General features: G+C 46.6%; 1 protein-coding gene across 2 annotated transcripts; it reads left to right on the forward strand.

Annotated features, from left to right (window-relative positions):
* Positions 1–13119: 13119 nt before the first annotated feature.
* SLC2A5 (solute carrier family 2 (facilitated glucose/fructose transporter), member 5) lies at positions 13120–42502 on the forward strand. 2 transcript variants are annotated; one of them, XM_025001418.2, is made up of 13 exons: positions 13120–13615; positions 15077–15167; positions 23585–23683; positions 24322–24482; positions 31471–31595; positions 36020–36172; positions 39305–39430; positions 39543–39730; positions 39847–39957; positions 40589–40690; positions 40977–41052; positions 41518–41645; positions 41737–42502. In XM_025001418.2, the coding sequence occupies exons 2-13, from the start codon at positions 15135–15137 to the stop codon at positions 41938–41940; spliced, it is 1506 nt and encodes a 501-aa protein (XP_024857186.1). In that variant the 5' UTR covers positions 13120–13615; positions 15077–15134; the 3' UTR covers positions 41941–42502.
* Positions 42503–58060: the final 15558 nt, after the last annotated feature.

Raw genomic sequence — 58060 nt, forward strand, 5'->3', positions numbered from 1 at the left:
GTGTGGGGGAAATAAAAAGGTGATTTTCATTCTCAGTTGGCAGAGAGGGGAACACAGTGGGCTCATGCCTCAAGAACTGTGCCCCCCACCATGGGGCACCTAGGGGCTTATATCAGATAAGGGCTCACAGTCAGGGGTCGGTGATGAGGAACAAAGGTTTTAAGATCTTGTCTCCTTCCTCTTCCATTGTTTAAAAAGCAGTCTCAGGCTGTCAGTAACCCAGTAATTAAGTTTGGCAGTTTGGTGGCTCTGGAGCCTTCTTTATGGTGTGTAGAAAAGAAGAACTACAAAGGGAGGAGATAATAGCTGTGAAATGTAGCTCCTACAGAGGGGGCAGAAAAAGCAAACTCAGTTACAGACATGCAGAGCTTGGAGCAGTTAAAGTAAAAAAACTAGAAATGTTCAGGCCTGCTCACTGTTCTCTTTATCTTCTTTGTTCTCAGGGAAGAGAAAGAAAAAACTCATCCCTCTTTTTCATTTTCACTGCAACGTTACGGAAAACAGTATAGAGGTTCCTTGAAAAATTAAAAACAGCACTACCGTATGATCCAGCAATTCTACTCCTGGGTATTTATCCAACAAAAATGAAAACACTAATTTGAAAAGATGTATGAATCTTTTCATATGTGTATATGTGTATATATGTGTTTATTATGGGATTTCCTGGTGGCTTGGTGGTAAGGAATCTACCTGCCAATACAGGAGACGGGAGTTCAATCTCTGGTCCAGGAAGATCCCCTGGAGATGGAAATGGCCACCCACTCCAGTATTCCTGCCTTGGAAAATCGCATGGACAGAGAGGAGCCTGGCAGGCTATAGTACACAGGGTCACAAAAGAGTCAGACACAACTTAGCAACTAAATAGCAACAACATGTTCACTGCAGCATTATTTACAACAGCCAATATACGGAAGCAACCGAAGTGTCCACTGATAGATGAATAGATGAAGAAGCGGTAGGAATTCGCTGGTGTTGCAGTGGTTAAGACTCCGCACTTTTACTGCCAAGGGCTTGGGTTCAATTCTTGACCAGGAAACTAAGATCCTGCAAGCCTTACAGCATGGCCAAAAAGAAGAAGTGGTACACACACACACACACACACACACAATGGAATACTTCTTAGCCATAAAAAAGAATGGAATCTTGGAACTAGACAATAATACTGTAAAATTAAATTTCACTTAATGCTAAGTGAAACAAGTCAGACAGAGAAAGACAAATCCTCTTATGATTTCACTTACATGTGGAATCTAAAAGGTGAAACAAATGAAGAAACATAAGAAAAGAGAATCAGAGTCATAGATACAGAGAACAAACAGGCAGTTGCCAGAGGAGGTAAAAGGTGGGAGGAAGAGAGGAACAGGTGAGGGAGAGTAAGAGTTAAAAAATGAATGACTCACTGGCATGGAAGGTACAATGTGGAGAGCAGAGTCTACAACTACGTAATGTCTTTGTAGGGTGACATACTGTAAGTAGATCATTTTGAAAAGTATAGAAATAGTCACTGGGTTGTACACCAGGAACAAACACAATGCCGTAGTTCAATTATGCTTCAAAAACAAACAAACTCATGGGGAAAGAGATAAGATGAGTGGCTGCCAGAGGCTGGAGAAAGAGGAATTGGATGAAAGTGACCAAAAGGTACAAACTTCCAGTTTCAAGAGAAATAAGTGCTAGGGGTGTAAAGTACAGCAAGGTAAATAAAATTAACAACACTGTATGTTACACATGAAGGTTGTTAATTGAGTAAATCCTAAGCGTTCTTATCATAAGGAAAATATTTTTTTCTTTTTCTTTCATTTTGCATCTGTATGAGATGATGGATGCTCACTAAACTTATTGTGATAATTGTTTCATGATGTATGTAAGCCAACTCGTTATGCTGTACACTTTAAGCAGTGCTGTCTGTATGTCAACTCCATCTCAATAAAACTGGAAGGAAAAAAGTCATAATTTTCACTTTTTTTGAAAAGTTTCTTTTTTTTTTTTTGGCTGCACAGCATGCAGGATCTTTGTTCCCCACCGAGGGATCAAACCTTGCCCCCTGCAGTGAAAGCGCAGAATCTTAACCACTGTACTGCCAGGGAAATCCCTTGAAATTATCCTTTAACACTATTAATATGAGGTCAAAACCATAGAGTCAGAGATGGGCAGTGGCATACCAAGGAATTTCAGCATTTATTCCTTGCTTTTCATTTTATTTTAAAAAATTTTGTATATTTACTCACTTTTGTCTGTGCTGGGTCTTTGTCGCTCCGAGGGCTTTTCTCTAGTTGTGGTGAGCAGGGGTTACTCTCCAGTTGTGATGTGCAGGATTCTCATTGCAGTGGTTTCTCTTGCTGCAGAGCATGGGCTGTAGGGCGTCCGGGCTTCAGTAGCTGTGGCTCCTGGGCTCTAGAGCACAGGCTCAATAGTTGTGGCACGTGGGCTCAGTTGCCCCGAAGCATGTGGGATCTTCTCGGATCAGGGAAAGAACCCTTGTCTCCTGCACTGGCAAGTGGATTCTTTACCACTGAACCACCAGGGAAGTCCTATTCCCTTTTTTTTTAAAGGAGAAATTCACATAAATTAACCTTTTTAAAGTGTACAATTTAGTTGCGTTTAGTACCTTCACAATGTTGTATAATCACCACTCTATCTGGTTCCAAAGCATTTTCATCACCCTCAAAGGAAATTCACACCCATTAAGCATCATTCCCCCTTCTTTCCTCCCCTCAGCCCCTGGCAACCACCCATCTGCTCTCTGTCTCTACGGATTTACCTTTTCTGAATTTCCAGTATAAGTAGAATCCTACAACATGTGACATTTTTGTGCCTGGCTTCTTTCACGTAGCATAATGTTTTCAAGGCTAATGTGGCTTGTGTCGGTACTTCATTTCTTTTTATAGCTACATAATCCATTGTGTGTATATATCACAATCTGTTTATTCATTCATCCATTGGTGGAAGTGTGGGCTGTTTCCACCTTCTGGTTATAGTAAATAGGGTTATTATGAATATGCATATTCATATCTCTGCTTGAATGCCAACTTTTTTTTATTCTTTTGGAATTAAAATATATTTAGGAGTAGAATTGCTGAGTCCTAAGGTAATTCATTTTTAACTTCTTAGGAAACCACCAAACTGTTTTCCAACAGCAGTTGCCCCATTTTACATTCCCGCGGGCAGCCTACAATGGTTCCAATTTCTCTGCATCCTTGCCCACACACAAATGAACCCTGAAGACAGTGTGCTAAGTGAAATAAGACAGTCCAAAAGACAAATCCTCCAAGATTCCACTTACATGAAACAACTAAAGCAGTCAGGTTCACAGAAACAAAAAGTAGAATGGAGGTTGCCAGAGCTGGGGAATGTTAGTGTTTGTTGGATACAGAGCTTTAGTTTGCAAGATGAGAAAGTGCTGGAAGTTGGTTGTACAACAGTGAATATACTTAGCACGACTGAACTGTACACCTAAAAATGGTCAATTTTATTATATGTTTGCTGTTTTGTTTTTATTTTTAACATGATGTGGGAAAAAAAGAGTTGTTTACCCAGGGTAATGTGTAACCAACAGAAGCCACTCATGTCCCTGAGAAGCCTCGTGATCCCCTGGCTTTCACCCATCTCCGTGATTCCCAAGGGTCACTCCCTTTAGAGCATGGGCACCCTAATAGGTGAGGTCAAATTCTGTTCTTGGAAAGAAAACTTAGGAACCTTGTAAGGTCTCTGAAGCTTACTCACCAGGTGAGTCAGCATGATTGGCAGCCTTTTGCCTTGCAGGCATCTGATAAAATCTTGGGCCTGATTCAATGACGGCAGAATCTGGCCTGAGGAGAGAGAAAGCTTGGATCGGGCATGTTCTCTCCTTCCTCCTTCCACCCACGTTGCAGAGTTGGGTTCCAATGGCCAGAACCCAGCAGGCCTGGGCAAGGTGTAGTTGACCCCACTGCGCACCAGGCTTGGGAAGTCTTGTGTCAACCTCTCAGACCCCTGCACCAGGAGTGCTGCCTGTGTGGAGGGCTGGGTGCAAGCCGGGACCTGTTAATTACTCCTTCCTTACCTAATCCTGGAATGGGGATGACCCAGAGCTGTCTCCTGCCTTTCTGCCCCTCCTTCCAATCAAACAGTGCACACACCCCTTGGTAGCAGCCTCGCTTTGTGTCCTCCGAGACATGTGCAGGTACTCTAATGTGATACACATGTTTCTAAGGAAACCCACCTTCTATAACATAGCATATAAATAAAGTACGGCGCTTAAGAGGAAAACAGGGTTGAGGCGGACCACCAGGCAATTTTAACATCTGAACACAAACAAAAGCAAATGCAGTCTAAAAGACAACGGCCTGAGTAAATCTCCACTGTTGTTTGTACCCAGCAGGCCACAGGGTTCTTGCTCGCTCCTTTAAAATGAGGGTCCTTAGGTGGTTTGCTTCTAGTAGAGAGCTGTTTCATCACAATTTAAAATCTGATTGAGAATCCACGGTGGTCCACTGGTTAGGACTCAGTGCTTTCACTACCTGGGGCCTGTGTTCAACCCCCTAGTTGGAGAACTAAAATCCCACAAGCTGCACAGCTCAGTCAAAAAATCTAACAAACCTGATTTTGACTGTAATCAATTAAAGCAAACAAATACATCAGTTCAGTTCAGTCACTCAGTCGTATCCGACTCTGCAACCCCATGGACTCCAGCAAGCCGGGCTTCCCTGTCCATCACCAACTCCCGGAGCTTGCTCAAACTCATGTCCATCAAATTGGTGATGCCATCCAACCATCTCATCCTCTGTCATCCCCTTCTCCTCCTGCCTTCTATCTTTCCCAGCATTAGGGTCTTTTCCAGTGAGTCAGTCCTTCATATGAGGTGCCAAAGTATTGGAGTTTCAGCTTCAGCATCAGTTCTTCCAATGAATGTTTAGGACTGATTTCCTTTAGGATTGACTGGTTTGATCTCCTTGCAGTCCCAGGGGACTCTCAAGAGTCTTCTCCAACACCACAGTTCAAAAGCATCAATTCTTTGGCACTCAGCTTTCTTTATAGTCCAACTCACATCCATACATGACTACTGGAAAAACGATAGCTTTGACTATATGGACCTTTGTTGGCAGAGTAATGTCTCTGCTTTTTAATATGCTGTCTAGGTTGGTCATAGCTTTTCTTCCAAGGAGTAAGCGTCTTTTAGTTTCATGGCTGCAGTCACCATCTGCAGGGATTTTGGAGCCCCCCAAAATAAAGTCTCTCACTGTTTTCCATTGTTTCCTCATCTATTTGCCATGAAGTGATGGGACCGGATGCCATGATTTTCATTTTTGAATGTTGAGTTTTAAACCAGCTTTTTCACTCTCCTCTTTCACTTTCATTAGGAGTCTTTTAGTTCCTCTTCACTTTCTACCATAAGGGTGCTGTCATCTGCATATCTGAAGTTATTGATATTTCTCCCAGCCATCTTGATTCCAGCCTGTGTTTCATCCAGCCTTCATCCAGCCAGTACATCCATTTTGCATGATGTACTCTGCATATAAGGTAAATAAGCAGGGTGACAATATACAGCCTTGATGTACTTTTTTCCCAATTTGGAACCAGTCTGCTGTTTGGAACCATGTTTGGAACTATGTCCAATTCTAATTGTTGCTTTTTGACCTGCATACAGATTTCTCAGGAGGCAGGTCAGGTGGTCTGGTATTCCCATCTCTTGAAGAATTTTCCAGTTGGTTGTGATCCACACAGTCAAAGGCTTTGGTGTAGTCATTGAAGAAGAAGTAGATGCTTTTCTAGAAATCGTTTATGTTTTCTTTTTCTATGATCCAATGGATGTTGGCAGTTTGATCTCTGGTTTCTCTGCCTGTTCTAAATCCAGCATGAACATCTGGAAGTTCATGGTTCATTTACTGTTGAAGCCTGGCTTGGAGAATTTTGAGCATTACTTTGCTAGTGTGTGAGATGAGTGCAAATGTGCAGTAGTTTGAACGTTCTTTGGTATTGCCTTTCTTTGGGATTGGAATGAACACTGACCTTTTCCAGTCCTATTGCCACTGCTGAGTTTTCCAAATTTGCTGGCATATTGAGTGCAACACTTTAACAGCATCATCTTTTAGGGTTTGCAATAGCTCAACTGGAATTCCATCACCTCCACTAGCTTTGTATGTAGTGATGCTTCCTAAGACCCACTTGACTTCAGGATATCTGGCTCTAGGTCATTGATCACACACCATAGTGGTTATCTGGGTCATGAAGATATTTTTTCTATAGTTCTTCGGTGTATTCTTGCCACCTCTTCTTAATATCTTCTGCTGCTGTTAGGTCCATACCATTTCTGTCCTTTGTTGTGCCCATCTTTGCATGAAATGTTCCCTTGGTATCTATAATTTTCTTGAAGAGATCTCTAGTCTTTCCCATTCTACTGTTTTCCTGTATTTCTTTGCATTGATCACTAAGGAAGGCTTTCTTATCTCTCCTTGCTATTCTTTGGAACTCTGCATTCAAATGGGTATATCTCCTTTTCTCCCTTGCCTTTAGCTTCTCTTCTTTCTCAGCTATTTTTAAGGCCTCTGCAGACAACCATTTTACCTTTTTGCATTTCTTTTTCTTGGGGATGGTCTTGATCACTGCCTCCTGTACAATGTCACAAACCTCTGTCCATAGTTCTTCAGACACTCTATCAGATCTAATCCTTTGAATATATTTGTCACTTCCACTGTATAATCGTGAGGGATTTGATTTAGGTCATACCTGAATGGTCTAGTAGTTTTCCCTAGTTTCTTCAATTTAAGTCTGAATTTTGCAATAAGGGGTTCATGATCTGAGCCACAGTCTGCTCCCAGTCTTATTTTTGCTGACTGTATAGAGCTTCTCCATTTTCATCTGCAAAGAACATATTCAATCTGATTTTGGTGTTGACCAACTGGTGATGTCCATGTGTAGATTAGTCTCTTGTGTTGCTGGAAGAGAATGTTTGCTATGACCAATGCGTTCTCTTTGCAAAACTCTGTTAGCCTTTGCCCTGCTTCATTTTGTACTCCAAGGCCAAACTTGCCTGTTACTCCAGGTGTCTCTTGACTTCCTACTTTTGCATTCCAGTCCCCTTATAATGAAAAGGACATCTTTTTGGGTGTTAGTTCTAGAGGTCTTGTAGGTCTGCATAGAACTGTTCAACTTCAGCTTCTTCAGCATTACTAGTTGGGGCATAGACTTGGATTACTGTGATATTGGGTGGTTTGCCTTGGAAAAAGCAGAGATCATTCTGTCATTTTTGAGATTGCACCCAAGTACTGCACTTCAGACTCTGTTGTTGACTATGAGGGCTACTCCATTTCTTCTAAGGGATTCTTGCCCACAGTATATTCAGATATAATGAATAATTATAATTCAGATATAATGGTTATCTGAATCAAATTCACCCTTTCCAGTCCATTTTAGTTCACTGATTCCTAAAATGTTGATGTTTACTCTTGCCATCTCCTGTTTGACCACTTCCAATTTGCCTTGATTCATGAACATAACATTCCAGGTTCCTATGCAATATTGTTCTTTATAGCATCGGACTTTATTTCCATCACCAGTCACATACACAACCGAGAGTTATTTATGCTTTGGCTCTGTTTCTTTATTCTTTCTGGAGTTATTTCTTCACTCTTCTCCAGTAACATATTGGGCACCTATCGACCTGAGAAGTTTATCTTTCAGTGCATATCTTTTGCCTTTTCATACTGTTCATGGGGGTTCTCAAGGCAAGAAACTAAAGTGGTTTTCCATTCCCTTCTCCAGTCAACCAAGTTTTGTCAGAACTCTCCACCTTGACCCATCAGTCTTGGGTGGGCCTACGAGGCACGGCTCATAGTTTCAATGAGTTAGACAAGGTTGTGGTCCATGTGATCGGTTTGATTAGTTTTCTGTTGTTGTGGTTTACATTCTCTCTGCCCTCTGACAGATAAGGATAAGAGGCTTATGGAAACTTCCTGATAGGAGAGACTTGACTGTGGGGGAAACTGGGTCTTGTTCTGATGGGCGAGGCTGTGCTCAGTAAATCTTTAATTCAACTTTCTGTTGGTGAGTGGGGCTGTGTTCCCTCCCTGTTGTTTGATCTGAGACCAAACTATGGTGGAGATGATGAAGATAACGGTGACCTCAGTCAAAAGGTCCCATGCACGCACTGCTACACTCAGAGCCCCTGATCCTGCAGCAGGCCCCTGCCAACACATGGCTTCGTCGAAGACTCCTGGACACTCACAGGCAAGTCTGGGTCGGTCTTTTGTGGGGTCACTGCTCCTTTCTCCTGGGTCCTGGTGCACACAAGACACAAGAGTCTGTTTTCCTGCTGCTGCTAAGTCACGTCAGTCGTGTCCAACTCTGTGCGACTCCACAGACGGCAGCCCACCAGGCTCCTCCGTCCGTCCCTGGGATTCTCCAGGCAAGAACACTGGAGTGGGTTGCCATTTCCTTCTCCAGGACTTACACAGGACTCCCTGTGAAAGTTCGTCTGCTCAGCGGCTCTATGGTGGGGTTAATGGCAACCTCCTCCAAGAGGACTTATGCCACACTGAGCTCTGCTGCACCCAGAGCCCCTGCCCCTGTGGCAGGCCACTGCAGACCCATACTTCCACAGGAGACCCTCAAACACTCAAAGGCAGGTCTGGCTCAGTCTCGGTGGGGTCTCTGGGTTCTGGTGCGCACAAAGTTTTGTTTGAGCCCTCCTAGCATCTGAGCTTCCCTCATAGTTCAGTTGGTAAAGAATCCACCTGCAATGCAGGAGACATCGTTTCGATTTCTGGGTTGGGAAGATCCACTGGAGAAGGGATAGGCTACCCACTCCAGTATTCTTGAGCTTCCCTGGTGGCTCAGCTGGTAATGAATCTGCCTGCAACGTGGGAGACCTGGGTTCGATTCCAGAGTTGGAATCCCCTGGAGAAGGGAAAGGCTACCCACTCCAGTATTCTGACCTGGAGCATTCCATGGACCATATAGACCATGGGGTTGCAAAGAGTCAGACACGACTGAGCAACTTTCACTTTCAGAGTATCTCTGGAGGGTATGGAATTTGATTCTAAATGTGATTTCACCCCTCCTACTGTCTTGCTGGGGCTTCTCCTTTGCCCTTGGACATGGGGTATCTTTTTTTGGTGGGATCCAACATTCTCCTGTTGATGATTGTTCAGTAGCAAGTTGTAATTTTGGAGTTCTCACAGGAGAAGATGAGCGCATGTCCTTCTACTTTGCCATCTTGAAAGCAAAACCCCATTTGTTTATACACACACACACATATATATACATGCTGCTGCTGCTAAGTCGCTTCAGTCGTGTCCGACTCTGTGTGACCCCATAGACAGCAGCCCACAAGGCTCCTCTGTCCCTGGGATTCTCCAGGCAAGAATACTGGAGTAGGTTGCCATTTCCTTCTCCAATGCATGAAAGTGAAGAGTGAAAGTGAAGTTGCTCAGTTGTGCCCGACTCTTAGCGACCCCATGGACTGGAGCCTACCAGGCTCCTCTGTCCATGGGATTTTCTAGGCAAGAGTACTGGAGTGGGGTGCCATTGCCTTCTCTGATATATATACATAGGCTTATATATGTGGCAACCCACTCCAGTACTCTTGCCTGGAGAATCCCTTGGGCAGAGGAGCCTGGTGGGCTACAGTCCATAGGGTTGCAGTCAGTCACGACTGAGCGATTGACACATACCCACACACACATATATAGGCTTCCCAGGTGGCACTAGTAGTAAAGAATCCACTTGCCAATGCAGGAAACCTAAGAGACACAGGCTCGATTTCTGGATCGGGAAGATCCCTTGGAGGAAGGTGTTGCAACCTACTCAAATATTCTTGCCTGAAGAATCCTATGGACAGAGGAGCCTGGCAGGCTACAGTCCATACCTCGCAAAGAGTCAGACACGACTGAGTGTTCTCTTTTCACTAGGGCACCTACAGCAGTCTCTGCAATAAAGGCCCACAACAAAACTTTAAACACTCCAGAACATTCCTAGTAGAGATGACATCAGCACTGTTCTGAAGCCCTGGTATCATTGTCTGATCTCAGAATGATGCCTAAAACTCGGCCTCTGCACTAGTGCTGAATCTCAGAGACAGAGTTTTGAGTCAAGTAGAAAACAATAGCTTTATTGCTTTGCCAGGCAAAGAGGGAGAGAGAGGACTCGTGCCCTTCACAAACTGTGTTCCAACCCAGGAGCATTAGATGATGAGTTTTACAGCAATAGTTCAAGGAGGGGATTGCTGATAAGATTAGAGTGTGTGCCTAAACTCCTTTAAACTAGTCTCTGGTAATCTGATGGGTTTCTGTGGTTCCTTTAATCTAGAGAGCTTCTCTGGAATGAAGAATGCTGACATCTTCCATTTGTTGTGGAGTTTTGGTTCTACAAAGAGTTTAAAGATATTATTATGTGTATCCCTTGAGGCAGAACCAGGACCCTACCCCAAGGCTGCATTGTTATTTGTTGGCTGTTTCTTAAGGACTTTCTTTAAATCCCTTGTGGCTCAGAGGTTAAAGCCTGCAATGTGGGAGACCTGGGTTCGATCCTTGGGTCAGGAAGATCCCCGGAGAAGAAAATGGCAACCCACTCCAGTATTCTTGCCTGGAGAATCCCATGGATGGAGGAGCCTAGTGGACTACAGTCCATGAGGTTGCAAAGAGTCAGACACGACTGAGCGACTTAACTTTCACTAACTAACTTTCTCTTGTCTCTACTTTCCCTCCCTTCCCAGATTAGTAACAGCCCAATTCTACCCTTTGGGACTCAGGGAAAGTCATGGAGGTTGGAGTCTGTTCCCTACAAACAAAAAATGGGGTACACAGAAAGGCTTCTGTGCCTAGGAGCTGCACAGGGTCCTGTTCAGTTTCAAGAACAGCCCAGGGATTTGCCACTCTGCTGCGTGATGCTAATTCAACATCTCACATCTTGGTTACATTTTCCCGTATAAACTTTTTCTTTTCAATTTCTGAAAATCTTCATTTTCAGAAAGACCATTTTTATTTTTTGTTTGTATTACAACAGTAATACAAAGATCCTCTTAATTCCCTTTGGTGTCAATCATCAAGTTTTGTCAATTTCCATCCTAAATATCTCTCAAATGCATGTATTTCTCTAACCTCTGCCACCATACAGTTCAGGCAACTGACATCTTTGCCTGTGTCTGTGCTCAGTCACTTCATTCATGTCTGACTCTTTGCAGATCTATGGACTGTAGCCTGCCAGACTTCTCTGTCCATGGAATTCTCCAGGCAAGAACACCAGAGTGGGTTGTCATTTCCTCCTCCAGGGGATCTTCCTGACCTAGGGATTGAAGCTGAGTCGCTTGTGTCTCCTGCATTGGCAGGTGGATTCTTGATCACTGGTGCCACCCAGGAAGCCCATCTTTTGCCTGTTCAACAGCAAAAAATGAATCTCTCTTCTCTTCCCCAAATCCACTGGTCTCTTGTCTCCGCATCACTTCTCTTCTAGGCGGCCACAATAAACTTTTAAAAACACAGCTCTGATCACCCTCCATCCTCTAATGCCTTGTCTCTTCTCCTAGAACAAAAATCAAGCTCTCTCACCCGGGCTATAAGTCTGGCCCTACCCACTTCCCCAGGCTCCTTCTTCATTTACTCTTCCTGTCTGGTGCTCTTCAGCTATACTGACCTTGCAATTTCTCTTCTGCCACAGGCCTTGGCATTTACTGTTCCTTATCTGGAAGGATGTCTCCACCACCCCATCTCTATCTCATCCCCTTTTGCTTTGCTGTCGTTCAGCTGTTAAGTTGTGTCCGACTCTTTGTGACCTCATGGACTGCAGCACACCAGGCTTTCCTGTCCTCCATTATTTCCCAGAGTCTGCTCAAACTCACATCCATTGAGTTGGTGATGCCATCCAACCATCTCATCCTCTGTCACCCCTTCTTTTCCTGTTCTCAATCTTTCCCAGCGTCAGGGTCTTTTCCAATGTGTCAGCTCTTCACATCAGGTGGCCAAATATTGGTGCTTCAGCTTCAGCACTGGTCTATTCATCTTTCTTTCCCATTTCAGCTCAAGGTCACTTTTTTAGGGAAGACTTCCCTGACCAGCTCCCCAACCCTTCTTTAGAGCTCTTTTATAGTTACAAATTCATCAAGTGTTTTACCAGACGAAATTCTGCCTTCCCCGCTAGATTCTTAGCCACATGATATAGTTACACTTTATATTAATGATGCTTAATAATAATAATATATGGTAATGATTTGGGAATGAGATCTGGGACCCAAATTCTCTTGTCAGAATTCTTGGCAAACAAGTATTCTTAGCAAACACTTTCTCCATTGTGAGAGATTAGAGAGTACCTAATCTAGAGAAAAGGACCCCAAAATTAGTTTTGGGGTCCTTTTCTGGATAAAATCCTAATATAATTTCCCTGTAATGAATCAAACTGTATGGAAGGTGGAGAAGAGAAAATCAGGAAAGTCCTGGCAGAACCTGAGTCTGGCCACTTTTCCCTTTTATTTATTTTTTAAATTAATTTTTATTGGAGTGTGATTGATTTACAATGTTGTCTTAGTTTCTGCTGAAAAGTAAAGTGAATCACTTATACATATATCCATCTTTTTTAGATTGTTTTCCCATATAGGTCATTACAGAGTGCTGCAAGTTTCCTGTGCTATACGATAGGTTCTTTTAGTTATCTCCTCTTTGCTTTAAAAATGATTCTTTGGCTCTCATCAGAGGTAGTTTCAAGCACAGGTCAGTTTCTTGGAAACATTAGTACGTGTTCCCAGGACACGCCTTGGTCTGCTATGTGCTATTGGGCAAAATGTCCTTAGGTTAATCAGTGGTGTTTATTATTGTCATTTTAAACCCCAAGACAAAATCGGATTTCAATCGGTAGTTTCCCTCCCTAGTTCAGAAGGAGAGGAGAGCAGGGCGGGAGAGCAAGGGCCAGAGATGTAAAGAAGACACTCCCCTCCTCCCAGCTCCCCTACACCCACACCCTCCCCCACCCCCCACCCTGCGCCTCCATCTCCTCCTCCCAATCCCCGTTTTCAGCTCTCGAGGGTAATAAATAAACATGGAAAGTTCAGTAAACCACAGACACTTGTAGAGGGCCATCCCAGGCCACACAGCAGGGACAGTCCCCGCTTCGGACCAGGGGGCCAGTCCGCGTTCTGATTCCGCATTATCCGTGGACGCCCAAAGGCCCGCCCTCCTCCCACGGGCCTAAAGGGTCCTGAGGACCCCAGGCTGCTGGGCCCGGGGCGGGGGGTGGGAAGGACCTGACAGGGGACAGACACAGACGACCTGAGCGGGGACAAGTCTGTTCCAGGCCCTCCGGGGTCCTCAGGTGCCCTCGAGGGTCCTGGGCTGAAGAGGCTTCAGACGGGTGGGGGAATCCCTGGGCAAGGGTAAGGAGGCGTTCTGCGCGCAGCATACCCGCGGCCTCCCCTCGGCGGCCTCCCCTCGGCGGCCTCCCCTCGGCGGCCTCCCCTCGGCGGCCTCCCCTCGGCGGCCTCCCCTCGGCGGCCTCCCCTCGGCGGCCTCCCCTCGGCGGCCTCCCCTCGGCGGCCTCCCCTCGGCGGCCTCCCCTCGGCGGCCTCCCAGCGCGTTCTCCCGCTCGCGCTGCGCTCCCGCCGCTGAGGCGTTGGTGACGCCGCGGCGGTGCCTGCCTGAGGCCTACGGAGCAGGTACTACCGCACCCCCAACCCCACCCCATCCTGGGCCTGTACCGCCGTCTCCTCCCCCACCCCCACTCCAGGTGGGAGGTGAAGGCTGCAGGAAGAGGAGAGGTCTGTGTCCCCCTCTCTCAGTTGTCAGCTCCCCGCGGGCCCGCAGAGGGCCAAGTGGAAGCTTTGGGCCAAGAAGTGGTTCTCTTGATTTCCTCTGGGCCTGGCAATGACCCATGATGGCAAACTTCTGACACTGCTTTTGTTTTCCCCAACCTGTCCCCTTTCTTCACTCTCCCCTCCCCGCCCCCCCCCCAACTAAAGTGCATTTTCTTTGGAGAATTTTTCAAAACTCTTGAAATAATTGGAAACCTCTGGTCTTGCCAAACCTTAGTTGGAAATCATTGTATTAGGGCTGTGACCCAGAAGGGAAAAAACAATAAGTGAGGTTAGAGAGAAAAAATGGTCAATGCCCACCTCCCCACTGCCCCCCAGTACACCCCAGACACATGTTAATGGGGAAGCAGGGACCACATACACACACACACACACACACACACACACACACACACGGTCACCTTCGTCTTCAGCCTCCTACACAGAGGCACCAATTCCCCAGCTTGCCACTGATGCCAAGAACGGTGCCTGACACACAGTGGGCCCCCAATTAACTGTTACTTGAAAGTAAACCAGGTCATGTGCCTATATTAACTGTGGGGTTTGTGCCACAGCAAATAAAACAGGGACTATGCCCTGTAAGGGTGAAAACCTTGTGAGGCTTTGCTCTGGATTTTGGCTGCTTGACCTGGTGTGCCCCCATGACGGCTGAACACGTGCTGAGCACAGGGGGCCAACAATGGCCTGGCCGTGAGTGAGGACCCAGACGAGCAGCTGTGACTCACTTTCCCTGCCCTGCAGATAAAGGGATTTGAAATATTTACTGCTTTTGCAATAGTGATGATTACACAGAAAATCGCATCCCTTGGCCACTCTGAGTTCCTTAAAAAGAAAAATAAGAAACTTTCCGAGAAAAGTGTTGCATGGTAATTTGGGCAAAAGCCGAGTCTCCTGCAGAGGGACTTGGCTGCAGGATTTCTGGCAGGGTTCTCTTCTGAGAAGCCACTAATGAGCCCGTCTCTTGCCCCTCTGTTACCTGGAGTATTGCAGGGTCAGTGGCACCTGTTGCTTTCCACGTTTTGTGACAGAAATAACCCTTCCAGTCACCCATCATGAGGCTGACTTTCGCAGTAAGAAAATACCGCAGACTGTCCCAATCAGGAAGGCACGGTGCCTACAGTCCCTGGGGGGTGCCCACTTGCTGAGCTAGACCCCAGACAGCTCCTTTCAAAAGAAGAAGTGAAAACAAGGCAAACGTCTGGGTTCCCGAAAGGGTTATTCTGCCTTAGACTGCCCATAAAAATGCTATTGGCTGTTACCTGGCTCGGCCAAAGTACATCCAGAATGTCTTCTCTCGCCATTCAGTGCATTTGGTATTTTGGCTGAAAGGAAACAAGCAGAACTCTGCACTTCCAGAGCAAAGATGGAGCCGCAGGATCCAGTCAAGAGGGAAGGGGTAAGTGTACTGTCAGGGAGGCAGTGAGGAGCAGCCCCGTCAGGACCTGTTCAGCATTACTGGGGGATGCTATTCAAAGTCGTGTGCACGGGGGGCTGCCCCCTCAGAGTTCACCCGCAGCTGGACTTTACAGGGACTAGAGAGAGGAGAGATTTAGAGACTTTTAGGTTTAAAGGTTCTTTGGGACGCATTCTTCTGGAACAGCTTTTCAAAGTAGTTAGAACAGAATTGATGGGACTCAAAGGGATTGATTTATCACAACTTCCTTAAGAACTTTAGATGAAGGGCTTCTGAAATCAGCAACAATATCCTTACCCATGGCTCCTGAGAGATTTTTTTAATTTTATTTGATTTTGGCTTCTGGACATTTTCATTAACCTTTTCAGCAGGTAAATCCAGCTAAGCCAGTATGCAAAGAAGATAGAAAGGATGTTGCAGGATTTGAATGTAACTCAGCTCGGTAGCAGAGATTTCCTACCTTTTAGATAATGAGACTCCTTTTTTTTTAGAGACAAAAGATTTTTCTGGACTTCTTTCAAAGTGTGCTGCTGTATAATTGCTGTTGTTATTTTTGATTGTCTCTTGCTGTACTTTTGATTATCTTTTGATTGAGGAAAATGCATAGGGACAGAAAGGTAACATAAAAGTACTGACACTTTTAAGAAGTTTGCATTTTATTCACTGCAACAGCATCTGCTTATATTGATGGGAGTAGATACATATCTGTGCAAATTACTATTTATTCATAGATATGAGACCCTTGCCATGGTCAAGTTGGACACATGTTCTGGAGTTAATAGATTAAAGTGGGTTTGGAAGGCAGAAATGCCTGGGATTCATTTCTGCTCCAGCCTATTCTAGCTGTGGGAACTTGGGCAAGTTATTTAACTACTCTGTGCCTCCGTTTTCTCATCTATAAAATGGGAATGATAGCCTTGCCATTCACAGAGGGCTGCTGGAACAACTAAATGAGATAATGCATGTAAATTACCTAGCATAGAGTAGATCCGCCATACATATTATTCTTTAAATTAATTTATTTTTGGCTGTACTGGGTCTTCGTTGCTGCACACAGACCCTCTCTAGTTGCAGTGAGCAGGGGCTACTCTTCGTTGAGGTGCACAGGCTTCTCCTTGAAGCGGCTTCTCTTGTGAAGCACGGGTTCTAGGCACACAGGCTTCAGGAACTGTGGTGCGTGGGCTTAGTAGTTGCATCACATAGGCTTAGCTGCTCCTCAGCATGGGGGATCTTCCCGGATCAGGGATCGAATCTGTGTCCTCTGCATTGACAGGCCGTTTCCCACCCACTGTCCCACCAGGGAGGTCCCCATATTATTATTTTTTGATCATCCTTTAGAGCAGGGCGCTACTGACATTCGGAGCTGTGGGGCCAGGGAGGGGGATGGTGGTGGCTGGCCTGGCTGTTGTAGGTTGTTTGGCATCATCTCTGGTGTCTGCTCACCAGATGCCAGTCTCACCCTCGCCCATGAGATTTCCTGCTTTGGAATCAGTGTGTCACGCCACAGGGCTTGTCTTGTGGACCTCATGGTAATAAGACCGTGCTAGGTCAAACGTTATCTCCTCTATTTTACAGAGAAGAGACTGTGAGATAACAAGAGCTTGGAGATTAGGGGATCAGGGGAAGCCCTGGTCCTTTCTGTGCCGCCTCTTCAGAGAGTAATGCGCCGCCCAACTGTGTCCCCAAGTGCGGCTGCAAAATAACAGAAATGCCCCACGTGGTGGTCCCTGAAAATGAACGATGCATTTTGAAAGGACGTGATTAAATGGTTACATACAAAACATAATCATAGTCACTTGCTTCTGCGATCCCCCCAGGAGGGAGGCCTCCTCCAGGGATCCATCCCAGGGAATGCATGCTGCCCCCCTTCCAGGCTCCTGAGGGCAGACCTAGTCCTTTGGTAAATACGTGCCGGGGGACATCAAAACAGAACTAAGCCAGTGGTGGCTGTGAAAAAGAACCTGCAAGTCACACAGCAAAGCTGAAGGGGGCATTTAGGAGCTGAGGAGAAGTGGGGACAGTGAGTGAGGCCATAGAGTCTGGGCGACCACCGGGGGTGGGGGTGGGGCCGCTGCTCAGGCTGGTGGGAAGGGCCCAGCTCTCTTTCCCTCTGGTGGCTGTGTGTGTGACCGCAACCTCACCGGCCTTTGGGTTCCTCATCTGTAAAGAGAAAAGACACAAATTTGGTGTGCCCGAAGACTTCCCACGGGGAAAAAAAGATTCTTGGGCTGAAAGACAAAATAAAATGGATTATAAAAAGAAAATGCCAGAATGCTTTGGAAGATGAAAGCAGAGGTTTTTTTGTGGCATGCCGCCACCAACTAGTTGAGTGTCATTGAGCAAGTAACTTCCCTCTGATTTGCATCGTTAATAATTAATATTGATAACAAACCTCTGATGTAATGTGTAACGCTTGTAGTGTGTACCACAAGTCAGCTGTGGGTCTGAGCGTTTCACATGTATGAACTCATTTATTCCCCACATCCATCCTGTGAGGAAAGCAGTATCATCATCCCCATTTTACAGATGAAGGACAGAGAAGTTTAGGAGCTGGCCCAAGGCCACACAGCCAGCAGCAAGAAAGGCAGCTGCGGACTCCCACAGAGACAGGGCACTTCCAGTTTGTCTATCTTTCCTCTCCTCAGCACTCAGACCTCAAGGAACGTTTGTGAGACTTTGGATTCATTCCATAGTGTGATAAAGTGACTTACTGTGTTAATAATTCATAGGAACTCTTATTTTCCCAGGATATTTTTGTTCTGACTGGAGATGCATGACAGGCAAAAGTCTTAGGCTGAGAGTGTCTCTCTGACGGTAGAAAAGAAATTGGAGCCAAATTCCTGAGAGATGGTTTGGGTGGGGCCTTCTTCCCAGAGACCTGAAATCACACCCTGTCAGAAATGTTCTCACCGTCTTGAAAAACAGGAAGCCAGCTTACTGTGGGCACGAGGGAAGTGACCCCTAGCTTTTCTCCAAACCACAAATCACAGCTCTCCCTGGCCTCGGACAACAGCCCCGTCTCGCGTCTCGAGGCCGCGGAGCCACTTGTCATTTTTTTTTTGGCTGTGCTGGGTCTTCATGGCTGTGTGGAGCTTTTCTCTAGTTGCAGCGAGTGAGGCTGTTCTTTGCTGCAATGCACAGGCTTCTCTTTGTAGGGGCTTCTCGTTGCCGAGCACAGTCTCTAGGGCACACGGGCTTCAGTAGCAGCTCCCAGGCTCTAGAGCACAGGCTCAGTAGTTGCGGTGCATGGGCGTAGTTGCTCCGTAGCACGTGGGATATTCCTGACCAAGGATCGAACCCGCGTCTCCTGTACTGGCAGGCAGATTCTTTACCTCTGAGCCACCAAGGAAGCCCCTCTTGTCATTTTTAACAAGCTTGTGGGAGACCTGCACATCCTGTCTGGCCCCTTCCTCTCTTTCTCATGCCCTAATCCAACCCTGTACCAAATTCTTCCTTTTGTCCTCCTCACAAGTATTAAAAAAAAGAAGAGAAGAGAGACAAAAAGGAAAGCTTAAATCTGAATTTCTTTTACACCCCTCTTTTATATAGTGTAATAACTTTATTGGGAATATAACTCCCAGACCATTTCACCCCTTTAAACTTATACAATTCAATATACATTCACAGAATTGAATAACTATCACCATAATCAATTAAAACTTTTTTAAATATATTTTTTTAAATTTATTTTTGGCTGCACTGGGTTTCTGTTGCTGTGCATAGGCTTTCTCTAGGTGTAGTGAGCCAGAACTGCTCTAGTTGTGAGACACAGGGCTTCTCACTGTGGTGGTTTTTCTTGTTGCAGAGCATGAGCTCTAGGGCACGCAGGCTTCAGCAGCTGTGGCACATGGGTTCAGTTGCCCTGCAGCATGTGAAATCTTCCCGGACCAGGGATCGAACCTGTGTCCCCTACATTGACAGGCAGACTCTTAACCACTGGACAACCAGGGAAGTCCACCACAATCAATTTTACAAGATTTTCATCACCTTTAAAAGAAACTCTGTACCTATGGACAGTCACTCTGCATTTCCCCCATCTCCTCCTCTTCTCCCCCAACCCTGGGCAGTCACCGATTGATCTCTGTCTCCATGGATCTGTCTATTCCGGACATTTCACACAGATGGAACCAGGTGATCTGTGACTGGCTTCTTTCACGTAGCCCGTTTTCAAGGTCTGTTCACTTTGTGAACACTTTGTAGGCCGTAACAGGGCTCCATTCTTTTTCACGGCCATGTAATATTTCACTGAATGACTATTCCACGTTTTGCTTATCAGTTCATCAGTTCATGAACATTTGGGTTGTTTCCACTTTTGAGTATGGTAAAAATGCTGCTATGAACATTTGTGATCAAGTTTGTGTAAACTCAAGTTTATGTTTTCATTCTCTTGGGTATAAACCTAGGAGTGGATTTGCTGGGTCATATACTTACTCTACATTTAACTTTTTGAAGAACTGTTGGACTGTTTTCCAAAGTGGCTGCACCATTTTGCATTCCCCCAGCAATGTGAGAGGGTTCACAACGTCCTTATCAACACGTATTATGTTTTTTTGGCTTTAATCATCCTAATGAGTGAGCAGTAGCATCAAACTGTGGGTTTGATTTTCATTTTTCTGACAGAATACCAGTTCCTTTAATTTTGCTCCCTAAAATAATCCTCAAAGCTGGCACCTCTTGCCCCTGCCTTAGTCACTCCGCTACCCAAGCCCCCACCCTCTCTCAGTCACTTTCCTGACTTCCCTTTTTAACCACTTTTGTGGATTTTCTTCATAAAACTTGCTACAGTTCTAGTTTAATTATTAAGTACTTTAAAAAAAAGTCTTCCCCATTGGACCACAGTCTTCTTGGGGGCAGGCATTTTGTTCAACAGACTGTAGGGTGGTATCTGGCTCATAGGTGGCTGTCAGTAAATATTTGTTTAATGCATTGTCCATGAAAAATTAACCAACAGTCAATCTAAGAAAGACATGGAAATTTTTATTCATGCCAGCTTGAGGATTATAACCTGGGAAACAGCCTTTCAGAGAGCTCTGGGGACTCTTCTTCCTGTTAGAAGTCAAAGCACAGTTATGTAATTTCTGAGACAGAGGGTTATATACATCAAAGTAACGTATTGATGGTTTACGTAGTCTAGAAAAGCAAGTAAAGAGCTATTGTGACCTCTTATAGGACTGAAGAAGGAATGTTGTCTCCTAAGGTTTTATCTTGCTGGAGCCGGGAGGAAATTGCTTTTTTTTATTATTTATTTATCTATTTAGGAGTAGGCATTCCTGTGTTTTCTAAGGGGACCTAGTTAATGTGTAACACAGATGCACAATGCACCCTAAAGGGGAGGAGATAATGATCCAAGCAGCGAAGAAGATTTTACCTTAAATTTTTCTTTTCCTGCCTTAAGAATAATTCTGTTTCATCCAAAGGAAGGAGTTTGGACCAGCAAGGTTAGTGAAGACGTACCAAAATGTCCTTGCATTTTCCACAAAGGGTGAGCTCTGATTCCCAAGGGTCCCTAGAATGTGCCTGTGGCTTGAATTCAAGGAAGAAGCCAGGGACTAGAAGTTGAATCATGTGCTCTAGGCTTAAAGAATTGACAGCCTGAGATCCTTCTGATGAATTTTGCTAGGATCCTGTAAAAGCAGTCAAGGAGCTGTCTAGTCATGTGCCTGGCAAGATCCTCCCAGTTTAGGGTATGAGCTCAGGGCATCACTCAGCTCCCTGGCTGAGCTTTGCTAAGGACTTTAAATCCTAGGACTCATCAAAGCAGAATGCCGGAGTTGCCCCTGCAGAATGAATGAAACTGGGTGCATTTATAGTTTATCACTTACTGAGAAGAGAATTGGAAGAGGAGACATTTTAATTAACATTTTTTCTTCCTTCATTTCTTCCTTCCTTCCTTCCTCCCTTCCATCAAATCAAGCAATAGGACAGCTATGAAGTGAAGTGAAATTCACTCAGTTGTGTCCAACTCTTTGTGACCCCATGGACTATACAGTCCGTGGAATTCTCCAGGCCAGAATACTGGAGTGGGTAGCCTTTCCCTTCTCCAGGGGATCTTCCCAACCCAGGGATCGAACCCAGGTCTCCCACATTGCAGGTGGATTCTTTACCAGCTGAGCCACCAGGGAAGCCCAAGAATACTGGAGTGGGTAGCCTATCCCTTCTCCAGCTACAGGGGAGGGATCTTTGCTTTGTTCTCTACTATCTCCCTATTACATAGGACCAGAATGCCTGACGCACAGTGGGTGCTCAATCTGTTGAATGAATGAATGAATGAGTGAATGATTACCCGGAGCACTTCAGGAGATGAGCTCCCTATTACATAGGACCAGAATGCCTGACGCACAGTGGGTGCTCAATCTGTTGAATGAATGAATGAGTGAATGATTACCCGGAGCACTTCAGGAGATGAGCTCCCTATTACATAGGACCAGAATGCCTGACGCACAGTGGGTGCTCAGTCTGTTGAATGAATGAATGAGTGAATGATTACCCGGAGCACTTCAGGAGATGAGCTCAGTTGGCCCTATGCTACCTACTGGGTGGGGTTTTGGGGGTGGTGGTGGGTGTGCCTACCTGTGTACCCCCGTCTTTAGAAAACACCATGCAGCAACTGCCCTGGAACCCTTCTTCCCTCCTGGGCCCCATTGCCTGCTCCCCGACTTCCATCACCCACTGCCTCTACTGGCCCCAGGGAGTGGTGGGGCCTGAGCCTACTGCTCCTTTTCGGTGGCTCTTCTCATCCTCACCAGAAACTTCCTGTGAACAAAGTGTTTGTTAATTCATTTGGTGGAGGGAGGGTTCGGCTCTTAACCAGGGCCTTTGCGGGTCCTACACTTGCTCTGTGGGGTAGGGGAGGGGTGTCACTAGCTCGCACGTCCCCTTCCGGGCACAAGGCAAGGCCCGGGTGACCACTGTTTCTCAGCCTGTCCTATTCCTACTTGCCTCTCTCAAAAGGTCCTCCTTAGATCAGCAGGGATGTTGTTCAAGGAGATGTGAGGACCACAGCTCGGCACAGGAGGTACTGGGTCCCATGTGCCAGGGACCTCAGTAGGAACACAGGATGAAGTGCATCAACAGTGGGTTCTGAGAGCCATACCCAGACTCACCCCCAGTCAGTGGATTCACCTTCAGGACTAGACGCTTCCATAAAATTAATCCTCGCAATAACTCCAAGGGTTGTCATTATCCTAATGCTAAAGATGAGGAAATTGAAGATCAAAGAAATTAAGCCAGAAAGTGGCAATGAACAAATTCAAACTGAGATCCATAGGGTCTAACAGCAAAGCTCCTTCCACTTAATGAGTGTTCAAAGTTTCCCAAGGGTCAAAGGGGATATCACGGAATGTGTGTGTTTAAAGAGTCCCCCGAAATCTATATTTAAATTTTTTTCACTGTGCCTTCTGCTTCTTACAGCAAAGTCTAGAGGTTAAAGGAAATGAATCAGTGACCCTAAATAATTAAAAATTTTCACATTTCTTCTCTTTGATTTTTAAGGGAGTTTGTGTCGGAGGCAACCCTTTGGACTACAGCCCACCAGGCACCTCTGTCCTTGGGATTTTTCAGACAAGAATACTGGAGTGGGTTGTCATTTCCTCCTCCAGGGGATCTTCCTGAGCCAAGGATCAAACCCACATCTCTTGCATCTCCTGCATTGCAGCGAATTCTGAACTTGCTGAGCCATCAGGGAAGCCCCAGTGGCATAGTGGTAAAGAAACCACCTGCCAATCCAGGAGACATAAGAGATGTGGGTTCAGTCCCGGAGTCAGGAAGATCTCCTAGAAGAGGAAATGGCAACCCCTTCCAGTATTTTTGCTTGGAGAATCTCATGGACAGAGGAGCCTGACAGGCTACAGTCCTTGGGATGGCAAAGAGTTGGACACGACTGAGCGACTAAACACACAAACACACGACTGAGCGACTAAACACACAAGTGCTGTTGGAGGCAGTGCTTGAGTGCATTTGCTGCAGTAGGCCAAGGCAGCTCCACAGCAGAAATGTCATAGAAGCACTCAGACATTGGATGGAGTGCTGGAACAGGTGACCCTTTAGTTCTGTTCTGACCCAGTGATTCTCAACCAGGGGCAAGTCCCCACCCACTCTGGGGACATCTAGCTATGTCTGGAGACATTTAGGTTGCCACACATGGGGGGAGGGCTGTCCCTACCATGCACATAGGACAGCCCAGGACAACACAGGATTGTCCAAGCCTAAGCGCTACTGTTAAGGAAACCTGTGCCACACAGGTGAGTGGAGGGTAGGTTTCCAGACACGGAGTGGTTGAAAGACCGTGGGTCTTCAGGTCCCATTACATCCATCTTTCTACAAGACTCTGAGTAAATCCTGAGTTCCATGGAAGCCCGGGGATGCTTCCTGACCTGAAGCTGTGATCTCGTCTCCCGCAGAGGCTGACACCCGTGATTGTTCTGGCGACACTGATAGCTGCCTTTGGGTCGTCCTTCCAGTATGGGTACAACGTGGCTGCTATTAACTCCCCTTCAGAGGTAGGTCGCTGTGGTGGGCAAGGCACAGCCCCCCAGGGAACAGGGAGGTGGGTTTGGAGCAGCTGGTGTCTGGGTGGCTGCTAGGGTGGACCACATACGTGTTGGGGGCACACGGTGGGGCCTCGAGTGAAGGGAGGGGTCACACCCAGGAGACAACAGCACAGACTCAAGGAACCTGCAGGCACAGGGCCGTGGGGCTGCACCAGGTCCCCGGGCCTCAGATTCTTGTGGAGAGCCAGGCCTGGCTGGACACAAGGCGGGCTGGCCTCAGGGGTGGTCGCGGGGGAGGTTTGAGAGGGCTCTAATCTTCTACAGACAGGTAATCCATGGCAGGGTCTGGATGGGGAAGGGATCATCTGACATTGATTCTGTGATTGGAAGGGTGGAGTCATTCCTTTCTGGGGTTAGAAACATCCTGAGTGGTTTGCCTATCAGAGGCCTTGCAGCCCCCTACATCCTGCCCCCGGCCTGTGGGTGCCCCCTGCTAATTGCTTTTAATCCTCAGTCCCTCTCCTGCACTTCATCATGTTGATGTCCACATGCCCAGCTCATCCCATCGGGTGGCCCAACAGCTTCCATTCTTCTTTCTGCAAACCAGCTCGAATGACTCTGGTGTTCTGCTTTGCTCTGCTCTCCAGTTCATGAAAGACTTCTACAACTATACCTACTATGACAGAGTCGGTGAATACATGAACGAGTTCTACTTGACCTTGCTGTGGTCGGTTACCGTGTCCATGTTTCCCTTCGGAGGCTTCCTCGGCTCTCTCATGGTTGGCCCCTTGGTAAATAACTTAGGCAGGTAAGAGACAGTGAAACTCATAGACTCCATCAGAGTTTAAAACCCAGACCAAAAAAAAAAAAGTCTCACAGACAAATAAACTTATGGTTTCCAGTAGGGAAGGATCCGGGCAAGGGATAGTTAGGGAGTCTGGGATGGATATGTACACACTGCTGTATTTAAAAGGGATGCACGGTGTAGCACAGCGAGCTTTGCTCTGCCGCATAGCATGGCAGCCTGGATAGGCGGGGACTTTGGTAGAGAATGGATACATGGATATGTATGGCTCAGTCTCTTTGCTGTCCACCTGAAACTGTCATGACATTGTTAATCACCTATACTCCAATATAAAAGAAAAAGTTTCAGAAAAAGAAAAAAAAAGTTTTTAAAGCCAAGCTTAAAGCAGAAATCATTACTGTAAAACTAGGTAATGACCACTGTGATGATTTTTGTTTCTTAATGGAGTTAAGAAGAAGACCAGACCTTGACCAAGTGTCTGGGGACTTAGGCAATGAAGGTCTCAAGGGTGGAGGTGGGTGGGGGTGACGGTTCTCGGGCTCTGGGGTGGGCTTGGACAGAACACAGAGTGCTTCAGAGATCAGGATTCACTCCCACTCTTGCCCTCTCTTGTCTTAAAATCTTACCACAACTTCTTTCTGGCCTTTGGAAGAGTCAAGGGTAGGACAGCGTGGCCAAGACATGGGGCACAGTGTAGACTGTAGCCTAATGCTCCTAAACTCTGCCTCCTAAGTGAAGGTAAGCTAACCTGCTCTGTTCTTTTATACTGGGGCCCAGTAATATGCAAAATGTAGCCCAAGTTAAATTCCTGCAAAACTCTGAAATGGCTAAGATCAGTGTCGAGCCCTTCCGGGTGAAACCATGATCCCAGGGCGACCTTCATTGTGAGGGTCATGAACGCCAAGAGCAGAGCTTAAATCTTGCCTCTAACTCTAGACACATGAGAGGTTCTGTATTTGATTCTCCCACTCCCCGGGTAAAAATCCACAGGCATGAGATAGCAGCCTTGTTATGAGCAACATTTAAGAGTTCCTCCCCTCCAACCTCCTCCCTCTGAGGATGGGCACACAGAGGCAGGTTGAGGTCAGGGCTCCGTTCTCAGCCACAGATCTAGTGAGCTCAAGACTCAAGGCCCGACTTTACAACTTGATTCCTTCCCCAGTCTTTTTCAAAAAGAATCTAAGGACTTCCCTGGTGGCTCAGAGGTAAAGACTCTGCCTGCCAACTCAGGAGACACAGGCTCAACCCCTGATCTGAGAAGATTCCATAGGCTGAGGAACAACTAAGCCCATGTGACACAGCTATTGAGCCTGTGCTCCCCAACAAAAGAAGCCTCTGCAATGAGAAGCCACAAGCGGGGAGTAGTCCCCTCGCTGCAACTAGAGAAAAAGGCTCGCAGCAATGAAGACTCAGCACAGCCAAAAATAAACAAATAAGTCAAATTATTTATATATATATATATATATATATATATATATATATATAAAACACACACACACAAAAATAGAATCTGAGAACAGACACATACAAGCTGTGAATCGGAATCTAAGATCCTGAAGTCTTTCGGACAGGCTGGTGTTGGATGCACAGTTCTCCTTGCGGACCACCAGGGGGCAGGACATCAATCAGGTCACAGGTCTGCAGGGTGCTTCTCGAGTGAAGGACTAGCCGTCTGGTCTGCAGATGGAGCTGACAGTTACAAGTCCAACTGAAGAAGTGATAAATACTGTTCAGTTGTTTGTGGTTTTCTTAAAGATTTGTCAGCATTCCTTAAATGTCAGTAGCAAGCTAACAATTTATTGATTTGTTCGTCTGTGCCAGGCTCTATCCCAAGTGCTTTTAGGGGATATTCAGTTCACTTCAGTTCAGTCGCTCAGTCGTATCCGACTCTGCAATCCCATGGGCTGCTGCATGCCAGGCTTCCCTGTCCATAACCAACCCCGAGACTTTACTCAAACTCATGTCCATAGAGTCGGTGATGCCGTCCAATCATCTCATCTTCTGTCTTCCCCTTCTCCTGCCTTCCCAGCAACAAGGTCTTTTCCAGTGAGTCAGTTCTTCACATCAGTTGGTCAAAGTATTGGAGCTTCAGCTTCAGCATCAGTCCTTCCAATAAATATTCAGGACTGATTTCCTTTAGGATTGACTGGTTTGATCTCCTTGCAGTCCAAGGGACTCTCAAAGAGTCTTCTCCAAACACCACAGTTCAAGACTATCAGTTCTTTGGCTTAGGGGATATTAATTCCACCAATTCTTACAAAAGCCCCTTCCTCTTTTCACACTTGGGAAAAACAGGCAAAGAGGGGTGCTGTAACTTAGCCAGAATTACACAGCTGAGAGGAAATTGCATCTCTAAGCATGTGCAAGTAATGTCCACACTGGACTCTGTTATTTCAGCCACAGATATCTTCTCAATCTGTTGCTTTATTTTTAATTGTACATATAGTATGTTTAAAGCTTACTTTTGTCATGTGTTTAATGAATTAATTTATTCATTTGCCTGTTCTGGGTCTTAGTTGCAGCTTGGGGGATCTTCAGACTCCGTTGTGGCATGCAGGATCTTTTTTTTTTTTAATTTTTTTATTTTTAAACTTTACAATATTGTATCGGTTCCGCCATAATGCAGGATCTTTAGTTGCAGCATATGGGATCTAGTTCCCTGACTAGGGATCGAACCTGGGCCCCTAAATTGGGAGCTTGGAGCCTTAGCCACTGGACCACCAGGGAAGTCCCCATATAGAAAAAATTCAAAATCTTTAAATGTTCAAGTGGTCGCATTTAACTAATTCATGATTTTTGCTTTTTGTGTCTTAAATAGTCTTTCTTACCAGAGGTCTAGGAGGGCATGGCAACTCCCATGGACAGAGGAGCCTGGTGGGCTACCGTCCATCGGGTTGGAAAGGGTTGGACACACTGAAGCAACTTAGCACGCATGCATGCACCAGATGTCATTCGGATGGTCTTCTATAATTTAAAAAATAATTTTACAACTTTGTCTTCCCCATATAGATCTGGAATTTTGATTTGTATTTGATGGGTGAGTGGTGAGGGAAAGCCAGTTTTATTTTTTTCATGTAAAAAAATAAATTGAAATCCCTGAAAAAGGATTCTACTTGGAATTACTTTGGATTTATTTAATTGGAGGAAAACTGACATCCTTACACTACTGAATCTTCTCTTTCACAAGCAGTCTATGGCTCATTTATTTACCCCAGAAGTTACTCCAGTTGCTTGTCTGAGGTTTCATGTCTTCTGTTCTGGAAAGTTTTCAGCCATCATTTCTGTGAATATTTTTTCTCCTCCATTTTCTATATTCTTTCTTCGGGAAACTCCTCAGTGTCTTTGTTGTTGTTGTTGCCTTTTTGACTTCTTTAAAAAATTATTTAAAAAAAGTTATGGTGGGAATTCTCAGTGGTTCAGTGGTTAGGACTGGGTGTTTTCACTGCTGGGGTCTGGGTTTGATCCTTGGTCAGGAAACTAAGATCTTGCAGGAAAAAAAAAAAAGTGGTAAAATGTATGTATAACATTTTAATCAAATTTTAATTGTGTAGGTATCAGCATTAAGTGCATTCACATTGTTATGTAACCATGACCACCGTCCATCGCTATAACTTCTCATCTTGCAAAAATGGACACTGTGTACCCATTAAACAATAACTCCCCTCTCTCCTCTTCCCCTGAGTCACCAATGGACTTTGTATCTCTGTGCATTTGACTACTCTAGGGACCTCATATGAATGGAATCATGTAAGATTTGTCTTTGTGTGACTGGGTCATCTCACTTTAGCCTAATGCCCTCAAAGTACAATATTATTGTAGTACATGTTGGGATTTCTTTCATTTTAAGGCTGAATAATACTCTGATGTATGAACATACCACATTCAGTTTATTCTTTCATTCATTGATGGATGTCTGGGTTGCTTCCACTCTCTTGCTGCTGTGACTAATGATATTAGGAAAGCGAAAGTGTTAGTCGCTCAGTCATGTCCAACCCTTTGTGACCCCATGGACTGTAGCCTGCCAGACTCCTCTGTCTGTGGAATTCTCCAGACAAGAATACTGGAGTGGATAGCCATTCCCTTCTGCAGGTATCTTCCCAACCCATGGATCGAAGCATGGGTCTCCTGCATTGCAGTTGAATTCTTTACTGTTTGAGCCACCAGGGAAGCCCAATGATATTATAATCCGCCCTACCTTAATCTGTCGTACTTCCCTCCTCTTCCTCCTGCTCCTTCTTCTTTCTCTCTTTCTTGCTTTCTACGTAACTTCCCCAGATTTGCCTTTCTATTCATTAATTCTCTCCTCCGCTGAAGTTGTCTTCTGCGTTTTTGTTTCAATGACTATATTTTTCATTTCTATAATTTTTATTCATTTGTTTTTAAAATCTATCTCTTTTTTGCTATTATTTTGGATAGTTTTGTTTTAAATACTTTCTTGTTCTTTGTATACTATGCTTTGACTCCTTATTTTTTTTAATTAATTTATGTTTAATGGAAGGATAATTGCTTTACAGAATCTTGTTTTCTGTCAAACCTCAGCATGAATCAGCCATAGGTGTACATGTATGCCCTATGACACAACTCATTTAATACATATTTTGTAACTTCTATCTAATCCTGTTGTCTGAAGCTGTACTGTCTGTGTGTGATGTGGTGGATCGTTTTGTGTATCCGGTAACTGTACTGCTCCTTCCTGGGGGGTAATGGGAGTGGTGGCTAGGGGAGTCCCGGGAGCCTGATGCAAGGGGACACCCAAGACAAGCTTTCACTTTGCCGTTGGCTCTCCAGGGCCCAAGTCCATGTCCAGTCTTGACTTAAATGGGAATGCTTTGTAAGTTTCACTAAGTTGGGTTTGTTTTTTTCTTATAGGTTTTTAAGGGATGGGCTTCCCTCATAGCTCATTTGGTAAAGAATCAGCCTGCAATGCAGGAGACCCCGGTTCGATTCGGGGTTGGGAAGATCCGCTGGAGAAGGGATAGGCTACCCACTCCAAAATTCTGGCCTGGAGATTCCATGGACTGTAAAGTCCATGGGGCCGAAAAGAGTCAGATACAAGAGAGCAACTTTCACTCACTCACTCACTCTTTTAAGGGATACCCTTTTTTAGCGCACATAAGTTCCTTCATTTTTATGTAGGTGAAAGTGTTAATCACTCAGTTGTGTCCAACTCTTTAAGATCCCATGGACTGTAGCCTACCAGGCTTTTCTGTCCATGGAATTCTCCAGGCAAGAATACTGGAGTGGGGTGCCATTGCCTTCCCCACCCAGGGATCGAATCCAGGTCTCCTGCATTACAGGCAGATTCTTTACCATCTGAACCATCAGGGAACCCCAGCCCTTATTTTTATGCAAGGCTTTTAAAAAAATCATAATGGGTATCAAATTTTGTTGACTTCTTCTACTACTTCACTTGATAATCCTATATTTTCCCTAGTATACTGTTTAATATGGTGTTTTTAACCTTGAAAAGGGAAAATGAAAGTCGCTCTGTCGTGTCTGACTCTTTGCAACCCCATGGACTATACAGTCCATGGAATTCTCCAGGCCAGAATACTGGAGTGGGTAGCCATTCCCTTCTCCAGGGGATCTTCCCAACCCAGGGATCGAACCCAGGCCTCCTGCATTGCAGGCAGATTCTTTACCAGCTGAGCCACAAGGGAAAATACTCCTTTTATTTACTTATTTTTGGTCACACTGGGTCTTTGTTGGTTTTGCCTAGGCTTTCTCTAGTTGCAGTGAGCAGGCACTGTTCTTCATTGTGGTGTGAGGGTTTCTCATTGCGGTGGTTTCTCTGTTGCAGAGCATGGGCTCTGGGCACTTGGGCTTCGGTAGCTGCAGCATGCAGGCTCAGCAGTTGTGGCACATGGGCTTAGTTGCACCTTAGCATTGGAGTGTGTCTGGACCAAGGATCAAGTCCCCTGCACTGGCAGGCAGGCTCTTATCCATTGCGCCAAGGAAGTCCTGAAAGATTCTTAACTGTACTGTTGAATTCGATCAGCTAATAATTCACTTAGGATTTTCACATCTATGTTGATAAGTGAGGTTGGCCTAAACTTTTCCTCTAAGGTCCTTATCCGGTTTGGATTTCAAGATTACACTAAAAGCACAGTAGTTTATGGTTTCAAAACCCTTTGTTGTTGTTCAGTCACCCAGTCGTGTCCGACTCTTTGTGACCCCATGGACTGCAGCACACCAGGCCTCCCTGTCCTTTACCATCTCCCAGAGTTTGCCCAAGTTCATGTTCATTGCGTCAGTGATGCTGTCCAACCATCTCATCCTCTGAGGCCCTCTTTTCCTTCTGCCCTCAATCTTTAGCAGCATCAGCGACTTTTCCAATGAGTCAGCTATTTGCATCAGATGACAAAGATACTGGACCTTCAGCATCAGTCCTTCCAACAAGTATTTGGGGTTGATTTCTCTTAAGATTGACTGGTTTGCTCTCCTTGCTGTCCAAGGGGCTTTCAGGAATCTTCTCCAGCACAACAGTTTGAAGGCATCAATTCTTTGGTGTTCTGCCTTCTTTATGGTCCAGCTCTCACAACCAAACATGACTGCTGAGAACACCATAGCCTTGACTATATGGACCTTTGTCAGCAGAGTAACGTCTGTTTTTCAACACACTGTCTAGGTTTGTCATAGCTTTCCTGCCGAGAAGCAATCGTCTTCTGACTTCATGGCTGCAGTCACCATCTGCAGTGATTTTAGAGCCCAGGAAGAGGAAACTTGTCAGTACTTCCACCTTTTCCCCTTTACTGTATTGTAATATTCAAGTCTTTGCCTGTGTGCCCCACTGATGTCCTCCCCCTGGGAGTCATTTACATTTCCTCCCACTGAGAATCAGGCCATCCACTTGACCTGCATCTGTCTTAGGTCAACAACAAAGCGTGTAACACAACAGCAACTGCTGTAATGGAGTAGAGGCCCAGCAAACACTTGTCAAAGGAGTGAGCGAAAACTTAAACCAAACTAACTGGTATTTTGTCCTCTGCAGAAAAGGAACCTTGCTGTTCAACAACATCTTCTCCATCGTGCCTGCACTCTTAATGGGATTCAGTGAGCTCGCCAAGTCATTTGAGATGATAATTGTGGCCAGGGTTTTGGTGGGAATATGTGCAGGTAAACCTTTCTGTGACTTGGGATAGTCAAGGGGAGGGAGAACAGACCTCTGGGACCTGAACCTATCTGGGGTCTCCAAAGCATGTAGGTTCAAGCTATTGCTACACCTCTGCTGTGGCTAGACACATAAGCCCCTGTGTTATGGGGATGTGTGTTACACGCAGGAAAGGTAAGGACTGTCTTTTGAAACTTTGTTTCAATTCTTTACATATATGTGAGAACCAAGTTGGACGTAACATGTATTTCTATATTGTGCACTATGGGTTATGGTCAAAAAACTTGAGAAACAATCTAATGTAGAATCCCTCTATCAGAAAAGAGTTGATGACTGTAAATGCTTCAAAGTCATTCTGCCCAGGCCAGGCTGCCCTGGTTATAGGAAAGTCCCTCATCCATGATGCCTCAGACTGAAGACACATGGTGTTGGCTCTGCCATGGCCTCCCTTCACATTGGCATCTTCTGTAGGCAGAAGGGGCAGGGTCATCAAAGAGAGAGAGGTGCCCACTCTCAGAGCCATACATTGCAGAGTGGGAACCCAAGGGTGGTGGTGGTTGTTCAGTCACTAAGTCATGTCCAACTCTTTGCGACCCCATGGACTGCAGCACTCCAGGCTTCCCTGTCCATCACCAACTCTGGGAGCTTGCTCAAACTCATGTCCATTGAGTCAGTGATACCATCCAATCATCTCATCCTGTATCCCCCACCTTCTCCTGCCCTCAATCTTTCCCAGCATCATGGTCTTTTCCAGTGAGTTGGCTCTTCACATCAGGTGGCCCAAGTATTGGAGCTTCAGTTTCAGTCCTTCCAATGAATATTCAGGGTTGATTTCCTTTTCTCATCTCCTTGCTGTCCAAAGGACTCTCAGCAGGTGGGCACCCCTGGAAATGCTGCACTCTGGGCACTCACCGCTGCCCTCTCCCCACAACCCCAGGTTCTGGCATCATCAAGTGACTCATTCTCCTTCCAAACACGGGGATTGGGATGAAGGGATAAATTTCCCGGACATTAGCAAACCCCTTCCCTGGAGTTTACTGACAGTAGAGGAGATGAGGAGGAGCCTAGTATTGAAGAAAGTGGCAAGGGATTGCAGACCTGGGAGAATAAAGAGGAAAACAAGTTTCCCAAAAAGAGAACAAGTCACTTCAAAGAGGGGATAATGGGTCCCCTGGCAAACTGCCCTCATTCTGGCTATGCCTGAGAGTGCCTGGACATTTATCTGCCATCTGGGCAGGAGCAGCAAGACACCCAGCCCCGCTCCTGTGGGTTTTTCCTGCAGCCGGGCTCAGCTTTATGAAACACAGACGATTCCTAGAAGTCGTTGGCAGTGGGTAGGTGCTGTTAACATTACTATTGACAGCCAACAATTCAGAGTTGATTAAAAAAAAAAAAATTAGGCTCTACAAATCACAGTTTGATATTTCAACCTTTGCTTTTATTTTTGGCTGCCACTGCATGACATATGAGAGCTAGTTTCCCAAACCAGCGATTGAACCCTGGCCCTTGGTGGTGAAAGCCCAGAGTCCTAGCCACTGGACCTCCAGGGAATTCCCAACCAACCTTTGCTTTTAAATGAGTATGACTTCAAGTTGGCAGTTCTGAAACTTTTTGGCCTCAGCATCTCTCTACACTCATAAAATTATTGAGGGTTCTAAGGAGTTTTTTCTCATATGTGTTATTTTGATCAATATTTACCACATTAGAAATTGCAACTAAGAATTTAAATTAATTCATTTTAAAATAGCAATAATTAAGGCCATTACATGTCTTTATGAAAATAATTCTATTTTCTAAGGCCAAAAAAATTTAGTGGTATTGCTTTACATTTTTACAAATCTCTTCAATGTCTGGCTAAATAGAAGATAGCCAGTCTCTCAGACCTACTTCTGTGTCCTCTTGGTGTGATGTCAGCAGGTGTGTGATTGCTGAAAAACTTATCAGAGAAGGAGAGTGAAAAGGACATATAATATCTTAGGATGGTTCTGAAGATAGTTTTGATCTCACAGAACCCCAGGTGTCAGGAACTCCCTGTGTCCTTAGGTCATACTTGGAGAACTCTAGTGGAAGCCTAATCCATTTGCCATTCATTTCTTCACGTTTTTCCTGAAAAGTCCAGAAGGGTGTCATCAAACTCTGTGGTACTTTGACACCCCTAAAAATGAAGTAAGTGGCCACTCTGACCAAGGGGTACAGGGTTAGTGCAGCTCAGAATCCCAGATGCTCAGTTAGCTGGTTTGCTGTTAGTCAAGGTCTTTGGTAAAAACACTGCAGACTTTCACTAGTGGAATTTAAACTTTAAAAGTCACTTCTCTATCAACATTCGGGGAACCCGATCTCTTCACAGCCTCCAGTGTTTGTCTCTCCAGTGTTGCTCTTAATTAAGTTCAGAAGCACTTGGCCTTGAGATGCAGTCACTAGGGCCTGAATGATGAGTGGGCATTTCCAGGGCCTCACTTCCTCCACAGCCCTTTGGGCACTGGGCCTGCAGAGTCCCTCCCCACCCACCCACAAGACATCTAAGAGCTGCTCTAAAGACTGTCCCTCTTTGCTCTGAAAATCAGAAAGAATTGGTATTAATTAATGAAAGATGATGTCCTTTTAAAATACTGAGCAGAGATATCCTTGGGCAGAATGCAAAGCTTGAAAACTTGGCCATCAGTGTCCTATCTCAGGGCTATCAGACACCCTCTTGTCACCAGCAGCTCCAGCCTCCCCTTGCCCCACATGGTTTCCCTTGGTCTCCCTGTGGTCAGAGCCTCCCTCCCAGACCCCAGGTCTTGCTGAGCATCAGCTTGCCTCTGGCTCTGTGTGCGGTACTTGGAACAGTGACAACCCATCAAGGAGATCAAACCAGTCAATCCTAAAGGAAATCAACCTTGAATTATCATTGGAAGGACTGATGCTCAAGCTGAAGCTCCAATACTTTGGCCACCTGATGTGAAGAGCTGACTCTTTGGAAAAGACCCAGGTGCTGGGAAAGATTGAGGGCAGGAGGAGAAGAGGGCAACAGAGGATGAGATGGTTGGATGGCATCACCAACTCAATGGACATGAGCTTGAGTAGACTCTGGGAGATAGTGAAGGACCAGGAAGCCTGGAGTGCTGCAGGAGTCAGACATGAATTAGTGATTGAACAACAACAACCCATCTGATCTTCCCAGATCCTCAACCTCTCACTGGGCTTCTCTGAGAATTAAATGAGATAATACATGTGAAAATACTCTGGAGTCTATAGAATTAAATTCCACCTATTCATAAGGGGATCAGACTGTAGTAAGACAGGAAAACTGGCAAGTTCAAATACTGAGGGTTCAAAAACAGTTCAGACCTTACACAAATCCCAGAATACAGTTGGTATTGGGTATTAGTCACTCTCGGGTCCAACTCTTTGCAACCTCATGGACTGTGTAGCCCACCAGGCTCCTCCGTCCATGGGATTTTCCCGGCAAGAATACTGGAGTGAGTTGCCATTGCCTTCTCCAGGGGATCTTCCCCACCCAGGGATCAAACTCGGGTCTCCTGCATTGCAGGCAGATTCTTTACATTGAACCACCAAGAAAGCCACAATAAATACTGGTCCACAATAAATATTGAAGTTTTTTTTTTTTTAATGCTTGATGGAGTATTATGCTCAAGTCATGTCTGACTCTTTGCGACCCCATGGAGTGGTTTGCTATTCCCTTCTCCAGGGGATCTTCCCAACCCAGGGATCAAACCTAGGTCTCCTGCATTGACAGGAAGATTCTTTACCACCATCACCCCTTATTGAAAAATAAAGCTTGTGCTTCAGTGTCTATGCATCAGCTTATTGTATAAATAAGAAAGCAAAGCTGGCGGGCAGGCCTTTTATTAATAGGCTTTCCCCCGCAAGGAGCAAGAGAGGAGAGAGTGTCCAGAACACACGTGGGCTTTTCCTCTCTGAAACCACACCAGTAGGGAGGGAATTCCTGAGGTCCTGCTGGCCTGTATCCCCAGGTGACACCAGTCTGGAAGCAACAACACTGAACTTTTTCTATCAGGCCATTTTTTCTTAATGTCTAAAGGACTAAGAATTGCAAAAGGTGATGTTTGCTTACTTTTGTAGTTTTGAGAAAGTTTCAGCCCAGCTAATATGATTGCTAAGGGCTTCCCAGTGGCACAGTGGTAGAGAATCCACCTGCAATGTAGGAGGCATGGGTTTGATCCCTGGGTGGGGAAGGTCCCCTGGAGGAGGAAATGGCAACCCACTCCAGTATTCTTGAAAATCCCATGGACAGAGATGCTTGGCCGGCTACAGTCCATGGGGTTGCAAAGAGTCGGACGTGACTTAGCGACTGAGCACAACAACGATGTGATTGCTAAGGAAAATAAATGTATTTGAAGACACAGCTTGTCCCTGCCAGACTACTGTTTCCAGATTGTGTCTTTACTTCCACCCCCTCTCCCAGGTCTGTCTTCCAATGTCGTCCCCATGTACTTAGGGGAGCTGGCCCCTAAGAACTGGAGGGGGGCCCTGGGGGTGGTGCCCCAGCTCTTCATCACCATCGGAATCCTTGTGGCCCAGATCTTTGGTCTTCGGAGTCTCCTGGCAAACGAAGAAGGTGAGTTCGGGATGCCTCCAGACCATTAGCCCGCTCCTATGAGCTGGTCTTTTCTGCAGAGCCCTGACCCCACAGTGTGGAGGTGGTGGTTGTGCTGAGCAGGCCTGAACAAGTTGGTGGGGACATACAGACCGGTGTTCTCTGGTCCCTCTTTGGACACGTAGGAGGGGGCTTCGAGGGAGCAGGATAAACTGCTGTCTGAGTGGCTGCTAGACCCGGGGCTAGGTAATGAAGGCAGCCAGGGGGCCAGACTCTATGTTTAAGGCTTCCAGCACCCCTGCACTGGGGCCTCCCAGCAGCTCAGCTGCCCAGGGACTTGTGGTCATCCCACTGCAGACCAGGAAAGAGGGTCACAAGACCCAGCCCCCGTGGAGGTGGTGGTGAGTCTCAGGGCCAGCATCCACCCCAGACCTGGACTCCAGAGCCACACTCCCTGCCCCACGAGCCTGGCGCCTGGCACGTAGTAGGTGCACAGTAGCTCATGACTGTCACTGTGTTTGCATGGCTTCCCCTTTCTTTGTCTTAGGTCTCAAAACTCTGAAGGGAAATCACCACTAATAAAGCACCAGTCAAAACATATAAAGTCTCGTCATGGGCCAGACACAAAGCCTTTTATATTAATTCATTTAATCTTCCAAACAACCTATGAGCATGTACTGTTACTGTACCCATTTTACAGCTGTAGACCCTGAGGCCGGGAGAGGTTGTATTACATGTCCAAGGTGTCGTTAGGACACAAATGCAGGCAGTGCAGGCCTGGGCCGGAGTTTTAAGTACCCTCTCTCCCACCTTACAATCACCCTTGTAAGGATCTGGGACCAGGAGTGAAGCAGCTAGGTTCCTGTCTCCCGGTGGTGGCACATAACCAGCCAGCAGGACCCAGAAAACCCCTGGCACCTTTCAAGTACTCTGTGGTATGTGGGGAAAGAGCCGTAGGTCCACCCAGGGAGAGGGGCTCAGAGAGGGCCTGGGCTGGGAGAAGCAGGACCAGCATTCCAGTGTGAGCAGAGAGGCCAAGAGTGTGAAGCTCTTTGTGTGACCAGGGAGCTGCAGACATCCTGCTGACCTAGCACTTTGTCCCTCCATCCTTCACGGTGACTGTTCAGCCACTGGCACCTCCCCTAGGCAGAGGTGGAGGGCAGAGCCTGGCCTGACTCATCTTAGAATCTCCAGCACAATTCATGGCACATAATAGGTGCTCAGTGAAGAAGGAAGGAAGGAGGGAAGGCCAGAAGAGAAGAGTGTCAGAGTTTATGGAAGCGAGGGGCATAGGAGGTGAGCAGCCATAGCACAAAGGCTGCAAAGAAGTCCGGGGCAGGTCAAGAACCAAGTGTCTGGATGTGGCAGGGACACTGAGACCTTGTGAGAAGACTTTCACATAGGGCCAGAGGGCAGACAGCAGCAGCCCGAATGGCAGGCGCTTCCACGCTTGCTGTAGTCTATGCAAGGGTGATGGAAGCGGAACTCAGATCAGCTAGGCCCTGGATTCGGAGCCAAGAGGTGGGAGGAGCTTGGGAGGATGGTGATTCAGGTTTCAACGTGCCTGAGTTCCTATCTCAGCTTTTCTCCCAAATAACTGACCTCGGGGTGAGGGAGCTGCACCCTCCATGCCTCAGTGTCGGCAGGTGTAAAATGGGGTTGACTCTGGTACCTGCCTCCTGACGTCGCTGTGACAGGGAGTGGGCTACAGGTGAAAAGCCATCAGAATAGTGCCTGGCACACAGATGTCCAAGGTTACACCTTCTGCAAATCCTAGGAGAAGAGGGAGTGAGTCAGGCATTCACAGCTCCTAGAAGGAGCCTGAACCACTCATTCACTTACTTTAAATAGTTTTATTTATATATTTTTGGCTGTGCTGGGTCTTCATTGCAGCCCGGGCTTTTCTCTAGTTGCAGTGAGCAGAGATTCCTCTCTTGTTGCGATGTGCTGGCTTCTCATTGCGGTGGCTTCTCTTGTTGCAGAGCACGGGCTATAGGGTGCGTGGGCTTCGGTAGTTGCAGCTCCTGGGCTCTAGAGCACAGGCTCAGCAGTTGTGACCCACGGGCTTAGCTGCTGCACAGCATGTGGAATCCTCCCACCCAGGGAGGAAACCCGTGTCTTCTGCATTGTCAGGCAGACTCTCCACCACTAAGCCACCAGGGAAGCCCTGAAAGTGAAGTTGTTCAGTCATGTCTGACTCTTTGCGACCCCATGGACTGTAGCCCACCAGGCTCCTCAGTCCATGGAATTTTCCAGGCAAGAATACTGGAGTGGGTTGCCGTTTCCTTCTCCAGGGGATCTTCCCGACCCAGGGATCGAACCCGTGTCTCCCGCGTTGCAGGCAGACGCTTTACCATCTTGAGCCACCAGGGATGCCCTATTTAACCATTTTTATTGTGAGATATGATAACATATACGTGGATCCAGAACTACAGTGGAACCACATGACGTGGAACCACGCTGCACCAAACACCGTGTTGGTGTGACAGGCTCCTGTCCTGACCTGCTTCATTTTCAGCACCGTATAAAATTCCACCTGATGAGTGAACCACCGTTTATGGATGACAGTTTGCCTTGTTTCTGGGTTTCCCTTCTATAATCAGTGCTGCTTGGCCCATTCTCCTTCCACCCCAGGCACACTCCTGAGCACGACTGCTGGGTTAGAGCCTGTGTGGTGTCCAGCATCACTAGCTCCTTTTAGACCATCTCCTAAAGATGCCACATGTCCACACAGCATGTGGAGACTTCCCATCTGCCCACATTCTCACCAGCACTTGGTATCATCTGAATTTTTCACTTTGTTCAGCTGGTAGGTGTGCTCTGTGCTCATTTGCTCAGGTCGTGTCTGACTCTTTGCAGCCCCAGGGTAGGTGGGCAGTAGTTATTCATCATTATCCATTCTCTAAGTGTTTAGAGTGCCCACTCGTCATTAGGTACCAAGGGTTGGCAGACACAGGGATGAAAAAGACAAAGATCTTGTCCCCATCCCCACCCCCACTGCCCCCTGTGTTCCAGACCCAAAGATAACCAATCAGGATAAAAGGCCAGAGCGGCCAATAGGGCTCCACCTGGCTGGAGGCAGAGGCAAGCTGGAGCCAAGGCTGAGTCTGGGGCACTGGGATCAGCTTTCTGGTCACACTGGTTTCCTTGCAGGCTGGCCCATCCTCCTCGGATTGACTGGGATCCCCGCTGTGCTGCAGCTCCTCTTCCTGCCCTTCTTCCCTGAGAGTCCCAGGTACCTGCTGATTCAGAAGAAAGATGAAGCAGCTGCCAAAAGCGGTGAGGCTTTCCCTTGAGACGAGGAGAAGGGACTGAGATTCTGGCATCTTTTCAGGAGTGGGGGGGTGCACCGTGGTCCAGCCCGCAACTCGCCCTCTGCTCACTCCCCCAGCTCTGAGGAGGCTGCGTGGCTGGCATGACGTGGATGCGGAGATAGAGGAGATCCTGGAGGAGGACAGGGCTGAGAAGGCTGTGGGCTTCATCTCCGTGCTGAAGCTGTTCAAGATGAGGTCCCTGCGGTGGCAGGTCATCTCCATCATCGTCCTCATGGCGGGCCAGCAGCTCTCCGGAGTGAATGCGGTAGGGAGCAGGTGTTGGGGGTGGGCGTGGAGCTCGGCCTGGACAACGGCGGGTGCAGGGACACCCCGAGAGGTCCAGGTGGTGGCCTGGCAGGCCTCACCTTGGTTTCCTTCTAGATCTACTACTACGCAGACCAGATTTACCTGAGTGCTGGAGTGAATGAGGACGATGTCCAATATGTGACGGCGGGCACAGGTGCTGTCAATGTGCTGATAACTGTCTGCGCTGTGAGTATCCCGGGAGCCAAGTCCCCGTCTGACACCAGGGATGGAGGGCACCTTGGAGGGGCAGGTGGTCTCAGCCCAGGAAGGAGCCGAGATCTAGGTGGCAATGTGCCTCTTGGTCCCTTCATCTCTAACTTCTGGGCTATCCTCAGATGACAGCCTGTCTCTCCTCATGGGCAGCCTATGACTCCCAAAGATGGAGACCCCACCCACTACTCTGGAAGCTACCACCATGAGAGATGGCTCTTCTCCAATCTTATACATTGGGGGTCACTACCTGTGCCAGGGCCGCTGTGTGATAAACAGGGCCCCTGGACTGGCCATTCAAGGACACACACACACACACACATACATACACGAGAAGGTGGGTGCACAACCCACCCAGCTCCTTGTGCTGTGCTCACTCACTCAGCCATGTCTGGCTTTTCGTGACCCCATGGACTGTAGCCCACCAGGCTCTTCTGTCCATGGGATTCTCCAGGCAAGAATACTGGAGTGTAGCTGCCCCTTTAGAAAGGTGTTGTGTGGAACATGGAAGTGGGGCTGCCCAGGAAGGCGGGTCCGGGCAGGGATGTGGCGGGGGGTGGGGCACGGCCTGCTGAGCCTCCCACTTTTCCTCGCCCTTTCCCTCCAGATTTTCGTGGTGGAACTAATGGGGAGGAGATTCCTGCTCCTCCTGGGCTTCTCTGTCTGTTTCACCGCTTGCTGCGTGCTGACGGGTGCCTTGGCTCTGCAGGTGAGGAAGGCGGAGCCTGGGGTGCAGCCATCCACCTGGGCCCTCCTGTGCATGCTTATCATCATGACGAGTCAGCTGCTTGGGTCAGCCCTCCACCTGCCCCAGCAACCCACTGTTCATTTACAGTGGATATTCCAGGGGTATGCAGGTGGTGCTGCCTGTTGAAAAAGGCCCTCCTTCCCAACTCAGGCAGAGCAGCTAGCCCTCTGGGAGACAAGAGTCCTGATGGTCCCAACCCAGATTGTCTCTGCTTTGGGTGTGATTCAACTCTGTTTCCTTTCCACAGGACGTGATATCCTGGATGCCCTACGTCAGCATCGCCTGTGTCATCTCCTACGTCATAGGGCATGCCCTTGGGCCCAGTATGTACCCCAGAGCTGATTCAATGGTTTCACTGCCCCTCTTCTGTACCACCAGCCTAGAAACTTCTGGTCTGAGCTCCTTAGAGAGGCTCCAGGGAGGGCTAGATTTGGCCCTGAATGGCTTCTGTGCTACGCTCTTGTGGCTGAGGTGTTTGGGCAGAGCATGACAAGAAGGAGGACGGTAAAGCAGCCTGTGTAGGCTGGACACAGTGCCCATGTGGTGGGCAGAGATCTTTATAGATGGTCATGGACCCCTTTTGGGGACATCACAGGATGTCACCTGTTGTGCCTGACTTTTGGTAGATGCCTTCTCACGCTGCTTCTCCACACAATCAGGAGGTTCTGGAGACATACTTGCTCCGCCTTGAGCCCGATGCCTCTGGAACCTTACATGGGCAGGGCTCCAGGACCTGTGGTGGGCTTGCTTGGCCAACAGAGAAGTCAGCTATCCCTGTTCCTCCCCAGGTCCCATCCCCGCACTGCTGGTCACCGAGATCTTCCTGCAGTCCTCCCGGCCAGCTGCCTACATGGTGGCGGGTACTGTTCACTGGCTCTCCAACTTCACTGTGGGCTTGGTCTTCCCATTCATCCAAGTAAGTGTGACCCAGGGCCCCAGAGGCACAAGATACTCAAGCAGTAAATTGAGAACCTTTTCAAAAATGTGGACCCTCTCCCCTCCCACAGGTGGGCCTCGGAGCTTACAGCTTCGTCATTTTTGCGGTGATATGTCTTCTCACCACCGTCTACATCTTCCTGATCATCCCTGAAACCAAGTCCAAGACCTTCATAGAAATCAATCGGATCTTCATCAAGATGAACAAAGTGCCAGGGGTGCACCCAGAAAAGGAGGAGCTAAAGGAGTTTCCACCGTCGACTGCAAGGCAGTAACTTGAGAGGAGGAGCCCATCAATAGGATCTGTGTAGAACTTCTCTCCTACGCTATGAATCCAGATTAAGGACAAGTTCGGTGTGGAATGCAGGCACTGCTGGGACTGTCCAAAGGGCTTCTGTGCAGTTCTTAAAGCCAGGCTGTCTCTTCCCGGATTGACCTACCACCAACCCTGAAGCATGGTGGGCAGCTGTCCCTCAACCGTGCTGGTTCAGCCATTGTGTGGCTCCTGGTAAGACCAGCGCCTATCACAAAAATCATTACCATGATGTCAAGACAGAAGGAATCAAATGTGGCCAAAGAAGCTATCTCTCCTCCAATCCCATTGTCTTCTGGTAGCCACAGGCATGTGTTCAGAGTGGAATCCCTCCTCTCGTCAGATCCATCTCCAGAAACACTACTCTTGGAAAGTGTGATGTCATAAATAATGTCTAGGAATCTGGGAAGCAGGTCCCCATGGAGACTTTAACCAAGTCAGAGATTACTGATCCCAAATTATATTATTACAGGACCATGGCATTGCTTCTGTATACTCAATAAAACAAATATAATCACTTTTCACCAAGATGTTCTGTGTTTCTGTGAGCAGGTAGAAGGTGGGGGCATTCCATGCTCCTCCATGTAGCTTGGTTGCACTGGAATGTCAGCCCCTTGAGGGCAGGGGTTTGACCAGTTTTGTTTTTCCTGGAATCCCCACTGTCTTGAAGAGCCTGGCATGGAAAAGGCCCTTGAACAATACTTGCTGAAAGAAGGGGAGAAGTGAGAGATGAGGTGGTTACAAAGTTGTGATTTTTAAAATTTAAGATTGAGGAAACCTCTGCATGTCTTCAGGTGCATAGCGAGCACTGAGGGGTCCTGAAGATGAGATGAGAAGAGTGAAGGGAGAAGGAGGGAGTGCCCCCAAACACACAGCAGAGCTGAAGGCTTTTCTTAGAGGTGTGCATGTGTGAAGAGGGTGTATACAAAAAGGTGGATAAATCCAAGGCATGGGAAAGGAAAGTGGAGGGACCACCTACTGAAAGGCCTCTGTCAGGATGTGAAATCTCCCGGGAGTTGGGAGGTAGAGACCAGGGGCAGGGTGGGACAGAGGTGGAGTTGGGAGCACCTTTCTTGGGGGTGAAATGGGGATTCCCCAGGTGGTGCATTCCATGACTTACAAAAGTAGTGAGGGCCCAAATGAATTAAAAAGCACAATGCTGTGATTGAACCATCCTTCCCTTCTGCTGCAGGGACCTACAGTGTGAGGGGGGACAGAAAACAATGGCAGATAGCAGCTATCAACACTGAGGAGCAGTAAGGCTGGAATGTCAGAAGCTAAGGAGCTATGATATCATTAACTCAGCTCATGCTACCTGGAGGACCCCTAACCCAGGAGAGGCTCTGGAGTTCATGATTCTGTGGATCTATTCTCTGGAGTCAACCTTCAGTTCAGTTGCTCAGTAGTGTCCAACTCTTTACGACCCCATGAATCACAGCACGCCAGGTCTCCCTGTCCATCACCAACTCCCAGAGTTCACCCAGACTCACGTCCATAGAGTCAGTGATGCCATTCAGCCATCTCATCCTCTGTCGTCCCCTTTTCCTCCTGCCCCCAATCCCTCCCAGCATCAGAGTCTTTTCCAATGAGTCAACTCTTCACATGAGGTGGCCAAAGTACTGGAGTTTCAGCTTTAGCATCATTCCTTCCAAAGAAATCCCAGGGCTCATCTCCTTCAGAATGGACTGGTTGGATCTCCTTGCAGTCCAAGGGACTCTCAAGAGTCTTCTCCAACACCACAGTTCAAAGGCATCAATTCTTCGGCACTCAGCCTTCTTCACAGTCCAACTCTCACATCCATACATGACCACAGGAAAAACCATAGCCTTGACTAGATGGACCTTTGTTGGCAAAGTAATGTCTCTGCTTTTGAATATGCTATCTAGGTTGGTCATAACTTTCCTTCCAAGGAGCAAGCGTCTTTTAATTTCATGGCTGCAATCACCATCTGCAGTGATTTTGGAGCCCAGAAAAATAAAGTCTGACATTGTTTCCACTGTTTCCCCATCTATTTCTCATGAAGTGATGGGACCGGATGCCATGATCTTCATTTTCTGAATGTTGAGCTTTAAGCCAAGGTTTTCACTCTCCACTTTCACTTTCATCAAGAGGCTTTTTAGTTCCTCTTCACTTTCTGCCATAAGGGTGGTGTCATCTGCATATCTGAGGTTATTGATATTTCTCCCAGAAATCTTGATTCCAGCTTGTGTTTCTTCCAGTCCAGCGTTTCTCATGATGTACTCTGCATATAAGTTAAATAAGCAGGGTGACAATATACAGCTTTGACGTACTCCTTTTCCTATTTGGAAGCAGTCTGTTGTTCCATGTCCAGTTCTAACTGTTGCTTCCTGACCTGCATACAAATTTCTCAAGAGGCAGATCAGGTGGTCTGGTATTCCCATCTGTTTCAGAATTTTCCACAGTTTATTGTGATCCACACAGGCAAAGGCTTTGGCATAGTCAATAAAGCAGAAATAGATGTCTTTCTGGAACTCTCTTGCTTTTTCCATGATCCAGCGGTTGTTGGCAATTTGATCTCTGGTTCCTCTGCCTTTTCTAAAACCAGCTTGAACATCTGGAAATTCACGGTTCACATATTGCTGAAGCCTGGCTTGGAGAATTTTGAGCATTGCTTTACTAGCATGTGAGATGAGTGCAATTGTGCGGTACTTTGAGCATTCTTTGGGATTGCCTTTCTTTGGGATTGGAATGAAAACTGACCTTTTCCAGTCCTGTGGTCACTGCTGAGTTTTCCACATTTGCTGGCATATTGAGTGCAGCACTTTCACAGCATCTTCTTTCAGGATTTGGAATAGCTCAACTGGAATTCCATCACCTCCACTAGCTTTTTTCATAGCGATGCTTCCTAAGGCCCACTTGACTTCATGCTCCAGGATGTCTGGCTCTAAGTTAGTGATCACACCATCGTGATTATCTGGGTCATGAAGATCTTTTTTGTACAGTTCTTCTGTGTATTCTTGCCATCTCTTCTTAATATCTTCTGCTTCTGTTAGGTCCATACCATTTCTGTCCTTTATTGTGCCCATCTTTGCATGAAATGTTCCCTTGGTATCTCTAATTTTCTTGAAGAGATCTCTAGTCTTTCCCATTCTGTTGTTTTCCTCTATTTCTTTGCATTTATCACTGAAGAAGGCTTTCTTATCTCTTCTTGCTATTCTTTGGAACTCTGCATTCAGATGCTTATATCTTTCCTTTTCTCCTTTGCTTTTCGCTTCTCTTCTTTTCACAGCTATTTGTAAGCCCTCCCCAGAGAGCCATTTTGCTTTTTTGCATTTCTGTTCCATGGGGATGGTCTTGATCCCTGTCTCCTATACAGTGTCACGAACCTCATTCCATAGTTCATCAGGCACTCTATCTGTCAGATCTAGGCCCTTAAATCTATTTCTTACTTCCACTGTATAATCATAAGGGATTTGATTTAGGTCATACCTGTATGGTCTAGCGGTTTTCCCTACTTTCTTCAATTTAAGTCTGAATTTGGCAATAAGGAGTTCATGATCTGAGCCACAGTCAGCTCCTGGTCTTGTTTTTGCTGACTGTATAGAGCTTCTCCATCTTTGGCTGCAAAGAATATAATCAATCTGATTTCCGTGTTGACCATCTGGTGATGTCCATGTGTGGAGTCTTCTCTTGTGTTGTTGGAAGAGGGTGTTTGTTATGATCAAACTTTGGTTCTGCCATCTAGTAATCATGCACCTTGGGTGACCACCTTGGATTTTCTGTACCTCGATTTTCTCTTCTCTTGCATGCTAAGTCACTTCAGTCATGTCCAACACCCTGTGACCCTATGGACTGTAGCCTGCCAGTCTCCTCTGTCCATGAGATGCTCTAGGCAAGAATACTGGAGTGGGTTGCCATTTCCTTCTCCAGGGAGCTTCCCAACCCAGGGATTGAACCTGAGTCTCTTGTGTCTCCTGCACTGGCAGGCGGGTTCATTACCAATAGTGCCAACCTGGGAAATCCTGGTGGCTCAGACGGTAAGGAGTATGTCTAATGCAGGAGACCTGGGTTTCATCCCTGGGTCTGGAAGATCCACTGGAGAAGGAAATGGTTACCTATTCCAGTATTCTTTCTGGAGAATCCCATGGACAGAGGAGCCTGGTGAGCTACAATCCATGGGGTCTCAAAGAGTGAGACACGACTGAGCAACTAACACTTTCTTCTGTTGAGCTAATCATAAATGTCTCATATGGTTGGTTGTGAGAAGTAAATAATATGCTTGTAGTGTTTAAATCAGTTGTAGTTTAGTCACTAAATCATGTCCAACTCTTTTGCAACCTCCTGGATCATAGCCCACCAGGTTCCTCTTCCATGGGATTTTCCAGGCAAGAGTACTGGAGTGTGTTGCCCTTTCCTTTTCCAGGGGATCTTCCCAACTCAGGTATTGAATACATGTCTCCTACCTTGCAGACATATTCTTTACTGCTGAGCCACTAGGGAAGCCAGTGCCTGACTTGTGCCTCAGCATTTAGTTATTTTTCAGTGCTTGGGAATAAGCATTGATCCAGAAGACAAATAAATCCATAGACAAAATACAGTGAGAGATCACTATACACATAAATGGATTTAACAAGTAAGTGGATGGCAGGTGCTGGGAACTATCTCACTGTTGCAGTGGGAAATGACAGATAAGCCAAGAGAGAGGGTTTAGGATGATCCACATGGTAATAGACTAGAGTTGGAGATGTGGTTTAGCTGAATATAGACACAGATGGCTATACACAGGAATATTTAGAGATCCCTGGATTTCTATGGGTTAGTAAAATACAACAGAAGAAAGGTATGGGCCTGATGCTGTGGCTGCACAGAAGGAAGATGGGGACCTAAGAAAGACAAAAAGGATTTCTCCAGGTGGAGAAGATGCCATAGGAGAGAGGACGGTTGTGCCAGGTGAGGAAAGGCACAAAGAGATGCGGAGGGGTTGAGGGGAAGGCTGGATCACTTAGTGTGAAGGTGAAGGTAGAGAGCCTGAACGAGATTCTGTGGGTCCCTGTGAGCCACACTGAGTCTGAACCTTGTCCTCAAGATAAATCTGGCTTTAGATGACCGTTGAGTTTCAGGGAGATCCATGGCAGTAACAAGACTGGGTGGGACTTGGGGAGGGAGGCTTACTGGAGAAAAATAATGAGGGCTTTGCAAAGCCAGCAGAGCAGGGGGGTGGCGGTGGGGCAGATGTGAGTAAGAACTCAGCGGACTTGGTGGGATTCGCCACCATAGGTCTGATGTCCTTGCCAGGTTTCTAACTGGGAACGATAGGGAGTGGCTTGGGGAAGTGAGTGGCAGCCTTGGGGAGAAGACAGTTAACATTCTTGGACCTGTTGAGATGGGGAGCTCATCTCACATGAAAGATGCCTAGAAGGAAGACCTCCCTTCTCCTGATATTTTCAATGTAATGACTCTTTAAATTGCAAATTAGTCCTGGACAGTCTGACTCAAGTCAGCCAATGACTTCCAATTAGGTTCAGAATAAAATCCCCAGTCCTCTCAGCCTGCTCAGTATCTATGTGCCTGCTACCTCCTTCCTCTCCCTTTCTGCTCCAACTCCACCAACCTCTCGTCACTCCCCAAACCATGGCCAGCCCTCTCTCACTTTAGGATGTTTGCATCAGGCTGGTGCTTGTGCAGGCTCTCTCATGGCTGACCACCTCCATCAATCAAGGAGGCCTTCTACCTCCCCAGATGTGCACACACATCCCCACCCAAGGTGTGAGGTGTACAGTCATTCCTCAGCCAAGATGTATCTTAAACTGAAGGCTTCTGGGAGGAGCAAGACTCATCATGGCCTGGCATTATCAGCTGACTTTTTGACCCCTTAGGAGCCTTTCTGCATATGTGTAGTGTCCCCAGAAAGTAGGGGGTGGGGAAGTGGGAGCGAGGGAGTGAAGATCACTTAATCCTTTACCCAAACAGGAATTTTCCCCTCTTTGTTCCTGCCATGGCTGTTATCTTAAGGTGTTTACAAGAGATAAAGCCTGGCTGCTTACCATGTTTCTGTCTATTTAAGAAGGCAAACAGGAGGCTGATTGTAAATGCCTTACCTGGAGCCCACCCATCTCCTGTCTCAGGTAATGCAAACAGGAGACTAACTGTTAAGTAACCACCCTGAAGCCCACTTCTTCCTACACCATGAAATGCAACAGGAGGCCAGTTGTGAATGCCTAATCTGGAACCCGTCTATCTCCTGCCCTAAGCTGAGCCTCCAAGAATGGGTGAGATTTTTCCTAGATTCCACATGTATGTGTTAATATAAAAAATATTTTTTTTCTCTCTTTCTGACTTCTTTTTCTCTGTATAACAGGTTCTGGTTTCACTCACCTCAGTTCAACCTGACTCAAATTCATTCCTTTTTATGGCTGAGTAATACTGCATTGTATAAATGTACCATGGGGGGAGAAAGGGTGGGGCAAATTGAGAGAGCAGCATTGACTTATATACACCACCATGTGTGAAATAGATACTAGTGGGAAGCTGCTGCATAACACAGGGAGCTCAGCCTGGTTCTCTGTGATGATCTAGAGGGGTGGAATGGGGGGTGGGGGTGGGAGGGAGGCTCAAGAGGGAAGGGATATACATATAGTTATGGCTGATTCACATTGCTGTATGGCAGAAACCAACACAAAGCTATAAAGCAACTATCCTCCAATTGGAAATAATAAAAAAAAAATGCTTGATTGATACAGCCGTTATTGAGAATGGTATGGAGATTCCTTTAAAAACTAGGAATAAAGCTACCATATGACCCAACAATCCCACTACTGGATATATACCCTGAAGAAACCAAAATGGAAAAAGACACATGTACCCCGATGTTCATCACAGCACTATTTACAATAGCTAGGACATGGAGGCAACCTAGATGTCCATCAACAGATGAATGGAGAAAGAAATTGTAGTACATATACACATTGGAATATTACTCAGCTATAAGAAGGAGCACATTTGACTCAGTTCTAATGAGGTGGATAAATCTAGAGTCTATTAGACAGAGTGAAGTAAGTCAGAAAGAGAAAGACAAATATCGTACACTAACACACGTATATGGAATCTAGAGGGCTGCCCAGGTGGTGCTAGTAGTAAAGAACATGCCTGCCAATGCAGGAGATGTAAGAGATGCAGACCCAGTCCCCAAGTTGGGAAGCTCCCCTGGAGGAGGGCATGGCAACCCACTCCAGTATTCTTGCCTGGAGAATCCCATGAACAAAAGAGCCTGGTGGGCTACGCACAGTATATGGGATCACACAAAGTCAGATATGACTGAAGCAACTTAGCACACACGCATGGACTCTGGAAAGATGGTACTAGGCTTGTCCCAAGAGTTAACACTCTGCTAGGGAGGCCTGAGAACGGATGAAGGGCACAGCAGACAAACATTTAGATTTAATAGCACTTGGGAGAATACCTAAACTGTCATGAGGAGACATTTAAGAGAAATAAGGACCCCACATTCCCCTCTCCTATGGCCATCACGCTACTGTCCATGTGCCAACATGTTTTCACCCAGGCATACGAGTGTATTTTGCTTTAGTCACCTAACATGACTTTCATAACATGTCTCCATGTCCCCATGTAATTTTCAAATTATCCCTTGAAACGGCAGCCTGGCATTCCAATCAGCCTATTTGTCATAAGTTATTCAGTTATTCCCTAATTATTTTGCTAATAGAGATATTTCTGAATTGAGCAACTTTGTTCAGTATTTTAGTGACTTATTTAGTACTAATAAGTATGCATGCTAAGTCGCTTTTGTCCTGTCCAGCTCTTTGCAACCGTAGGGACTATAGTCCTCCAGGCTCTTCTGTCCATGGGATTCTCCAGGCAAGAATACTAGAGTGGGTTGCCATGCCCTCCTCCAGGAGATCTTCCTGACCCAGGGATTGAACTTGAGTCTCTTACATCTCCTGCATTGGTAGGCAGGTTCTTTACCACTGGTGCCACCTGGGAAGCCCCATCTGGGAAGCCCTAATAAGTTTAAGTAAAAATAATTAAATTGTATCTCTTTAAAAATATTTAGCGTCCTCCTTCTCCAAAATGAACAATTGTCCAAATTCCTAAGAGAAAGCACATATGGAGAGATAACGCAAGAGACACATAAAAGATCCAGACAATCAGGCCTGACTTGGTTTCCAAGATGCCTCATCTCGTTTCAAGGGACCCAGGGCAGGTGGTGTTTTTCTTCTTGGTGCAAGGGAGAGTTTCTAATTTGAGGCTTGGTGGAGGCAAAGACAAAATTCACACTGTGACCCTTTATCTTATCAACAAGTCCAAGGAAAATGTTCTCCTGGGGAAAGTCAGCAGAGTTCAGAGACCAAAGGAGTAATAAAACCTCACAGGCCCCAGGCAGTCAGCACAGAGCAGGACCTGGGTGTCGCTAAGGAGGCTGAGTGCACCTGCTTTTCTGCTGAACAAGCATGGAGAAAAAAAGAGGCAGGGACTCCTCTGCCCACCCCACCCAGGGAAGGGGTTAGTGCCAAGTCTAGGAAACCATCACTCACTGTCCCTTTGCCACCAGGTGAGGGGACTGTGGAGGGAAGATGAGGACAGCACTGGCCGTGTCTTTCCTGGGGAGCCATCAGCCCTGGGGGAGCAGTGGGGAGATGCAGCTTCCTGACTCAGAAACAAGATGACATGGGGTGGAGGGTGAGTCCAGCTGTTGGGAAGTGTGTCCTGATCCTGTCCCCCCAGCTTCTGAAGTTGCCCGAATTCTGTTTGTGGGCTGCCAGGGTTGAGGACTGTCGCAGTCAGGCAGCTGATGGTGGGGGTGGGGGGTCAGAGGCAGCAGGCAAGCAGCGGCATGGGGAGATGGTCTGGGGATGCTTCTCGGAGTGCTGGGCCGCGCGGATTCAGGCAGCCACAGACCCTGCCCCCGTCTCTGCCACCTGCTGAAACTTTGGCCCTGGGGCCAGGTCCCGGGAGCTGCCCTGGGTGTTGGGGAAGCCATGGAAATGTGACTGCCTTGGCTTTCCCAACAAGCCATGTACCTCCTTCAGGGGCTCTGTTTGCTGAATACCCTTTCCCCAGATGCTCACAGGCCCGTATCATTCATTCAGATCTCAGTTCAATGGCACCTCCTCAGAGAGCTGTCTCTCTCCCCTCAGCCCTGTCCCCTGTCTTATTGTCTTCACAGCATTATGGTTATTTGGAAGTCTCCTATTTGTTTGTGGTTTGAGGGCCGGGGGGAGGGGGGTTGGGGTGAAGGTTAGTCTTTTGTGTTTTTCTTGCCCCCCCTCCCTGGGCCCCCTTCTAGAATGTAAGCTCCACACAGGCAGAGCAGGGTGGACCTTTTTCCTGAAGCTTCCCCCTCTCCACTTCCAGAAGTTCCCAGGACTAACCCCAGAGTCCCCGACCATAAACCTCCTCTCTGGCAGCGCTGCAACCCATGCTGGTGCTGGACACACTGGAAGCAGGCTTTGGTTCCGCCTTGCAGTACAGCTACAACATTGAGTGGTCAACAGGCCACACAAGGTGGGCAGGAGAAAGCGGCCATCTTGCTCTGTGGAAGCTGCCATCTTCCTTCCAGAAGTCACCCTCTTCTTTCCAGAAGCTGCTGTCTCCCTCTGATACTCCCTGGAGGCTGGCCTCTGAAGACCAGGGGATGACTAGAGTTGTCCCCCTCAACCCACCTCCACTTTTCCCTCCGACCCCCCATCACAGGAATGTCATCCTTTACAGACACATTAGGAAGGGGGTGGAAGGGGATGGGCATGGATTCCCCGCCCAGTCACTTTGGACTTTAGTCCCCCTGCTCTTCCTCCTGGGAAGGCCACTTGCAGATGACAAAGAGAATGGAGTAAAAGACTAAACCCTTAGGGGTTGGGATTGTGGTGAGAAGAAGCAGAGAAAAGTGTCTCCAAGGCCTGGTAAAGCATGTGAGTCAGGAGAGAGGGACAGGGCCTGAAGAGGAGTCAAGATAAGCACCAAAAGTTGACCACTAGCTTTGACCTCATGGAGGGCATGGCTGACTTTGACAAGAGCAGCTAAGGGGAGACCTGGAGACAAAAGCTTGACTGGAGTGGATTCGGGAAGAATGAGCAGGGTGAAGGATACACAGCCTTTTGAAAGTGTTTTGCTGTACAAGGGAGCAAAAAATGAAGCTTAGTAAAGAGACGAGTGGGTTATGTTGGCTTTTTATAGGGCAAGAGTCATGTATGTATTGTGGTGTGTGTGTGTGGGTGTGTGTGTGTGTGCACGCTCAGTTGCTAAGTCATGGCCAACTCTTTGGACTGTAGACCACCAGGCTCCTCTGTCCTTGGAATTTTCCAGGCCAGAATCCTGGATTGGGTTGCCATTTCCTCCTCCAGGGGAGCTTCCCAATCCAGGGATCAAATCCACATTTCCTGAGTGTGTTGCGTTGGCAGGCAGATTCTTTACCACTGAGCTACCTGGGACGCCCTCATTGTGATGAGGAGGATGCAGTAAAGACGGACCAGTGATGTAGGACAGATAGGGAACATGTCCCTGAAAGGGCAAGAACAGGAACCAGCGTCTGTTCCCATTCATTTGGGTATATGAGTCCTGAAAGAAAGTGAAGTCGCTCAGTTGTGTCTGATTCTTTGCGACCCCATGGACTGTAGCCCACCAGGCTCCTCCCTCCATGGGATTCTCCAGGCAAGAGTACTGGAGTGGGTTGCCATTTCCTTCTCCAGGGGATCTTCCTCACCCAGGGATCGAACCCAGGTCTCCCGCATTCCAGGCAGACGCTTTAACCTCTGAGCCACCAGGGAAGCTTTAAACATCACTGTCATTACAGGAATTCCTTGGTGGTCCAGTGGTTAGGACCCTATCCTTCCACTGCAGGGGGCATGAGTTCTATCCCTTGTTGAGGAACTAGGATCTCATAAGCCACTCATATGGCAAAAAAAAAAAAATTACTGTTATTCATTTTTAGCTACACTTTATTCTGCTTTATAGGAGCTACTGCAATAGTTGGTCATGGATTATATATTTTATATTAATATAATTATTACCATTGAAGGAACACTTTTTCTCAGTCAAGCAACGTACCATCACTATATATATCACAGTGATTGCTCACAAATTCTCTATTAAATACATATTATTTCTATAATTGATGAGGAAACTAAGGCTTATAAAGATAGAGCTCACACAGTCATATTATTAGTAACAATACTTCATATGTTGCCCCTTGTACAGTAAGGCTCTATGAAGTGAAGTTTAACAGTAAATTTGTTTTTTAAAGAACACTCTACACCAAGACATATCATTGTATTTTATTTTTATTTTTTTGACAATACTGTACAGCTTGCAGGATCTTAGTTCCCCAAGCAGGGATTGAATCCAGGTCCCCTGCAGTGGAAGAGTGGAGTCCTAACCACTGGACCACCAGGGAAGTTGCAATAGTGAATCTTTAACTGCATTTTGTGCAGTCTGGTTCCTCGTCTCACCCCATTGTACAGTAGGGTTTTTTTAATCTCCAGCAAACAACAGAGAATCAACTGTGTCCTAAAAGCACTGGCAGAAACATTCTTTAGTACAATGACTGGAGGCAATTAAGAATATTACCTCTTGGTCTCTCATGAGGTGCCCAGTATTCTTGGCTGTGGATGGGGCCATGTCTTCCAGGTCCTCAAGTCCTTTTATAATGAAACCTAGTTCAAGCAACATGGACCCTCCATGGACAGGAAAGTCATGCCACTGGAGGGGTTCTGCACCTTGTCTGTTTCCTCTGGGAGGCTTGGTGGGGTCAGCACTAGTTTTTGGCCTGCTGGTTGACAAATGTGGTAGGTTGAGGGGGGGCTGCTCTCACTCAAAATTCACATCTGTAAACCATGATGTTCTGGTGATCGCACATGTGGTGGGGAGCTGTGTGACCTTAAAAATCAGGAGGCCTGAAGTGCACCCCCAACTTTGCCATAGATACCATAACCTTAAAGGAAGTCCTTGAATTTCTTGGGATTTCTCCCCCTTGTCAGCTGCACAGGAACAGCAGCCCCTCTGTCATCCACCTCGTGGAGGTGGTTCAGCCTTTGAGAGCAAAGTCTGGATGGTACTCAGCAGAGGGGCCTCATCAGCGCTTCTAGCGGGTGTTCAATAAATGCTTGTTGATTGGGTTTAATTCGAGGTCAGCTGACCCATGGCTCCAAGTTGTAATAGCTGCAGCTCTCCCTGTGCAGCCTCAATCATGTTGTTCTCTGAGGTGTGGGATTCAGATTAGGTCACTCTGCATACCCCTGCTCATGTCTTGTTTGAGGATGAAGCCTAGTTCTTATACTTGGCTTGGTTTACAGGGACTCACAGATCTTTATGCCTAAGCCCAGTTGCTGCAAAGATGTGACTCTGTAGATAAGGTTCCCTTACCTGGGTCAAGGTTCCCAGGAAGGAAGTGAGCCAAGGTTTCAGGGTTAGGTCTCATGGAATTCCATTTGACCAGGTCTCACTCTTTGGAATTCACAGTTACACTTGGAGTTGACATGTTGGCATTTTGAAGGGAAGGGTGGGAAGTCCTCTAAAGAAAACTAGATTTTAAAGAACCATACCAATTCAGTTTTCATGCATGAAAGAAAATATTGGGCAATTCCCTCACAGTCCAGTGGTTAGGACTCCTTCCTCTCACTGCTGGGTGACCAGGGTTCAATCCTGGTTGGGGAACTAAGACCCCACAAGCGACAAGGCATGGCAAACAACAAAAAAGATAAATTACTAGCAATTGAAAGTCATTTATTGAAACAGGACTCATATCACCTCTTCTTATAGTTACTTGATTAACAATTAATTTTCGGGACTTCCCTAATGGTCCAGTGGTTAAGACTCCTCACATCCATTGCAGGGGGCATGGGTTCAATCCCTGGAAGGGGAATGAAGATCCCACATGCCACGTGATACAGCCAAAACAACAAACAAAACGGCAAAAAACCAAAACAAAACCTGACCAATTTGCCATTTGTTGTATACTTGAATGCAGGAAACATTCACTATATTGCAATTATGCCATAATCCAGACTTTTTGGAATTCAGAATGTGCTGTTCTCAGCTATACCAGGAGTGACTGGATTGTTCTAGAAGCTTGGCCCCCTCCTCCTTGTCTGAACCCAGTGTCACAGAACTTGGGACTTCAGAGATGGCTTTATCATTGCCCTCGTTTTGCAAATGACAACCCTGAGACCAGCTGGTGTGATGGAGCTGGCCTTGTCCTAGCGGGGTGTGGACAAGCCCCGAGCTAAGCTAAGCCTTCCTGTCATCAGGAAGCGGCTCAAGTGGGCTCTTTTTTCTCTCTGGGCCTCAGGTCTCTGGGCCAGCTGATCCTCTGCCTTGAATTAGAGCTCTAGTGGCAGCTGTCTCAGGGGTACAGCCACCCCAAGATGAGAAAAGTGGCCTGAGAAAACCATCTGTGTATCTGATGAGTCATCAGTGTTGCCTGGTGGGGGACTTTGGTAGAACTCTAGGACTAACCCTACCACCACCCAGAAGGGGTGTCTGGGGCTCTGTTTAGAGATCTCTGCTCCCCTACTCCTGGCATCAGAGCCCCACTCCCCTGGGTGATGCACCTGTGTCAGTCAGGGTCCTGACTCTAGAGCTTGGGAGCCACAGCTATTGAGCCCACGTGCCACAACCACTGAAGCCCACACCCTAGAGCCCATGCTCCAAAACAAGAGAAACCATCACAAGAAACCCACCCACAGCAAATAGAGAGTAGCCCCTGCTCACCACTAGAGAAAAGCCCAAGCAAAGCAATGAAGACCAGCACTGCCAAAAAATAAATAAATAAATAAATAAATAAAAACTTAAAAACCTTCTTAAAAAATGTGCACAGATGGAGTGAGTTTGTTTTTTTGTTTTTTAAAACTATATATAGTAACTCCTTGACTTACATTAGGGTTCCATCCCTATAAACCCATCATTTGTTGTCCAGTTGCTAAGTTGGGATCCCATGGACTGCAGCGCACCAGGCTCCCCTGTCCTTCACTATCTCCTAGAGTCTGCTCAAATTCATGTCCACTGAGTCGGTGATGCCATCCAACCATCTCGTCCTCTGTCGCCCCCTTCTCCTGCCCTCAATCTTTCCCAGCATCAGGGTCTTTTCTAATGAGCTGGCTCTTCACATCAGGTGGCCAAAGTATTGAAGAAACCCATCATAAGTTGATAATACTGTAAGTCAAAAGTACATTTAACACCCTGACCTACTAAACATCATTGCTTAGTCCAACCTACTTTTTAATGTGGTCAGAAAACACATTCATCTACAGTTGGGCAAAATCACTTAACATAAGGCCTATTTTATACTGAAGTGTTGACTGTCCCATGTAAGGTGTTGCATATTGTCTGTCAAGTGAAAAATAGAGTGACCCTGGTGAGCACGTGGCTGCCAGGAGCTGCCTAGTATCCACAAGAGAGGATCGTACTGCTAGTCGATAGACCAGGGAAAAGATCAAGATTCAAAGTAGTTTCTAGTGAATGTGTATCATTTCACACCATTGTAAAGTTGAAAATTGTAAGTCGAACCTGCTCAAGTCAGGGGACTGTATTTGGAAAACACAATCATATTGAGAGAGTCAATTCTTAGGTTAGGTTGATAAGTCTGGGGTCCCCCAGGAGGAGAAAGGGGTATGGGGCTCTTCAGGAGGAGAAAAGGACAAACTTTTTTTCTACATTCCTTCATTTTAGTCACATAAAATGTTTTTTTTCTTTAAGCCCTGAGCTAAACAAGTCATCTTGCTCAAGGATATGTTTTTCCTAAAGCTCTGTAATCAATGACCATATAACAACAACATATCCTGCCTGAGGACATGTTTCTCCTTAAGAATCTTCTGACTAATCTGGTCATCTTAAAGTGTATGTTGTGGGAGTGGGTCTGGTAAGACTTTTACAACCTTGAGACATTCTTTTGATTTAACTGTAATAGTCAATTACCTTGCTAAGACTAGTGAGTGGGAGGCATTCTCTGTCCCCCTTCTGATGTCTGTGTCAGAAGCTTTTCTCTGTCCCTTTTTATACTTTATTTTTTTGCCTTTCCACCATATTTTATTCTTTTTTTTTAAATTTTAATTGGAGGCTAATTACTTTACAATATTGTAGTGGTTTTTGCCATACATTGACATGAATCAGCCCACGAATCATGGGTGTACATGTGTTCCCCATCCTGAACCCCTCTCCCCTCTCCCTCCCTATCCCATCCCTCAGGGTCATCCCAGTGCACCAGCCCTGAGCACCCTGTCTCATGCATCAAACCTGGACTGGTGATCTGTTTCACATATAATAATATACATGTTTCAACGCTATTCTCTAAAATCATCCCACCCTCTCCCTCTCCACAGAGTCCTAAAGTCTGTTCTATACATCTGTGTCTCTTTTGCTGTCTCGTGTATAGGGTCATCATTACCATCTTTTCTAAATTCCATATATATGTATTAATATACTACATTGGTGTTTTTCTTTCTGACTTACTTCACTCTGTAAAATAGGCTCCAGTTTCATACACCTCATTAGAACTGATTCAAATGCATTCTTTTTAATACCTCAGTAATATTCCATTGTGTATATGTACCACAGCTTTCTTATCCATTCATCTGTTGATGGACATCTATGTTGCTTCCATGTCCTGGCTATTATAAACAGTGCTGAGATGAACACTGGGGTACACGTGTCTCTTTCAGTTCTGGTTTCCTCAGTGTGTATGCCCAGCAGTGGGATTGCTGGGTCATATGGCAGTTCTATTTCCAGTTTTTTAAGGAATCTCCACACTGTTCTCCATAGCAGCTGTACTAGTGACCACATGTGTCAGATCCTTTTTATACTTTAATAAAACTCTGCTAGGCAAAAGCTCTTGAGTGATCAAGCCTGGTCTCTGGTCCCGAAGCTAAATCTTTCTCTTCGGCGATCATGAATCTGACACCATTCACCATAAACTATCAACGTGTGAGGATGAGAATGTGTCAAGAGATTATTCTTGTATTTCAGAGACAATGTCTTCACGTTTTGCCTTTTTTGCCAAGCCATCCTTCCATCATGATTTCCTCCTTGATTCCTGGGTGCGTGCAAAGACCTTCAGGTGAACGAAGCCTGGTTGTGTTCACCAAACAGCAGGGCCTGTGGAGGAACAGGTGAAG

The sequence above is a fragment of the Bos taurus genome, chromosome 14, assembly GCF_002263795.3.
Source record: "Bos taurus isolate L1 Dominette 01449 registration number 42190680 breed Hereford chromosome 14, ARS-UCD2.0, whole genome shotgun sequence".
NCBI classification, from domain to species: domain Eukaryota; kingdom Metazoa; phylum Chordata; class Mammalia; order Artiodactyla; family Bovidae; genus Bos; species Bos taurus.

Excerpts from the sequence above, each read along its gene's own strand:
- SLC2A5 (XM_025001418.2), top strand. The coding sequence starts at position 15,135 with ATGGAGCCGCAGGATCCAGTCAAGAGGGAAGGG. Across the intron at positions 39,731-39,846 it reads AGCTCTCCGGAGTGAATGCG|ATCTACTACTACGCAGACCA; the intron begins GTAGGGAGCAGG and ends GTTTCCTTCTAG. Across the intron at positions 41,053-41,517 it reads AGGGCATGCCCTTGGGCCCA|GTCCCATCCCCGCACTGCTG; the intron begins GTATGTACCCCA and ends GTTCCTCCCCAG.